A 72,089-nucleotide genomic window follows, 5' to 3' on the forward strand; every position below is an offset into this window, starting at 1 on the left:
AGAGAAGATCCCAAGACATAGATGGGTGATTGAATCCCCAAGTGTAGGACCAAGTGAAGGACACAACTGAAAAGCTAGACACAATAAGGAATGACACAATCGAGGAAGTGGATCTACCCGATTTCATCAACCTGATTGACAACTTGGTAGAATAGGAAACCTTAGATATGAAAGAGGGTAGCTCAGATCATAAAAGCAAATAAGAACATGATCTAAGTTGAGATGTTTGCAATCAAACCTACTTTAGTCTCTTTGTAAGGAGTAATGAGGGCTCAGGACTAGAATTCGATATGCATAGTAGGAGAAGTGCTACCATCTAGTTTCTTATAAAGCATTGTATTTTCTCTCTTTTCTAATACAATGTCATAGTACTTTTGTCCTTCAATAAAGTCTCTGTGTCATTGTTAGACAATTCACAAGAGTGTGTGTATTAGTCCAAGCTTCAATCTTGGGATCTAATTCACTTGTGTAACAATTTGTACTGTTAGTGTCAATGTCTTCATGAGTTCATTCTTCCTCTTTTAACCTCCATAGCTTCTGTCATAGCTATGTCCTAGATATATGTTTTCACATGGTATTAGAGCCCAGTTGGGCATGGCATAGCTTCTTCTCTATTCTCTCAATCCCTCTCTAGCTCAGTCCAAGCTTAGGGTGAGTATCTAACTTCATCTCCATCCCTATCTCTACTTGACCTTCCATGGAAGCCATAGCTTGCAGAACCTACCTTGCTTGGAGACTCTTGTTCTTCTCACTATAGAGGCCATAATACATCATGCTTTCTTCTTTGAATGTGTTATTATGCTCAGAGTGCAACTTCTTGTTACACCACATGGTGCCCTGTCTTATGCTAAGAGTGCAACTTCTTGTTACACCACATCTCAACATTGGTGTTGGCATTGGCAACATTCTCTATTGCAGCACGGATCTATGCCCTGTCTGGTGGTACAGTTGGTAGTAGAGCTATATGGTGCAATCTCACAACTGAACATAGGGCAATTTTAGCCCATGGCTTGAGCTCCTTGGCCACTAAGTTTTGTGGAAAATGCCTTCTCTTGCAACTTGTTGCAAACAAAAATACAGAATGCCTTGAAGAAAGGGAAAATGTTTGTCAATGAGCATGTGATGAAGGTAAGGAGCATTGCAGATGCTTTAGCAGCGATTGATGCAATGCCGAATGATGATGATTTGGTTTCATCCACTCTGAGTGGCCTTAACAATGAGAAGGCATGGAAATCATTTGTTACTTTAGTATATGTACGGAAGCCATTTCCAGATTTTGATGAGTCGATCTCTCTCATGATTACTGAAGAGATCAATATGCAGAGTGATTTTTCTGAAAGAAATGGTGAACAGGTCCAAGCATTTTATCCTTCCTCAGGAAGAGGGCATGGTAGATCCTCTTCGAGAGGCCGTGGTATGGGACGTGCTGGCAATAACCAGCAAAACACGTTCAATCAACAGTTTGGTGAAATGCAAGTTTCTGGAGGCAGAGGAATCTTTAGAGGCAGGGGGAGCTCTAGAGAAAGAGGTGGATGGCAGAATAGAGGCTTTGAAAATTCTACTATTGTTTTCCATTATTGTGACAAAACAGACCATATTGTAGCCCATTGCTATGCAAAGAAGGATCATATTCGTAGTGGTGAATTGCAACAAGGAAACTATGCATCGTCTTCACGACAGAATGAAGACAAAAATGAGCATTTGTTTGTTTGTAGCATATGATGAATGCAGTTACAGGAAAGGGGACACATGATGATGTATGGTATGTCGATTTAGGTGTATCTAATCATATGACCAGTCATGTTGAATGGTTTGGAGAGATGCATGACTTGCAAAATCCAGGTTATGTGCAGATGGGTGATGATTCATGCCACCCAATTTCACACATTGGAAAGGTTCCCTTGTCCTTGTATGATGGCTAGACAAAGAGTCTCATAGATGTATTACATGTGCCATCAATTACAAAGAATCTAGTATCTGTTGGCCAAATGATAGAGCAAGGGTTGCAGGTCCGAGTCAATGCAAAAGGTTGTTTTCTAGAAGACTTTAATGATAAGTGCAGGTTGGTTGCAAAAGGAAGTAGAGTTGGCCGAAGGTTCACTTTAGATGCTGGAATTCTTGCAATGGATGCTGCTATGTATGCTAAAGGAAAAGGAGTAGCTGCAGATATTGAAATATGGCATAAACGTATTCGACATGCAAATGTGCAAAGGCTGAAATTAATGCAGTCGAGAGGATTGGTTACAGGGTTTCCTTCTTTTAGAGTTGCAGAATTGCATAAAGCCTGTGAAGTATGCTAGTTTAGTAAGCAGGAAAGACAACCCTTCTCACATGATAGATAAGTGAGTAGAAAAATACTTGATGTAGTGCATACAGATGTTTGGGGGCCTACACAGAATGTATCTCTTGGTGGCCATAAATACTTTGTCACATTTATTGATGACTGCTCAAGGAAGTTATGGGTATAATTCATGAAGGAAAAAAGTGATGTGTTTGAGCACTTCAAATCTTTTAAGGCAGCTGTTGAAATAAAAACAGGCTTAAAAGTAAAGTGCTTGAGATCATCTAGAGGGGGAGAGTACCTCTCTAATGAGTTCAGTGGCTTCTTGAGGACTCATGGGATAAAGAGGCAATTTACTTTGCAGGTATATCCCACAACAAAGTGGTGTTGTAGAAAGAAAAAACAGGCATATTGCAGAAGTTTCACGGGAATTAATGGCTGAAAAGAATATGCCCAAACATTTTTGGTCTAAGGCTGTTCATACTACTGTTCACATTATGAATAGAACTCCCACAGCTGCAGTTTATGGGATGGCTCCTGAAGAATGCTTTACTGGCAAGAAGCCTGATGTATCACACTTGAAGGTATTTGGTTGTGTTGCATACGTTCATGTGTCAGATGAGCTACGGAAGAAGCTTGATCCAAAGGTAGAAATATGTGTTTTTATTGGATACTCTTTAGAGCAGAAAGGGTATCGTTGTTATAACCCTGTCACAGTGAGTTCAGAGTGACCATGGATGTTATCTTTGATGAGATGGGAAGTTGGTATACACCTGCTGGTGATGTTTTGGATGATAATAATGATCAAGACAGTTATGTGCATAAAGATAAACAAGAATCATGGAGTCTTAGTGGACCAGAAACATCATCTGGTACTACACCTACAGTGAGCCCTTGGTCTAGGAGACTAAGGAGGAGCCCCACATCTTCCGGTGGATCTATAAGTGCTGCAAGAAAGGACAAAGGAAAGAAGAAAGTGTTGGATGGTAATGATGCATCTACCAATCATTTTGGATGGGATGGAGATTCTAGTGGTTTGGAGAGCTTGGATGATGAGCTTGGTATTCCTTTAGTCAAGACACCAGGTGTACAGAGAGGTCATAGTAATGTAAAGGCTCCATTGAGTGATCTGGTGGTACACAGATCTAGCAAGGTCAGATACTCTATTAAAATATTTGGTTTTGAAGGTTATGTAGCTCACCATTATGCTTATATGGTGAAACTAGTTGAGGATGTTAAGCCCACTTGTTTTGAGGATGCTGTTGGTCATGCTCATTGGGATGCAACAATGGATGAGGAGATGGCAGCATTAGAAGCCAATAAGACTTGGGATTTGGTACCCTTACCTAAGGGTAAGAAAGCTATTGGTCGTAAGTGGGTTTACAAAGTCAACCATAATGCAGATGGTTCAGTTAGTAGGTATAAAGCTAGATTAGTTGCAAAAGGCTATGCTCAAACATATGGTATAGATTATGAAGAGACATTTAGTCCAGTTGCTAGGATGGCAACGGTTAGATATGTGATTTCCTTGGCAACGGCCAAAGGTTGGAGTTTGCAACAAATGGATGTTAAGAATGCCTTCTTGCATGGTGAATTGCAAGAAGAAGTGTATATGGAGCAGCAAACATGTTATGAGGATTTAGAGCATCCCACATATGTGTGCAGGTTAAATAAGACGCTCTGTGGGGCTGAAGCAAGCACCTAGAGCATGGTATGACAAGATTGGAGAGTGTCTTGTCAATATTGGATTTTGTATTTCTGATGCTGATCACTCACTTTATGTGAGAAAGGGAGATGCAGGGGTGGTCATCATAGTCATCTATGTGGATGACTTGATTATTACAGGTGACAGTGAGAATGGGATTGCTGAAGTTAAGGACTTCTTGAAGAAGAAGTTTGAGATGAAAGATTTGGGTGAGCTGAGATACTTTCTTGTATTGAGGTGATCAGATGTGATGATGGTATATGGCTATCCCAAAGGCAGTGTGGCTTGGATATATTATCCAAGTATGGTATGACAGCATGTAAGCCTCTTTCAGTACCATTGGAGAAAAATGTGAAGTTGAGTGCTGATATTGGGGATGAAATAAAAGACCCTACTGTGTTTAGGAGGATAGTAGGGAGTTTGATTTACATGACTATCACAAGAGCACACTTGAGCTATGCTGTTGGCCTTGTCAGTCAGTTTATGCAAATGCCTAGAAAGCCTCATTTGGATACAGTTAGATGCATATTGAGGTGCGTGAAGTCCAGTTTACATTATGGACTTTTTTATGAGGTAGGTAAGGATGTACAGGTCTTTGGATACACAGATGCAAATTGGGCTGGTAGCATGTTAGACAAAAGATCTACAAGTGGATTCATGTTTTCCCTTGGTAGTGCAACAGTTACATGGAGCAGCAAAAAGCAACCTACAGCTGCTTTATCGAGTACAGAGGCTGAGTATAGAGGTGCTGCTATGGCAGCATGTGAGGTGGTATGGCTGCAAAAATTATTAAGTGATTTGGACGTGCAGGGAGATGATCCAGTTGTCATTCATTGTGACAACATGAGCAGCATACAACTAGCTAGGAATCCATTGTTCCATGCTAGGACAAAACACATTGAGGTGCACTACCACTTTGTGAGAGAGAAGGTACTTGTAGGAGAGATTGACTTGGTATATGTCAGCACACAAGATTAGATAGCTGACATTTTCACAAAGGCATTGGGTGCAGAGAAGCTTCGAAAGTTTCGAAGCTTACTTGGAGTTGCAAAGATAGAGTTGAGCTTGAGGGGGAGTGTTGAGATGGCAAGCTCAACACGTGCGGATATTGATGATGGACCACCTGGCTAGATGAGTTTGCACGTCTACACTTAGCACGTTGGTGGTCATTATGATACTCACATGGCCACTAACTTATCACTTATTACATTTAGTTTGTTACACCTACCTACAAATGGACATAGCACCAGTCAATTAATGTAGTTGGTTATGCACTGTTTGACTTAGTAGGCCACTTTCCTTTATGTTGTATCTTATCTATACTTTGTGTACATTGTATAGTGTGTGGAAGAAGAAGAAGAAACTAGCAAGAAAATGTTTTGGCCTCCATCTCTCTTCTTGTGTTCTTGAGTGAGCTTTCTCTTATGTATACAATGTGTGTTTGGCGCAGCAGCACAAGCAAGTCCCCCCACCACACAATTCTTAAAATTTCTATGATTCCCTTTCTTGTGACATCTCCAAGAGCTAAAACTAGAAGGACTGCATGCATCTCTGTGCCTTCCCATAAAGCATTGACATGCAAGGACCTAGGCATGGAGTGTAGCATCAGGCTCATTATTTGCGTTTCTCGTGTCGTGCTCCTGCAAATCTATGGTAGCTTTCTCATTTTATTCCTTGATCCACTATTTCATCTCTTGCCATAGCATTGGATGTTGCCTAAGTAGATATCCTAAGCTTAGAGTCACAGGGGTGGTCACCAATGTATTAAGGAGGCTGCTAGCTACTTGCCTCTCTCCTAACTCTGCAGTTCTCGTCCAATGCTCTTGACTAATTTTCTTGTCTGTAACATTTAGACTCTGCCTACATGGCACTTCTTGCGGTGTAGTCATATTCCTCGATTTTGGTCGTGGGGGTAGGACTAGTGTGCTTACGCTTGAGAGATCTGTGATATTTTCTTCTAGTATGGGCTTAGTGTCTTTTAGGTGCTCTTGGGATTCTTTCACCCACTTCTTCACTTTCTCAATGGCTTCAAGTTGGCACTTTGGGTTGGGGTACTCCCCGACCTTAGCACTTCCATTTTCAGTCGTCTTTGGAGCTTACATTTCTGCCTTTGCGTGAGTGACTTTCTTTCCAACAGGCAGTGTCATGGCACTTTCGGTTTTGAGCGTGACCTTAGTGTCTACTGTCTTCTTCCTCTGTCTCCAACTCTTCTTTTTGATTGAGATTGCATCAAGATTCCTAGGCCCCAACAATGATATGTCAGCCTGCTTTGTCTGCACGCAGGTCATGACATGCAATATGATAGGTATGGCCTCCCTATCGAGTGTCTTGACACCAAAAAACCCCAATGGGACTGGTGGCTTGTTTGCCAAACTAGAGGATGGCTTCAGTCTAGGGCAATCAACAAAGAGATGAGTGATTCTACACTCAATGCATCTTAGGTCAGCCTTGTCTCTATTTGCATGCTCCTTCTCAGGGCAGCGCGGAGAAACGTATCCTAGGTGACCGCAAGTCCAACCAACACACGATTGGTTTTTGCGTCTACCCTCCTAGGCCTCTACCTCTCCCTCTACCTAATTCCATTACTGGTATTAGTCAATAGTCCATAAGGTCTCCATTGCCTTCTTCATTGTACGATATGTAAGGGTATATATAAGGCTCGTTGCAGCTCGGCTCCTCCACATAGTGGATTGGAGTGTCACTCAGTGGATGAGTTACGTAGGGTCTAGGTGGTCTAGGGATATCCGTAGGGTTTATCTCCATCCTAGGGATGGCCAGCTTAGTGTCATTAGGTGTTGGGAGGGCCAATGGGGCTCCCCTTCCAAAGAAGTTTGGTAGCCTATTTGAAAGGTAGGGTTGATGATAAGGCTACGAGTATGGGAGTCTTCAAGGTAATCAACAATGCATGGCCTCATGGCCAAACCTACCACAATTAACACAATGTCATGACCTAGGATCGTGACACTCGGCTAGTAGCTGGTTTTTTCCATAATGCACGCATTGGATGTGTTGGTCATCTCATCATCTACTGCAATTTGGCTATTTCCATCTTCATCTCTGATAGCACTTGTCTTGAATTAGTTCCCTTTCCTTTATCCTTAGCACTTGGTCATGATCTCTCGCTCGACGTTGAAGCCCTCTCAGAATTCCTAACGTTAGACTCTTCTTAATTTGAGCTCTTGGAGCTTCTCTCCTTAATCTGATTGTCCACTCTAATAGTTTCTTCAAAGATCCTCTTCTTGCCTTTGTACATGTTTCCAACAAATAATGCTTGTTCATCTCTAGAGGTGCTTGGTTCTTCCTCGGTTTTTACTTCTTTTCCTCCTCTAATAGTGATGCTTGGATATCAACAAGCTTAGGGTTTAGCATACTGATTAGAGTTGTTGCTCGGGAGGTTCACTATATATATATTCTCTATATAATGTGAGTTCATGGCCTATTTATAAATATCCTAATCTGTGAATTTTTCTTCAATAAAACACAACCCTTTTCTATTCAATATGTAAGTAACACCTTTATATGACACCCATCTATATGTAAAAAATGTATAAAAATGGTGTTTTAAAACCCCCTTATTTTGAACTCACGTTATATATACATATACTCATGAGTGACCCCCCCTGAGATTTTTTTATACATTATTATATTCAGGAGGCAAACTTTTAAATAGAACACCAATGCAAACATCTTCTTCCATTTTAATGTTGATTCCTGCAAATTGGGTTAGAAGTCTTTCCATGTAATTTAGATATGGGGCAAGTGATGTACTGGACTTCATTTCAACCCTTAAAAAATTCAATCAAGAGAGCATACTTTGATGACTTAGACTGTGCACCAAACAGGGTGTCAAGTCTCTTCCATGTATCCTGTGAAGTATCATAGTTATCCATATGGTGGATATAGCTCTCATCTAGCTCCAGTTTGATAATGGCCTAAGCCTTATCATCATTCTTCTGCCAAGTGATTTCAAGGTCCGCATCATGAGGCTTCTTTTCTTTTCCAATGGTAATGGCTTAGAGGCCTTTGTTCATCAGGTGAGTTTGATGCAAGTCTGCCAGGTGTGAAACCCGACTCCTTTGAAGCAAGCAGTTGGAGAGTCTTTGCCCATGTTAGATGGTTGGAGCATCAGCAAATCAACACCAAAATTCTTAGATTTTGAGTAGCACAAGAGATAATATTGAGTGTCCTAACAAGCACAAGTGCCAAAAAACACTAAGTGATTAGTATCAAGAGATACTTGTGGAGCCAAATGCTTGGTAAATGCTCAATAGGTCTTCTATTCTCCTCCTTGATTTACTTGCTAAATTGCTTGCTGGAAACTCAAAGTGGCAGAACCTTGAGTAGGGTAAGAAGAATGAGAAGGATGAGATGTAAGAGGTTTGATTTCTTCAAGACTTCAAAGGATCTTCAAGAACTTCCCCTCCTCAATGATTTGATGGCCCAAATTTTTTTGAGACCTCTGTTTTGAAGCAGATCAGAGTGACAAGATGTTAGCTTTTCCCAATGCGAGTGAAAGAAGAAGTGAAAAATGAGCTTATGATAGAGTGGTTATGGTAGACTACTTCTAGGCAACGTCGGTGGATTGAAGTGCTGGAGGAGTATGATTTTGAAATCAAATATCGACATGGAAAGGAGAATGTAGTTGCCGATGCACTCAATCGCAAGGCATTCCTTAATTCTCTAATCTTGCAAAATCCATCAACAGCTAGATCTCTAGCTACAAAGGTGTCCATGCTGAACAATCCAATACTTGAGCTACCTAGAGAGGAAGCATGCCATGATCCAGCCTACCAAAAGATGCTAAGGGAGATCCCTATCAAGGACCAGGGCCAAAAGCTACAGGCTAAGTATCATGAATTCTCTATCAATAGTGGACTTGTCTATTATAGAACGAGATTATGTATACCGGCAAGCCAGTCACTTAAGCAGAAGATATTGTGGGAAGCTCATGATTCCCCTTTCTCAGGAAATCCTAGCTATGCCAAGACTCTCAATGCAGTTAGGAAGAGCTACTATTGGAGAGGGTTAAAGATGACGTTCTCAAATATGTCACTGAGTGTTTGTATTGTCAATGTATCAAAGCCGAATATGTCAAAATGCCAGGGAAGTTACAACCACTCGATATTCCCCAAATGAAATGGGAATTCATCAGTATGAACTTTGTTGTTGGCCTACCCCAAGTTCACAGAGGATACAAATCCATCATGGTTGTGGTTGACATGATTACTAAGGCTGCACACCTTATTCCAATAAAGACAAACTATAAAGCCTCAAACATTGCAAGGTTGTTTATCAAGGAGATATTCAAGCTACATGGGCTACCTAGAAGAATTATTAGTGATCGTGATTCTCTCTTCACATCACACTTCTGGGGAGCTATCTTTGAAGCCATTGGGACTCAACTCTGTTTTAGCACATCTTACCATCCCCAAACCAATGGTCAAATAGAGCGAGTCAATCAAATTATCGAGGCTATGCTTAGGGCACACTGCTGTCGTGAGCCAAAAAGGTGGATTCAATACTTGCCTTTGGCTAAATTTGGCTACAATGCTTCTTACCAACAAAGCATTCAAATGACCCCTTTTCAAGCATTGTATGGTCATGACTGTCGAAGTCCCCTAAACTTCTCAGATCCAACCTTGATGGTTGAAGCTTCAAGGCAGATGTTGGAAGAGATGGATGACCAAATAAAGTCAATAAGACATGACATCCAAGCCGCCAAGGATAGATAGAAGGCATACGCGGATTTGAAGCATCAAGATAGAATCTTCGAGGAAGGAGACATGGTCTTCATTCGCGTACGCCCAAAGAAGAGTTCTCTATCCTTAAGAGATTGCAAGAAGCTAAGTCCAAGGTATTGTGGACCATACAAGATCCTGAAGTGCCTAGGACCTAATGCTTATAGACTGCAACTCCCTGAGAACCTAAAGGTTCATAATGTATTCCATATCAGCCTATTGAAGAAGTATGTACCTAATCCTAACCATGTATTGATGACCAACAAGTTGTAATGCCTAGTCAAGGAGTCCTTGAACTATGGCCTGACAGGATCTTAGATGTTAGGGAGAGACAACTGAGATCCAAAACCTTGAGAGAATGCCTTGTCTAGTGGAAAGATTATCCTGAGGAGGATGCCACTTGGATAGATGAAAGCACTCTCAACCATCAATATCCCCAATTTATCTCGAGATGAGGACATCTCGATTCCTCCAAGGGGAAGAGAATGTAATATTTCCTGTTGAAAAATATTATGTACTTGTGAGTCTCACGCAAGGACGATGCCAGCATTGAATATACGGATAGTGCGACCTTTTACTCAACGTATCCTTGGCAGAAATGAGACAAAGGGTTTAAAGAAACCCACACATCCTCGTATGAACCTCCTCTTGGGAGGAGGTCATGAGGATAATATTGGGATTAATGGCAAGTTTTTTTTAAATCCCCTCTTTCCCCTAGCCGGGACGGTCATGCTGGAGGAGAGGGAGAGGAGGTGCTATGATTAAGCATCAGAAGCTGGAAGCCATGGGGAGTAAATACCCATGCATTGAGTCGTGTGGGGGCGGGAAGGTCCCCTCCCCTCAGCTATAAAAGCCCTATGGGAGGGGAGTAGGGAGATAAAGAGCTGTCATGCTATTGATTGGGGAGAGTCGTAAACTGCTGGCCGTAAAAGAGGAGGAGAGCGTAACGCTACTGGCCGTGAAGGAGGAGTGTAACGCTGCTGGCCATGAGGGAGGAAAGCTACGAGGAAAGGAAGAGGGTGTGGAGAGTCTTGATGCCACCGAGGCGAGAGAAGGGGAGAAGAGAGCCGCGCCGCTCTGCTGGTCGAGAGGGAGAAGGAATTGCCTGAAGATCCGCTGCTGCCATATTTCGTCTCCTGTCTGCCAACAGTTGTCGAATATAGTCATCCCCTCTCCCCCCACATGGTTATCTGAGACCACAGAAGCTTCTTGGAAGCTTATAAGGGGGATCCCTAAGCCCCCTTTCATATTTCAAGTCCCACAAAGGTTCATTTTAACCTCGAGGTCCTTTAGAACTCCCTTTCTATTGGCCTTCCCAAGCAGTCACTTATACCCCTGGAAATTGGACCTTTTCTCCTTGTATCCCCCATAAGCCACACAAGCCCTCAAATCCCTTCTCGTGGATTTTCCCCTCCCCTAGCTAGTTTTAAGCCCTTTCATAGAATTTCCACAAGGCTATTTAAACTGGGTTCGTCTTAAATCCTTCCCACACAAATAGCCATTTTAGAAATTCCCGTGGATTTCCCCCCTCACAAGTTATCTTAAAAGCCCTTCCTCGGGACTTTTATAAACCATTTCTAAAGGGATCTTTGTAACCCGAAATTTAAGCTACCTTTTCCCCTTTGCATACTACAAAGCTATTTTTTCTTCTTTCCGTGGATTCCCACACTAGACGGTTAAGCCCCTTTTCGTGAAGAACCCTTGTATTCCCGACCACTTCTATGAAAAGAAGGGAAGTTCATAAATTTCCACTTCTAAAGCTTGATTCTGAAGGACAATGGAATCAATCAAGGAAGTCGAATCACAAAGGGAGTTTTGCATGCAAAGGAGACGGCCCAAGAACATAAATCTACGTCCAAGGCGAAAAGGCCAAATTCGCGATGGCCCCTAAGAAGGCACAAGGCGCAACCCTAGAAGGATCATCTCCTAACATCCATGTGGACATTTCACCGATTCCACAAGTCCAGGTTTTTCTTCCTCATTTTGATTTAGGTCGTAATATTTCAAATTGTGCATGGATCATTTATGAAATTAGGATGCACTTTTTCGATTGAAATACTTTGGCTAAATAGCTTACGATCAAAGAATCAGTCAATTGTATTTTCAAATAAACGAATGAAAAAAAGAGCATAAGATCTCTATGCATTCCTAGCAAGTGATTTTTATGCATTACAAAGTAACGAATTTAGATCAACTAAAGATCATCTTTATAAAGTCAAAATTATTATTGTACACTTCGATTAGGAAATTGGTAAGCTAAATATACATATCATAATAGAAAATTCAAAAGGACCTTGAAATCCATATTAGTATTTAACTTTGTAATTCTCCTATTTACTTCCAATGCACTATTGCATACATTTAAATATGGTTTTTCTTTTGGTAATAGTTCCTACACCTTCATTGATCCTTTGAACTTAGCCTCTACTCTTACCTTGACATGCCTTTGTGATTATGTTACCTTCTTTTTTCATTCAAAGTTTGATGCAAATTGAAGTTAGATTCAATATGGATTTTGAATATATACCTTCAATTAGGTTTTTCTATGTTGTTGGATCAAGCGTGGCTCCTTATTCCCTTTCATCAAATCACTCTGCATTACCTTACACTTGCATTTTCCTAGTTGGGGAGCTCTTCTGTCTTGATTTTTTCAGAAAAAGAAGGGAGTGAAGCCCCCCTATTGTCCATGTCCATGCAGATGATGGAGGGACTTTACCCTGCCCTTTTTTCCCCAAAAAAAGAGGTTATAATCCTTCTCATTCTATCTCTGTTGTCTTGATTTTTATTTTTATTTTAAAGAGGGCCATTGTCTACATCCGCACAGATGATGGGAAGCTCTGTCCCCCTCTTCATTTCAAAAAAATCAATCTTCCACGAGCTCTACCCCACTTTTTTTTAAATAAAGAGTAATTAGTAATCCTAATCAAAGATGGGATTCACCATCAAGGTCATCCTTTCATGCAGAGCGTTGGGGGTGGCACTAGTGTTGTGGCCTTTATCCTTTTCTGATCACTTGCCGCATTGCCTTGACGTGTTATTTTGGGCTTAGGTGGCCTCAGCCCTGGGCTCGTTATTTATTCCATTGGATGACCACCAAGACTTGTTATCTATCCAAGAGACAAATTGGGTGTCTAAAACCCTCATATTGGTGTCTCTTTTCACTGAACACTTGCCTCAACAGATGCTGCTACCTCGAAGTTCATCTGAGGTGTAGCAAAGCCACTTAGCTACTAGTCCAGTACTTTACACTTTGATGTGCTCTAATTTTTCCTACCATTGGAAAACCATATAATATATGTGTAAGAGCTTTTGGTACTTCTAAGATAATATACTTGCCGTTCTACACCTTTGCTCATCATATGGCTACATAAAGTTTAAAGAGCTTCTAGGGACTTTCAATTTGTTTATTGACTTGGTGATAAGTAAGTGTAGCCTCTTCTACATGATGCATCTACTGTGGTAAGTTCTCCTTTAGCACAAGGAAGGATTTGATTATTATAAAATCACACACACACACACACACACACACACACACACACACACACACACACACACACACACACACACACACACACACACACACACACACACACACACAGAATCTATGTTTTTGAAAAATGTATCACATGCATTCTAAAATATGTGTTTCATGTTGTGCTAGACATCAAGATTCTAGTTGAGTTCATCAATGCTTGATTTCCTTATTGGATTCTTAACCAACACATAGTTTGGTTAGCATGTTTGTGATCAATATTACATATTTTGGTCCCTCCTACTAGCTTAAGGCTAGTTTGTTAGACCAAAAGTTCTTCAAGATTGCCTTATTTTTCCAAAATCCAAGGGTATGCTTGTAGTTCGTAACAAGTAGAGGTGGACAACAAATTAGCCTCATCCAACACATAATATATTTCTGGCATTATGAGTTATGTTATCTAAACCATTAGAGCTTCTAGTGAAGGAATGCACTAGGTCATGGCCTACACTTTATCTCTCACCTATTTAGCCTGTCGGCCGCGCTAGTGGTCCATCAAGCATTCTTGTTGTTGATCTATATTATGCTAGGCAGTAGGAACCTTGAAGAAGTGATATATATCACCATGGATTAATACATAGTTGGTATAAACCTTGAGCCTAGCCTAGCTTAGGTTGTGAGTCTAGGCTTTGGCTTCTGCGTAGGACTTCAATCAAAGTCTAGGTCTTTAACATAACCTAGCCTAATCTAATCCTAAACTATATTTATAAGCCTACCCTTGCCCTAGCATTTGCCTAAGCCTAAGTTTGATGTAGCATATGCCTGGAGTATGCTTTTTCTAACCTAGCATATGTTTAGTCTTAGCCTAAGCATATAGATACTTGGCTATGCATATATATATACATATATATATGCTAGGCATGGGTAGGTTAGGACCTATGCTACTTGTTTCTCCTTCTTGTGTTTGTCTTTTAAGGTTATGTTGCAAAAGAGAATAAACAAGTTTGAAAAGTCACCTTAATGAAGAAATGTAAGAAGGAGCAATCAACCATACCATAGGACGTAGACTAGCATATCATAGTCTATATGGACTAGTCCTAGCCTTTACATGCTTAGGCTTAGGCCATGTAAGACTAGGTTACATGAATGCATAGATTAGACACATATTATACATATACATACTATCTCGAATGATTTATTAAAGGTAGAATGATTGAGATAGACAAATACTTTTCCATTCATACACGACAGGAAAGAAAGGAGAGAGAAAGAAGGGAGAAACTATTTTCAAAAAGTGTATGATATGATTTAACATCTACAAGAGGGCTGCAAATATTTACATCTTACAATAAGAAATCCCTTTTGTGTTTTGTGTTCCGAAAACCAATATCATCATGTGTGAGACTTGTGGAGACTCCTCCAACAAAGAAAGAACATGGTCAAAAAAGATTTGTCTTCATCAATGACAAATCACAAGTAGATGGAGACTCAAATACCATTGATGAGTTTGTTGAGCACACAAGTAGTCACTTATATGCCAGTTTCATTTATACATGATTTTTTGTTTATTTTTATTTCATATTTTTTATCCATGTATACATGATTTCTTTAATGCTATTCTTTTAAACTATTGTTTATTAAAATTTGCATTTATAGAGACTAATATGTAGCATGAGGATCTATATGATAATAAAGAGGTGAGTGATGATAGCGGCCAAAGGGGAGGATGAGGATGGAAAAGAAAATAAGTACTCAAGGCACCTAGGCAAGCAAGTTTCTCTAGGCTTGATGAAGGATATGATGAGCCAATTTTCTGTTAAGAAGACAATGTTGCCTCCCCTTGTGCCTCTTTCACTACAAGGATACGGAGGCATAGCGATGGCGCTTTCCGACGCAAAATAGTGGCGTCACTATTTGCATTGCATTTGCGATGCAAATAGTGATGGTGCTCAGATAAAAAAACGCGGGCCTAAACTGGAGCGCGAATGAGCGAAAGGGAGAGCGAACTCCATCTTGCATTTGAGAGGGAGAGGGAGAGAAGGAGAGAAAGAGGGAGAAGGAAAGCTTCTCATGCCACTACTGCCGTTCATGAAGAAGAGGAGGAAGTATATGGAGGGTGAAGAGGAGCTGCCATCGCGAAGAGGATCTGCCGAATCCATCCTTGGGCCTTTACGGTGAGTGCATTGTTCCTTCTTGCTTTGTTTTTGTTTTTTCTCTTTTTCTTTTACTTGTTTTTGTTAAAAATCATGTGTATTGAGAGAGGGAGAGAAAATGAGAGAGGGAGAGGAAGAGAGAAAAGAAAAGAAGGAATGAGAGAGAGAGGGAGAGGGAGGGAGGAAGGGAGGGAGAGAGAGAGAGGAAGGGAGAGACAGTTGTTATTATTTTTGTTTTATTTCTTCTTTTCTTTTTTTCTTGTTTATTGTTGTTGTGGTAGTCGTAGTCATAGTCATAGTAGCGGTAGCGGTAGCAATAGTTGTTGTTTAATTTCATATTTTCTTGTTTGTTGTTGTGGTAGTCGTATTAGTAGTAGTGGTAGTGGTAGTGATAGTAGTAGTAGTAGTTGTTTAATTTCTTCTCTTCTTATTTGTTGTTGTTGGGTAGTCATAGTCATGGTCGTAGTCATCGTAGTTATGATTGTAGTAGTAGTACTAGTAGTAGGAATAGTAGTTTTCTTGTTTGTAGTAGTAGTAGTAGTAGCTTTTTTTTTCTTTTCTTGTTTATTGTTGTTTAGTTTTCTTGTTTGTTGTTTTTGTTATTGTTGTTGTTGTAGCAGTAACAGTTGTAGTTGTTGTTGTTGTTTTTTCTTCTTTTCTTATTTATTGTAGTGGTAGTGGTAGTGGTTTGTTGTTGTGGTAGTCAAAGTCATAGTCGTCATAGTCATAGTCATAGTTGTAGTCGTGGTTGTAGTAGTACCAGTAGTGGTGGTGGTGGTGGTGGTGGTGGTGGTGGTTTTCTTGTCTATTGTTGTTGTTGTTATTGTAGTAGTAGTAGTAGTTTTCTCGTTTTTTTTCTTTTCTCGTTTATTATTGTTTAATTTTCTTATTTGTTGTTGTTGTTGTAGTAGTAGTAGTTTTTTTCTTCTTTTCTTGTTTGTTGTTATTGTAGTAGTAGTAGTAGTAGTTGTTTTTTTTTTCTTCTTCTTTTCTTGTTTATTGTAGTGGTAGTGGTAGTGGTTTGTTTTTTTGGTAGTCGGAGTCGTAGTCATAGTAATCGTGGTTGTAGTAGTAGTAGTGGTTTTCTTGTTTGTTATTATTGTAGTAGTAGTAGTAGTTTTTTTTTTGTTTTTTTGTTTATTGTTGTTTAGTTTTCTTGTTTGTTGTTGTTGTTGTAGTAGTGGTAGTAGTAGTAGTTTTTTCTTCTTTTTTTGTTTGTTGTAGTAGTAGTTTTTGTTGTTTTTTTTTTCTTATTCTTTTCTTGTTTATTGTAGTGGTAGTGGTAGTGGTAGAGAGAGAGAGATGTTTTGTTAAAGGAAATGAGAGAGGGAGAGGAAGAGAAAAAGAAAGAAGGAATGAGAGAGAGGGAATAAACATACAACATAATAAAGAAAGAGAAAAAGAGAGAGAGATGGAAGGAGAGAAGAGAATGAATGGATAAAAAACAAAGAGAGAGTGGTGGCGAGGTCCGGTGCAATATCACGAGAGACGAAAACATAGACAAAATGGAAAACGATGAAGGTCTTGATGTTCAAGATCCTGAGGCGTATCTTAATCAGCGTGTCCCATGTCTTTGCTCTCAATGTAAGCTGGCAATTAGACGAAAATGTCGATTGTCTATAAAACACATACGACGCTTTGGCGAGTTTCAATCTGATATCATTAATCAGGCTATCTCAGATTTTGAGCAAATGGTGAGAAAAGTGTATATGAATCATGCATTGTATTCGCAAGCTAATTGAATACCATATATAAAAACATTAGGTGTGGCTGGCAAATTTTCTATCCAGGGAGGTGACGTCTCGTCCCAAGGAGGAGTGCACCCTTTGCGGCCAATTAGAAGAGTTTGTGGATGTGCGATGGATGGAGTGCTTGAGCCAATCCACCACTTGGAAGGTACTACCCAATCTATATTGTCAATACCAAAGGAGAGAGACAGCCTTCCAAACTTACCTACAATCTTGGAGCCTGAGATGAAGGTAATGATCAATGCATTGATTCCCATGGATGTCGAGACTTTTGATCCACTTAGAGAGGAAGCATCCATACCATTATATGATGGGTGCCAAGTATCTCGCCTGAAGACATTTCTTGCACTCCTAAGTGCGCAAGCAAAATACGGTGGAGCGATGCAAGTGTGACCGAGTTGTTCAAGTACCTTATACATACGCTTTGTTGATTTCTTTTCGACACTATCATTAAAAACATTTGTATTTTTTCAAGGTATTTTATGATTTTTTTTCAGGTTACTGAAGTATCATATATTACCACTTGCAAATACCATGCCTGAGTCTCGTGATGATGCATTACATGTTCTACAAAAGCTTGGCATGGACTACAACAACATCCATGCATGTATCAACGATTGCATATTGTTTCAAGGAGAATACGAGACTATGGAGACATGTCCAAAGTGTGGTGCTCACAGGTATCGACAGGACTTGCAAGGGCAAACCATCCCTCAAAAATTTCTTAGACACTTTTCGCTTATCCCCCGCATAAACCACATGTTTCATACGTATGGCATGGCAAGTTTGACAAGGTGACATGCGCAGAATAGGTCCATAGATGGAGTTCAACAAATATCAGCAGATTCACGCGCATGGAGCCACATTGACTCTACCTTCCTAGGCTTTTCTTGAGAGCCAAGGAATCTTCAGCTCCTCGGTCTTGCTATGGATGGCGTGAACCCATTCAGTCTGCGCTCAACTTCTTACAGTGTGTGGTCTATAGTACTTGTCAACTACAATATTCCTCCATGGCTTTCTACGAAGAAAGGACATCTCATCCTTAGCTTACTCATTCCCGGCCGCTACAAAGTCAAAAATATGGACATATATCTTTGTCCATTAGTCGATGAGCTTAAGATTTTGTGGGAGGAGGGGGTCACCGTGTAAGATATGAGCAAGCACGATCGTCGACGGTCTGCCAATATTCGAGCCATTCTCATGTGGAACATGCATGACTTTCCAGGATTTGGAGAGTGCTCAAGTAAGTAGGCTTCCGTTCTCGTTGGTAATATCTATCATAGCTCGTTCAAGTTTGTATTCATTGGATAGAGGTGTTGGGACAAGTCTGGTTACCTCAGGTTATCATGCATGTCCATTGTGCGGGCCACAATTAGACTCCCAGGTCACAAACCATGAATAAGATAGTATATCAAGAATACACAACTTTCTTGCAAGAGGGTCATGAACTCAGGAAAGGTTTTCTTGGACAACCTCTAGTACGTATGAATGCTCGAGCTAAAAATGGACCACACGGAGTCACATCCAAATTCAATGCGACAGTTCTTCTCAGTTTTCTACGAGTTGCCATATTGGACCTACTTACAGATCAACCACTTGTTGGATCCCATGAATATTTTCAAGAAAGTGGGCAGCTTGCTACGGGACCACATCACAGGAAGGAGAGACACTGTAGGGGTACGAATGGATTTGAAGGAGGTAGGAAAGATGGAGGCGCTTTGGCCATAGTCGAGTGCTAATGGTCACTTGCAGCTACCTCGCGCTCGTTGGGTTTTGTCCACTAAAGAAGAGCGCATTGTGAAGCAAATAGTTAAGTCTATCCGCACTTCGATGGGTATGATGCATTCTCTCAGGCCTGCGTTTTCTAAAGATGACCAATTATCAGGGCTAAAATCCCATGATTGGCATAAGATATGTCAGGTTTGTACTACGAATGGATTGTAAGTGGCCTACATATTTTGCTATTTGGAGCATAGTCATTGTTTAAAATGCTTTCTCATTTGTGGCAGTTTGTACTACTAATCACGATCACAGGATGCCTTACTCCAGAAATATGCGGGGCGATTTACAGATTGTCGACTTTAGTGCAATGGATATCACAGAAGGAGATTAAGATGTCCTCTATTGAATCCGCGAGGCACGGAGTAGTGGAGATGGTCAGTCTCTTTGAGAAATACCTGCCTACCAGCATGCTCACGATACAAATCCACCTTCTTGTGCATCTTGTCGATGAAGTGGAGATTGCTAGACCTGTCCATACCCGATGGATGTTATTCTTGGAGCACTTCATGAAAACCTTGAAAGGCTTTTTGCGACAACGAGCTCGGCCAGAATGTAGCATGGCTGAAGGTTGGTTGGTGTCTGAGGCACTAGTGCATATTTCACAATGGCTACCAATGGTGGATTCAGACAGTAGTATGCTATGGTCACTGAAGGACGATGATAGACTGACCGGAGATGTGGTGGTTGGAAATGGAGTAGAAAAAAGAATGGATTCTGCAATGGAGGAGAGAGTGAATCGCTTTTATATGTTGCACCATGGCTCTATGGAGACGTGGCTTGCTAGGTACCAGCAAGCTAGGAAAGATCGAGAGGAAGTACAATCTGAATTTTGACGTAGTATGCGTCATTGACCGATTCAATATCCCGAGGGTATGGAGGAGATGCCACGGTTTATGTCAACGCGATGGTTGCATGGAGCTTTGATTGCACTGTCTCGAGAAGGGGTGGAGGTCTCAATCGAGGAGTTGGAAATCTTGAGGGGATGTAGTCCAAAGATGATAACGTGTTTAGGGTTTGTTGTATCTATATTTTATATGCAACAACTAATTGAGTGTTTCAATGTACAATACAAAATATATAGTGCAACGTGGTCGCACAGATGCTATTTCTGCATGGAGCATATTAACAAAATGCGCTCCACAACAGATTGTGGTATCATGGCAAGGCTCGGGCAAGAGAGTCGACTACGAGCAACGGATCCAAACACGGTTATAGATGAGATAGAGTATTTTGGGAACTTGCAAAGTATTGTCACAGTGAATTACCTTAGCTTCTTCATGATCCTATTTGATGTGCAGTGGTTCAAAGTGGTACTTGAAGGAGCTGGAGCAACAGTTCGACAAGGCCCATCTAGATTTCTCGAAATAGATTCCGAAAAAAAATGGATGGATTTGCACGACACGTTTGTGTTGCTGGCCCATTGTGAATAAGTGCATGAACTCATGTGTTTTTTAATTGTATTACGATATGGTACATATCACAATAGTTAAATCTCTCTTGTACGTGATTGTGAACATGTAATTTTCTATCCAAACCCTCGACAACCTCGATGGTGATATGTTATACCTTCAGCTCCCTGAAGTGTGAGAGTATATGATCAAAGCAATGTTCTGAGCATAGATGAGAACAATATGCAAATAGAGGGGTCAATGTTGCAAGTGCTGGAGGCCACCAAAAGCTTGGAGCATGTAGAGGAGGCAGCATCGGGTAACAATGATGGAAATACAAGAGTCCAAGAATTCTTTGAGAAGGAGGTGGACTCATCCTTTTGTGGTGACATGTCTATCAACCTTCCAGTGTATGCAGAGTTGTGTCAGGAGATTGACATGGGACCATAGGGTACTTCATACTTGGAGCATCCACCTACTCAATTCATTGACGAATTTCTTATAAGGGTATAAGATCTGCATTTTAAGTAAGATCATTTTTTAAAGATTTATATTCATGTGCTTTGTATGATTTATATTAATTATGCTAACATCATTTTTAATCTGTGCAGGTGACCTTTGTGGATATTTAGATCATCAGGATGAGTCGAGGGATGAGCTACGAGGAGCTACAGGAGATCTTCACGTGTATATCTCCAGATTAGATGGCAATATTTAGAGGTATGGTGGACTAGGAACTGTCTCGAACACCGTCAAGCCACTCTATCAGATCTACTTCGGTGCTCTCTGATGCTTCAATTTCTAGCAGACGAGGTCGATACTCTAGACTTGGACTAAACGGAGGGAGTTGTTTAGGGGGATGCTGCAAAGATTTGAATATAGTGAGCCTGCGGTCGGCTTGGAATATAGGTGCTACTCCTCACTCTCGTGGCGATTCGAGAGAGCATGGCTCAGGTGGTTGCTGTGGAGGTATGGATGTAGTGTCTCTGTCTTGTCGTTCTGCTGGAGTTGCATCACCTTCGGGATTTGTCACACCTGTGGAGATATCTACTCCACTCACTTCGTAACTGTTCGCAGGTGGCACCCCTATGGGTGCTACTTTGATAGATACTACCTCGGTAGATACACCGGATGTACAAGGGTCTCCTAGATATGCCCAGGAGCGTGGTCGCAAGTGGGAGAGGACCCATCTTAGGCATACCCCAGAGGGGTATGCCTACCTTGTAGATGATAGGTCAGGAGCCATCATCATGAATTATGAGGGGAGGAGGGTGATGGCTCACATGAGAGAGTTGTGCCAACAAGTTTTTCGGCACAACATCGTGGATCATTAGAAGAACATACCAGAGGGGAGCAAGGACTCCATAGTAGCATCCTTGCATGAGGAGTTTTTGGTACTAGCCGCAGCAGATAGGTTTTCTACGGGCTAGATGATGGAGTGCATGGATGCATATATGTCACACAAACGATTGGACGCACGCAAGGCACTCAAGAGTGGGGCTTCAAAGCCCAAGTGGCTAGACGCAGACGACTGGCACCAACTCAAGGAAGAGGCTACAGATTCTGTAGGACGTTGGAGATAGCAGCGTGAGGCGGTGAGGGCATGACTAGAGGTCGGAGTGGTCCATCATCTTGCAAGTGGCGGCCACAGGATATATCTAGAGGACTTTGTAAGTTTTTGTTTTGTTTTGCTTTCTTATTTTTTTGCAATATCCTTTGTACTGACAATCATATTTCTAATAGTTGTATTTTGTTTTCTTTGCAACACTCCATTACAAATCGCAATCCCACCGGCCTTGAGACTTGATATGCAGAGAGGCACGGTCTCACTGCATTGATCGACTGATTGTATGGACGCGGCGGCCCTATAAGTCACTCATCTTTCTTGTCCATAGTTACTATGTTTAATTAGAATGCATTATTGTATGGTGGACTGATGTGTAGTTGTTTCTTTTTTTGGAGAGTCCGTTCGATGCTCCTTTGCGATAGGACGAGGTTTCGGATGGCGAGGATCTATAGCTCGCCCTTGGATCCCTGGAGCTCACATACCCTTCTTTTTTGGTCATGTGATTTGTGTAGACATTTTCTATGTAGTAGTAATATCTTGCCATGATTGTACCGGTCACTTTCATTATGCGATCATGTATTTGTATTCATGTATCAATGTTATGATTTAAGTACACTTTGCCTTTATTTACACGAGCATTGTACACATTACTAAAACTTTTATGTATAGCCTAAATAAAGCACATGGTGCTATATATGGCAGGGCAGCTTGCTGCCCTACACAAATTTTTTTCATATTACCGTCGCTATTAGTGTCACAAATTTACTACATGCATCGCTATTAACATTGCAAAATGCATTGCAAAGCGTCGTTATCAGCGTCGCTATTTACATCGGTATCAACGCCACAAATGCAACACTGATACCGATGCAAATTGCAACACTGATAACGACGCTGATACCGACTATTCTATGGTATCGCCAATAATGACACTTTTTGAGATGACAGGGAAAATTTTATTTATAAACATTTTCGTTGCTTTTAATGTCAGGATAAGGCCTATATCTTGTAGTACTCCTACATGGGTGGCTCATAAGGCAGTCAAATTTGCCATAGATGATATCCTATAGTTTATTCCTTCATTTGATTCCACTAGTTATCTTGAGTGTATGGGACACTTCCTTGTTTTAGTTGTAGGTCCTAAAGGGGAGACCATGCCTATGATAGCTGGAAATCTACATGAGTGGGGTCCAATTTGGCATTAAAAAAATGAGGAGTTTGAGAGGGCTCTTAGGAGAGAGTGGCAAGACCTTAAGGGTAAGAAGTTCTTTATTTGGGATGGAAACCAAATACTAAAAACATGTTGAAAACTCATCAAAGAAAGTAAGTAATAATTTTTTCTTTGTCCATTATACACATAAGCATTTAATGGAGGCAAGGTATTATCATGGCTCCACCCTATGGTATAACTCTCTTTGCAGTTTAATATCTCAACTTGTATGGAAGGTGGCTTTCTATCTCTAGCTCTCTTATACAGAAGGTGATTTTCTATCTTTAGCCGTAGTTATATTTTTATTTTGAAATGATAGTATGAATTCCATATCTTCATCTCAAAAGAAACTGCAAAGCTTGAGGCTCTTAGTCTAGATGACATAGAAAGGAAGAAATGTTTTGAGAAGGCTATAAGAGTGGAAGAGAAGCACCTCAAACATAGGGGTTACAAGTACCCCCATGTAGTTCACTATATGTATACCCTCTATACCATGTGCATTCAAGACCTATTTATAAATATCCTTATCTGTGAATTTTTTCTTAATAAAGCATAACCCTTTTCTCTTCAATCTATAAGTAACCCCTTTATATGGCACCCTTTTGTCTATAAAAAATGTGTAAAACTAGTATTTTAAAAATCCCTTATGTTGAACTCAGGTGATACATACATATATTTATGACTAATCTCCCCGAGCAAGTACCTAACCATTGCTAATCCCCAAAATGAAGATGAGTTCTTCAAGTTGTTATTTGGCTTGAAATGGGATGATGCAAGCATGATCAAGATCACAAGAGACAAGTTGTATTTTCTTACAAGCTCCAAAATCTCTCCAGAGAGATAATTTGTATACATGATGCAAGTTGTGTGTGCGTTGCGTTTTCCTTCCAAGCTTCCTATTTGCGTATATTGTTTTTGCATTGCAAGACAAAAATATTATTTCATCTTATGAGTCTTACAAAGTCAAAATACCCCTAATACCCTCATTTTGATAAATAAAAGCTCTTTTGGATTTGCACGAAGAAAGAGACATATTGGGCTCATTTGCACTCAGAGGCACTGCTTCAGATCTAAAGGATACAAGTAGGTCTATAGTTGTTGAATTCATTTGAGGATTTCTTTAAGCTTAACTTGAAGAATGATGTAGTGTAGTTTGGCTCAATGCAATTGATGGGACCTCAAATGGGCCGGCACTGGCTATGGCACTAGCCGGACCTCATGCTCATCACAGACAAACATACCCTCACAGCCTCACGGGCCAGGAGCGTCAATCTGTTGCTAAAGGAAAAACTGTCCTAAAGCCTAATCTATGCATTTATAGTTTTGTAGTCCAACGTTTCCCTTTCTATAAACTCCACAGAGGGAGAACCCATACACATTGGCAATAAATGCCACGATAATCACATACATGGGAGGCAACCTCTCGGTGGAATCACCACGGCCCCACTGCAGCTCTCCTACATTGCAGAGATTAGCCCCTTGATGTGTTGCTCAACATATAAAATAAACAAACAAACTCCACTCTTTCATTTTGAATGCATTCCAAGAGATACCATGTGTCCTTTCCAAATAGTTCCCCAAGAACCGAGCATCTATCCTAGGGCTTAGGATACATTTTCACACTCAAGCGTGGGTCATTGTCATTGAAAATAGGTACTATGCATCCAGACCTTCTTATTTTTATACCATGGTTGTCATGCACATGCAAAGTGGATGATCCTAAAGTGCTCAAATATAATTTTAAATTAGAAACACGTATGGTGCACAACCAGGCTTTCCAATGCATTTACTAACCCGTTGCGGCGATGCAAGAATAGCACCAAGACAACACTCGTACTACTATCCTCTTAATTAAAATATACAAACTCTATGTCATGATATGCATTAAAAAATCAGCAACAATCAGCACGCAAATCACACCATTCAAACCTCCCAACCCCCTACGTTTAGGTATTGCTTTCGTTGCATAGGTGTAGAGGTTCATTTTGTCATGTTTTGATGTATAAAAAGTGATAAATCAAAAAATTTGACAAGGAGATAGGGAAAACTGAGGCTAAACCTCATGCTTTGCCACTACCATACATCCACAAACAATCATTATATTTTTCCTTATTTTTGTAAGACGTATTTCTATTTTTCCCCTTATTTTCTCCATTTTATTGATTTATTTGGCAATAAAATATACTATTTTCTAATTTTTCTTATTCCAATCACTTCACTACACTAACATTCAATTTATCTTCCATTTTTTCCCCATGGGAACACCTTTTACCCACCCGAAACGGAAAAACTACCATTTTACTGCTTAAAAAACGCATTTCGGGTTTACGGGGATTAAATAGAGCATGTAAATCATTGAAAAATCAGAATTTTCTGATAAACAACAATTAATCATGATGCAACCAGCACTCACGTAAATTTTCATCCTATAAGAACATAATTATCATCATAAACTATAAAAAATCCTTCATTTTCTTCATAAAAATGGTCATACCGTGTTTTTACATAACCCGAGATGCCTTGAATGACTACATAACCAGCAAATTTAGCCTCCGTTGCTCTCAATCCAATGCTGTACATCAATCTTCAGCATCTCCATCAATCTCCATCACCATTTCCTTCATTCTCCTTCCCCGGTTCCTCCTTCAAGATGGTGCACATGAACAGCCCATAGAGGGGAGAGAGAGGGAGGGGAGAGAAAGACTAGATTCTATTCTCTTCATCTAGACAGCCATATATCGTGCGAAGACCGGTGATAGAATCAAGGAAGAGGGAGAAGCTGCCGGGCAATCTCTGTTCCACAGGTTGCATTCAGCCTCCGAATCAAGATCCATGAGGGAACAGCGCATTTTTCGGCGCCATCTTCACGCTATCTTCATCCACATTTTTTCCATGCCATGCTTCATAAAAAATGAAGGGGGGGTGTTAGAATCCCAAAGGGCACCCCCCCTTTGGTCCTTAAATTTGTCCACCTTTTCGAATCTTGGCCAATTTTTGGCCTCTTCCTCATCCGGGCTTCATTTCAGCCCCTCTGAAAAATCCTGCGTGTCCGTCTTGACATCCCGCATTGACTGGCAGCTCCTGGCATCCCGCACGGTAGTTGAAAAAATTATCAAAAATACACAAGTGTCGCTCGAGCGCCTTTTAAAAGCTATCTTTCACTTGGTGCTTAAAATCATCCTAGCTGTAGCCGCCGCCTTTGATGTTAAATATTTTTCCCCTAAATGCCGGATTTTTTGGCAAATTTGAGGCACATCCCGGGCTCAAAAATCCGCTCTCATTGGCGACCACCAGATAGGCGACTCAGCCTGTCGAATCCCACAATAGATCTGCATAAAACAACCTAAGGAAGCATCAAGCTGATACAAAATAGATACATATTGAAACACAGCACAATGCTCATCATACCCCTAGACAAAACCAAGGCATGAAATCCACAAGGAGTAGACCTAGCATAATCTAATAGAAGGTCCGAAGCTAGTCATTAATTGACTGCTCCAACATGGCCAAACTAAAAAGAATTATCAAAGAGGTCGCCCTAAGTGGTGGTCTGAACTACCTACCTAACTAAGGACAACACAACCAGGAGCTCCTACTAGGTGAGGACTCCTATAGCGTGATCAAGAAGTTTTCTTTTAATACATTTCTTCTTTTAGCTTTTTATTTTCCCATACTTGGGCATGTAAAAAGGAGGGAGCTGAGCGTAGTAACCCAAGGAGAACATGGCATCGGCCTTAGGTCGTGTCTTGATACCCAAGAACCTACCAAGCCATCGCAAGGCAATACTTAATCCTTTTCTGATGCTCACTTTTATTATCGCTCCAACCTTCCTTACTTTCTTCTTTTCCAACGAGATGCCATCCCTAGGAAGAAAAGGCATTGGCCCCGGGTCTGACTCATCCCCAGGAACCTACCAGGCCTTCGCAAGGCGATGATCAACTGCTTATAAATCTTTATTTCTTTGCTTTTCTATTTTTATAGGGGTTAGAACCCCTTTTTACACACCTTTGTATATATTTATTGTCTTTGAGATATTTAGGGTTTTTTTTCTTCCTCTCTATCATCATCTTTTTTTCCTCTGGCAGGCTTCTCTAACTGCCTCACAACTAACAAGAACTCCTAGAACGATTGCCTAGCAGGCTAGTAGAACAGGGTCACTAGAACTGCCTTCTAAAAGAGGTCTTTTGATGCCTGGAAATGTCTTTACAAGAGGCAACGACTACTCAGACCTCCCTCAAACAGACCTAACCTAAACCTGGGACTTCATGCCTTGGACGCCGGTCCCCAACAAGAAAAGAAAAATCCCCGACAAGTACACAGACACATATAGCATAAAAACACGGTACTCGTAAAGGAGAGATATCACTTGGATATGGCCACGAGAAGCTTCCACGTGACATAGGCTCCTTCCAAGCTCTTCTTCGAACCTGTCTAGCACATGACTAAAACAAGAAACCATTAACCGCACCTGTACTAAACAGACAATTGGCCCTCTTGGCCTAATGAAATAAAGCATGTCACTACAAAAACTGATCAGCCCTCTTGGCTTAACGAAATAAAACATGTAAAACCTCGCAAAACTAGCGCTCTTGGCCTAACGTGGTCAAACAGAATAGCACCTACACATCCCTCCCCAAAATAGTACAGATATACAATAATATGCTCCTTTCCAAGGAGGAAAAATAGGGCTCGCAGCCCTAAGCTAAATGCATAAGATTATGACCCATCCCTCCTGTATATATAGCAAGAGGCGTACGCATAACATGTTGTCTAATCATCTTATGGGTCCAAGATAACAACGATACATGGGTCTCGGCTACTCTTTGCATCACCCATATCAACCATCGCCTGCCATATATTGCATGCTTTGATAACATTCCCCACAAGCGACCAGGTCCTATCTCATTATTGATAGCAATATCCAAACTAGGACCACAGTTGAAGAAAAGGTTTTCTTTATAAGCAAGGTTTGCCAGTGAATCCGCAAATTGATTCCAATAACGTGGAATCAACTGAAGAGACATGCTCTCAAACTCCTCAAGTAGGGTGGCAGTTCGATGATACATACAAAGGATGGGGTTCCGCACTGTGTATGTCCCATCTAGCTGATTCAAGATCAATTGGGAATCCCCTTTTACTAACAACCGCCGAATACCACCTTGCTTGGCAATATGCAGTCCCATAATCAAGGATTTATACTCCGCCATATTGTTAGTGAATCCTACCTCGAGATAAGCAGCTAACTTCATCGTAACTTTACATCGAGGATCTTGGATTACTACTCCAACACTCCCTTTTTTATTAGGGCCCCTGGACGCTCCATCAAAATATAATGTGTACATCCACAATGGGTTTACACAACCTGCCATCACAAACTCCTCTATTCGTAATTATGATAGTCAAAATTTAACATGTTTAGAGGATGAACTGACGGCTCCATCCCACCTTCCTCATGAAACTCAACAGGGATACTTGTCAACATTCGTAAGCAGTGATGGCAAAAGACTTTGATCTCCCACACAAAGGTTTTGTCTTCTTGCTCAATCACTTTGTATCCTTTGCTCCACCAAATAAGTTTCCCTTGATGGTATCTCTGCTCCAGATATGGGTGCTCAAAATAAGGAATAAACCACCCCATCAACCAGCTTTAAGCTCTTTTGCAGGTCTCAAATCAGCCCCAGCATGGACCTGCAATGCACTTTCTGTGTTAGTATACTCAGAAATAATAAGGTTTAATCTTATTAAGATTAACCTTATTTTTAAATTCTACTCCCTGCAGATCAGCTAGTAAAGCCGTAAACCTATTTTTCCCTATCCTGACAATCTTGTAGGGGCCATCCCATCTAGGTTCCAGCTTCCCTGGAAAACAGCTCCCTATGGCATCGTAGTACACAACTAATTGCCCTTTTTTAAAGGTATAATTCTTTGCTTTAAAGTCATGCAACTGCTTCATCCGATGTTTAGCTACCTCCTAGTGTAATAAGCTCTGCAATTTCAGCTCATCCAGGTGGGCTATGGCCTTGAAACATTCAAAGAGTGCATCCTCATCTCCCAAAGAGTGGTTAATTGCAAACCGTATGGTTGGCAACTCGATTTCGAGGGGTAACACACACTCTTCCCCATAAAATAATTTAAATGGAGTATGGCCGGTAGCTCGCTTGAACGTTGTATTGTACGCCCATACTGCCACATACAACTTCCTGTCCCAGTCTCGTTTCTTCTCTGAGAGTATTTTAGACAAGATACCCACAAGCTGCTTATTAGTACTTTCGACTTGTTCGTTGGCTTGCGGGTCATAGGGGGGCGTTTTGTTGTGCTTGATTTGCCAAGCTTCAGTCAGGCTTTTGATCACTTTATTCAAAAAGTGGGTTCCACGGTCCGACACTAGTTCCTTCGGTGGACCGAAATGGTAGATAATCTGCTCTAAGAGGAAACTTGCAGTATCTTTTGCATTGTCCTACCTCGTCGCCCCCGCTTCTGACCATTTTGTAAAATAATCAGTTGTTACTATAGTGTACCTCTTTTGAGTAGTAGACGACGGATGATAGGACCCACAAAGTGTTTATTGATTTTGTGTTGGAAGTGTCTTGGAATGTGTTGGGATCGGTTGAGTTTGTTTTAGAAGCTCATGATGGTTTTTGGTTGAGATATGATGTTCTGGTAGGTTCTATAATGAGTTTGCTTGGTTTTAATAAGGTCTATTTTGCCTTTATTTTGATCTACATTCTTTCTGTTTGTGAGGATGGGATTGTGAATAAGTTTTTTGAGGAATTATTGAGAGTATGTTAAATGGTTTGAAATTCTTTTGGTTGAAGTTGTAAAATTTTTATGCTTTATGTTGACCCTCTTTAGTATTCTGTGGAGCCTCTGTTCCTGTTCTATAAGCTTCTGTTTGCTTCTATGAATGTTCAATGTACTTGACTCATAGCCATGATCATCTATTGGTCATTCCATTTGCCTAAAAATTTGATTTGGTGGAGCCATATGACTAGCCATAGGCATAGTCACACTAGGAGGAGCTAGCAATAAAGGCACACTTTGGACCATGCTTCCTCTCACATTCGAGTTAGTCATAGCTATCCCTTGACTTCCATTGCCATTGGTCAATGCGGCCGACATTGACACTGCTATTATCCAAGCAGAAGGAGTGAATTGGAATGGTAATAACTTGGCCTTGACCAATGGGAGTCAAGGGGATCCCATGTCAAACGCGAATGGGAGGGGAGGGATCATATCGAATTTACCTATGTTACCAGCTTCTCCTAGCATGACTATGCCCATGGCTAGTCAGGCGGCCTCAGTAAATAGTGGGGGCCAAACAATGAATCCTAATGTTGTCCTAGTAGGTCAATAGCCAATCCCTAATCAAGTGGTTAGACCCATGGGATGACAAACTAACAATCGCGGAAGAGAAGATGAATACTCAAGGGATTTGATTGGAGGAAATCAAAGAATTGATTGCAGCCATAGAAGCTACGAGTTGAGTGTCTCTAATGTCCTTGGTGAAGTTAAGGACATGATGAAGCACTATAATGATATGATATCTAAACAGTATCAACAAATAGCTATGGATGTCAATTTAAGAGGCAACAGAATTTGATAGGGAGTCGATGCCTTGAAGAGGGTGGTCCCTCAAGATTCAGCTCTGTAAGTGGTGTGGTGGCCAACATTTCCCTAGGAATTGCCTGAATGTCAAATGTGATATTTGCGAAAAGTCTGGCCACTTAGCTGATACCTATTGGAGTAAGATCAGTTCTCTCCAACAAGGAAGTAAATAACCTGGTCCAGTTAATCATCGCGCACAAGGGAATAATCTCCAGCAAGATGAGGGACCAAGAAAAATACTGCAACGAGGAAAGGCTATTGTAGAGGAGTTGCCTCATGGCAGTGGAGTTAGCCTTATTGAGGTTGTACGTGTCAATGATGCAGAAACTTCTAATCTACGAGCTGTAACAAGAGGGAAAAATATTAAAGAGGGTGATAAAGGAACTGTAAAATCTTTCGAGGGAAACCCTAAGCAGGATGCTAGGGAAAAGCAAGTCCTAAATACGAATATGGAAGGTGGACCTCTAAGGCCTATTGACGGTAAAGTAGATCCCGAGAAGGATAGAGAGGTGCCAAGAAAGAAGACAGAAGTAAAAAAAGAGGCACTAAAGTCGGCGGTTCAACGACCAAATGAAAGAATGGTTTGGCGCGAGAAGAGAACTTTGGCTAATTTCCATGACTTTGACCTAGCAAGTTCTCTTTGCGAAGTCAAACTAGATGTGAATCTCCTGCAATTGATTAAACTTTCTCCAGGAGTATGCAAGGAATTCAAGAAAATCCTGCGTATCAGGTATATAGTAGAACCTTTGGGCATAGCTAGAGTGGGCGAAGATTGGTTCGATCATGCTAAAAAGCATTGCCCTAGGGTTCAAGCATATGTGGATTGAATATTAGTGGAGCACGCTATCATGGACACTCGATCCTCTGTCAATATCATAAGTTCAGACTTGATGGAGCGGCTAGGACTCAAAATTCAAAAAGACGGCTCCACACTTCTTAGGATGGCGGATGATAGTCTAAAACAACCGAAAGGTTGCATCACTAAAGTCCACGTTACTGTTGCAAGCGTGGATTGCTATCTAGACTTTAGGGTGATAAGGTTTGTAGGACGTCCTAGCTATCAAGTTTTGCTAGGAAGGCCCTAGATTTTACAAATAGACTATCAAGTTGATATACTCGATGATCGAGTGATTTTAGGTCGAGGTGCCCATCGTGTAATAGTGGATGCTTTCCCTAAGTCTTCTCAGAGTTAGAGAGCTCCTTTATCCTCCACTGAACTAGAAACATTAGATGATTCATCTAATAGTGAGATGTCATCGAGCGATGGATTTAAGGAAGGGTCCACTATAGAGGATATTTATTAGATAACCTTGAATGATCCGATAGAGCCTCATGATCGAATAAGAGATGAGGATGTTATTGAGCTGGACCTTGGTATCCCTAATGATTCGCGGCCAATAAAATTGGGTTCTATGCTCAATTCGGAAGAGTGAGAGGACTATGTGTCCCTGATTCAGGAGTTCCGTGACATCTTTTCTTGGAGCTATGATTAACTTAGGGGTATTCCTCTCAGTCTAGCTGTGCATACTATTCCTGTAAAGGAAGGTACCTGCCCTGTATGTCAAAAAGTAAGGCATATACCTTTTGAATTAAGGGAAGGGTTGTTTGAGGAACTACAAAAGTTGCGAAAAGCGGGTTTGATCTTCTCTGTTCAGTATACTGAATGGTGCTCAGTAGTTGCGATCACGAAGAAGAATAATCAGATTTGGCTCTGCATAGATTTGGCTCAGCCTATGCCTCTCGAGGCAATTTGAATATGGGTCTAGCATTGGGAAATAATATGGCGACGGCCAATGGCAGTAGTAGCCAAGGGATAGCAATGGCTAATCCTAATGGGAGAGGGAACATGATGCAGAATGTGCCTTTATTACCAGCTCCCCCTAGCATGTCGATACCTACGGTCAGTCAAATGGCTCCAAATGGTGGAGGCCACACAGTTAATCCTAATACCATGACTGTGGTTCAACAACCAATGCCTAATCGAATTGTTAAGCCGATGGAACGACAGGGTAATGATCAAGGCTACGAGTCGAGCGCTTCCAATGTTCTTGGCGAGGTTAAGGACATGATGAAGCATTATACCGACATCATTACGGAGGAGTATCGACAAATAGCCGTTGATGTCAACTTTCTTAAAAAACAACAAAATTTGATAGGAAGTAGATACCCGGATGAGGGTGCACCTTCGAGGTTTAGCTGCAAATGGTGTGGTGGGCAACATTATCCACGAAATTGCCCAAATGTCAAGTGTGACATTTGTAGAAAATCTGGCCATTTAGCAGCCACTTGCTGGAGTAAGATTAGTTCCCTTCAGCGAGGTAGTCGGCAACTAGGGCCTGTTAATCATCGTGCGCAAGGAAATGATTCCCAATGAGAAGACGGGCCTAAACAAATACTCCAACGACCAAAGACTACAGTGGAGGAGCTGCCTAGTGGTAGTGGGGTTAGTTTGATTGAGGCTGTGCGCGTTAATGATGCTGAAACCTCTAATCTGCGAGCTGTCCTTACAAGGGGTCAAAAGGGTAGAGAGGCCAACAAGGATAAGCCTGTCGACGGAAACCCTAAACATGGCGACAAAGGAACGCAAGTTCTGTATCGTGCCATGGAAGGAGGACCTGTGAAGCCCGTGGAGAGTAAAGCAGATGCTAAGAAGGACAAGGAACCACCGAGGAAGAAGGGGAAAGTTAAAAAAGAGGCAATAAAGCCGGTTCAGTGACCTAAAGAGCGGATGGTTTGGCGTGAAAAGCAAATTCTACCGAACTATCATGAATTCGATTTGGCGAGCTCTCTTTGTGAAGTCAAGCTAGATGTGAAACTTTTACAGCTTATTAAGATTTGCCCAGGAGTACGCGAGGAATTTAGAAAGATCCTGCGTACCAGGTATATCGTGGAACCTTTGCGTATTGCGCGAGTTGGTGATGACTGGTTCGAGCATGCTGAGAAGCATTGCCCAAGGGTAACTCTGTTCACTGGCTGCATGTCCTGTATAAATCGGAGAGTACCATTCTTCTTTGGAACCGTAAACCACCTATTTGAGTATGGTGTAGATGAAGGCTCTAAGATTCCCATCCTGATTTTCTCATTCAACAAGTCAACTAGCTTTGGCAGGTGTGCCCTAGGCACTGGAATAGGTCGGAGATTCCATGGAATATGAGGAATAGTAAAGATCACCATAGGGGCAACAACATCTGGATTCACACATCCAATCTCATGTGAGAAGAGAGCAAACCCCCTTCCATGTCGCTCAAGCATATCCTGAAAGCATTGCTTCTTTGAGGGTAGCAAGAAATCATCATTTCCAATTTTAAATTCACCAAGGGTCTTTGCTAAAAATTTATGGCCTACATACTGTGGATTTCTCAAAATTGGCTGCTTGGCAGTCCTCTCTATTTGCTGATCACTGTCAGGTGGAAGCGGTCCAGCTATCCACTTCACCTTCTTATCCACATCTTGTATTTCGTATCAACCCTGGCTTCATTATGATCCTCTGCATTATTCAAATCATCCTGTAAATCAGCAATTCTGCACTCTAGTGTGGCTGAATATCCTTAGCCCTCTGCTCTATGGACTGCATAGGAACAGCCCTAAACTCTGGATGCTGAAATATCTTAGCAGTAAACTCTGTTGGTTGAAAGTCTTCAGCCCTCTGTGTCTCTGTAGGCTGATCATAATCAGCTGGAAACTCTGTTTGCTGAATTTCTTCAGCACTCAACACTTTTTGCTGAGTCACCTCAGCCTCTGACTCTATCTGTGACACAAAATCTGAAATTTCATGAAACATGTCCAGGGATTACACTGATACATTACTGTGACAACTCTGCATATCAGTTTTCAACATATTTTCCATCTCTGTCATCGTATCTACACAAACTATACTATCATACATCCCATCTATATGCTCATCATCCTCTAAAATACTTGCATTTTTTAAATTTTTCTCCTTCTTGCATATGTACTGCCTGGCAGCTCTAGGCAACTTAGAAATCTTCTGATAACTCATCGAACTGTTTGTTGAAATTCCAACAAAATTGGAGGAGAAGACACTGCTGCCAAGAGGCGAGAACTCCAATCTCCTCTGCTCTGTACCACTATTGTCTCGCGGGACAGCGGTACCTAATGAAAAACCGAATCCCTCACAGTGGGGACTCCAAATGGCCTTACTTTCGTTCCATTAGCTAGAGTAATGTTGAACCTAGCTGTTTTGACAAGTGGATTTCCCCAATAGGGTTTAGCACATTGAGGACATAACCTAGACGCACTTATTGCCAACACGAGACTAAGTGACAAGTGGATGCAGGATAATATAGGTCCTTGTACGAAAATGTTCAATAGCCGATCACCGCAAGACCATTGACCCCACAAAGAGCCGCGATGAAGCCACGCTACCGAAAGCAAAAAATCACCACCCAAACTTCCTACCTATCTCAAGCTCCATTTCGGGGATGAGTACCCTACTTCGATGCTCGATATGAGGTGCACAAGTGCTCAAGCTTGAATCCGTTGGTCTCGGCAATGGAACCTAAATGTGGGAGCTTTCACTCAACCACCAAGACCCACTGACCGCTTATTGTTCAAGCATTCCAAGCGAGCTCTAATGGCTATCTCTCACCTAGCTGATGCGCCATCGATCCTACGAGTGTAGTGAGCTTACCTTGATACGTGATCAAGTACCCTTCTCTCTCTTGCACTCCGGTAGCTCCACAATTCTTGCTACTAGCTCAAGCATCCTCAAGCCTCCTCCATCTCGAAGCTCCATCCTCCATAGCCGCGCGCACAAGAGAAGAGAAGAGAAGAGAAGAGAAGAGAAGAGAAGAGAAGAGAAGAGAAGAGAAGAAGAGGAGAGGAGATGGTGAAGAGCTTCACCCCCTTGATCCCTCACTCCCATACACACACACTCCCTCACATTCTCACACTCCCTCTCTCAAGAGCACAAACAAGCAAGAAGGAGAGAAGAAGAGAGGAAGAAGAAGACTCTTTTTGCCACACACCAAAAGAATGAGCTTCTCATTCACTTTTCAACTTTATATACAAAACCCTAAATCCCTTTTGGGCGGTCATCCCCTTTTTCCCTTTTTTACATGGCCGGCCGTAGCCTAGGCCCTTTTTCCCATTTTCCACCACTCTAATTTCATCCTATTCCCAACTAATGCGTACAATTTGCACAGGAGCAAGCCTGGCGCTCTTTTACAAGGATTCAGGAGCGCTTCATATTTAATGGTGTGCCTTTTACTCTTTCGTCACCTCGAGGCGACACTGAGACTTTCTGAGGGTCGTGCTCGAACCTTTAAATTTTTCAGGGTCTGGTTACCGGTCAAGGCGCCTTTTTCGCTATTTTTCTTTTTTCCGTTTTCCGCTCCTCTGTGCTGCGGGAAACACGGTAACATATGGCTAGTCAGATGGGCCCACTATATGCTGGAGGCCAAATAACAAATCCCAATGTTGTCCTAGTAGGTATGCGGCAACCAATTCCTAATCAAGTGGTTAGGCCAATGGGACGATAGACAGACAATTGCGGCTATGAGTCGAGTGCCTCTAATATCCTTGGCAAAGTTAAGGACATGATGAAGCACTACACAGATATGATTTCTGAACAATATAGACAAATAGCTATGGATGTCAATTTTCTTAAGAAGCGGTAGAATTTGATAGGGAGCCGACACCCTGAAGAGGGTGCCCCCTCAAGATTTAGCTGTAAGTGGTGTGGTGGCCAATATTTCCCTAGGAATTGTTCCAATGTCAAATGCAATATTTGTGAAAAGTCTGGCCACTTGGCTACTACCTGTTGGAGTAAGATTAGTTCTCTCCAACAAGGGAGGAAACTACCATGTCCAGTTAACCATTTTGCACAAGGGAATAATCTCTAGCAAGATGAGGGACCAAGACAAATACTACAAAGAGGAAAGGCTATTGTAGAGGAGTTACCTCATGGTAGTGGAGTTAGCCTTAATGAGGTTGTATGTGTCAATGACACTGAAACTTCTAATCTACGAGCTGTAACAAGAGATCAAAAGATTAAAGAGGGTGACAAAGGAACTATAAAACCTATCGAGGGAAACCCCAAGAAAGAGGCTAGGGGAAAGAAAGTCTTGAATCCTAATATGGAAGGTGGACCTTTAAGGCCTGTTGATAGTAAAGTTGATCCCGACAAGGATAAGGGATTGTCGAGAAAGAAGGCAAAAGTTAAAAAAGATGCACTAAAGCCAAGCAATCCAAAGATCAAAGGAGAGAATGGTTTGGCAGGAGAAGAGAACTTTGGCTCACTACCATGACTTTGATCTACCAAGTTCTCTTTGCAAAGTTAAACCAGACATGAATCTCCTGCAGTTGATTAAACTTTCTCGAGGAGTACGCAAGGAATTCAAGAAATCCTCCATATTGGGTATATTGTAGAACCTTTGGGCATAGCAGGAGTGGGAGGAGCTTGGTTTGATCATGCTTAAAAGCATTGCCCTAGGGTTCCAGCATACATGGAAGGAATATTAGTAGAGCATGCTATCGTGGACACTGGATCCTCTATCAGTATCATGAGTTCAAACTTGATGGAGAGGCTAGGTCTCAAAATTCAAAAAGACAGCCCCACACTTCTTAGGATGGCGGATGACAGTCTAAGACAACTAGAAGGTTGCATCACTAAAGTCCACATTATAGTAGAGAGCGTGGAATGATATTTGGACTTAAGGGTGATAAGGTTTGGAGGACTTCCTAGCTATCGAGTTTTGGTAGGTAGGCCATGGATCTTACGAACAGACTACCAAGTCGATATACCCACTGGTCGAGTGATTCTAGGTAGAGGTGCCAATCATGTAATAGTGGATTCTTACCCTGAGTCTCCTCAGAGTGATTCTAGGTAGAGGTGCCAATCATGTAATAGTGGATGCTTACCCTGAGTCTCCTCAGAGTGAGAGAGCTCCTTTATCCTCTATCGAACTAGAAACAGTAGAAGATCCATCTGGCAGTGAGACGTCATCGAGTGATAGATCTAAAGAAGGGTCCACTACAGAGGACATTTATCAAATAACATTGAATGAGCTGATAGAGCCTCAAGATTGAATAAGAGACGTGGACGTTATTCAGTTGGGCCTTGGTACGCCTAATGATTTGCATCCAATTAAATTAGGTTCCATGCTTAATTCTGAAGAGAGAGAGGACTATGTGTCCTTGATTCAGGAGTTCTGCGACATCTTTGCTTGGGGAACTTAGGGGCATTCCCACCAGTCTGACTGTGCCTCGAGGGGATCACTCTATACAATCCTATATATCATGTGCGTTCATGGCATGTTTTATATATCCCTATGTGACCTTTTTTGTGATATTTATTTGACCCTTTTGTTTTTTTAACCATAATTTATAAATCCATTTCTGTAAGTTTATTTTTTTAATACAAGAATTTAAGAGACCCTTATGTAATAAGTACAAAATACTAGTTTTATCGTAGAATTGATCGCGAACTAATTGCATCAACGGCTATCTGCCACATCACCTGATCTGCTACATTTTACTCTTTTCCATCATTTCCAAGCTATCAAATCATCAGCCACCACTGCTATGTTTGTTTTTTTTAGCCTCAACTGCTCCATCATACATTGATCTAACCCTCTTGAGCTGTGTTTACTACGGCATGACATCTTTGGAGATTTTTTGCTGTGTTTTGGGATCTTTCAAAGTATGACACACTCTTCAACTCATACTCTTTATCCCGGTCCTCAAGACACGAGAGTTCAATGTTTAATATTCACCCTACATAGTGTGTTTGTTGCATTGAGAATGATATGTATATTCATCCTACAAATTGTTGAATGGGTATTTGATGACATCAATAGCCATATGTCCTCCAACAAGTAGGCGACTAGTAGGGCAGTGCATCTTGACAGCAAACATGTACAATAGCTCCAAGCAGATGCAATAATTGCAAATGTTGGGAGTGCTAGAGGTAGAAGGTAGACCATGAATTAACTAGGAAACAATTAAATAGGCATGAAATAGCTCAAGAGTGTCCCAAACCAACCAAGCAACAACTGTATCCTAGGAATAGCAGTGGGATAGCTGGTAACAAGGCCGGTAATCAGGTCACCTTGCATTGTAATAGTTGTGGACAATAGGATAGTACTTCAACAAAACTCCACAAACTAGTAATGTCCTCCCAAAGGAGTGAGGCTAGCAGTGGGCCTTACTAGAGGGATGAATGATAACTAGCTAAAATAAATAAATACTCTATAAATAGAATCCTATTTATAGAGTATTTGAGATGTAATCTACTACAAAAAACAAGCCATTTAATAATAATAAAATAGCAAGGATGTGCTTTTGGGGCAGGTTTAAGGAGTCTTAACCATGGATTACTAGAAACCCTAAAATTAGTGGCTAAACAATTACTCTATGGCTATGACAGCTTTCCATGCCTCAGTAAGTTACCTAGATGTTGCCAAAAGACCAATCATACAAGCAAAGTGATCAGTAGGTGTCATGCTATGGTCTTTATGCATTAGCTTGAAGTAATTCACCCAAGGGGACTAAGCTAGCATGCACGCATGCAACAAACACACAAGTATGTAATGGAATCTACCTTAACACTTTGTTGTGGCATGCGCTCAAAGAAATGTTTGAACATTTCATCCTCCTAGTTTTCACCATAGGTCTTAATCATTGTTGTCCATGCCACCACACCTTGGGAAGGCATCTTGTCAAACACTCAACAAGCTTTTCCTATCAAGCCATATTTTTGATACATGTCTATCAACATAGTATCCACAAAAATATCATTGTCTAGAATTTCTGTGACCTCTGTTGTCATGGCATGTTTTGACAGCTGCTAAGGTGCTACAAGATTCAAGCAAAGAGCATATGTGGGAGGATCTATAGACATGCCTACAAATTACATCATCTAAAACAGTCCAACACCTCTTTGCACACCCCTATTCAAAGTACCTTGCAACTGAAAAATTGTTTAACATATTTATTTTATTGATAAACCACTGAACATAAGTGAGCCACATTGGTGAAGTGGGATTGTGTAAAAGGATGTCTTAATAATGAAAATAATGGTTGGAATCTCGAATGATGGCACCAGGTTTGTGAAGTTCTTCCATTTATACTATTTTAATAAAGGGAAAAAGAAATAAGGGTCCTCTATGCTATAGAAATCTTCAAGGATGTAGCATGAAACTAGCATCTTCAAGGAAACTTATGCTTATTCAAGATAAATTTGAAGGATGTAACATGCAATAGTGCATTAAAAAGAAAGCTTGGGTTACCTATCATAGAAGGATGGACAAAACTATATAGGTATCTTGGAAACATTTGGTTTCTATTGCAAGCAAGTTCACAAAACTTGCTCCTTCTCATCACCATCACCATCCTAATTTGTCTCATGATCACAAAACCATCCTAATTTGTCTCATGATCACAAAACCCCCTGCTGTTTCTTGGCTTTACTAGATCCCTTGCTTAGCTCTTTGCAAAAGCCAATCAGTAAAATTTGAGGTGGAATATTGTGGGTGGCTAAATGCATGGAGACCAACAATAGCTACAGCAAGTACAATACATTTACTAGATTATATGATAACATCATATACCACAGTAGCTATAGTAAGTAGGTCTACAATAGCTACAACAAGTAGAATATATGATTGGAGCTAACAGGACTTGACTCTTCATCCAAATTGTTCATTTTCATGGAGAGGAGATCTTGCATTGGTCTACATCCAAGCAATTTGAGAAACATGGACATGCCCTATTTGCATTCATGAAAGCTGGAAAGATGTACAAAGCAGTCACTATCCATGACCCTAGAAACCCTCCCATAGTACACAACTAAAAACTCTACTCTCTCCATTCTTCCAACTTCTTTCACCATCCCAACACTCATTATTTATGTCATGGTTCCTATGATGATCTTTAGTAGTCCTATCATAAGTATCATGGTGGTCATGTTTTTTATCATTCCATTCAGTATTCCTGTCTCCATCTCTATCCCTATCCCTACACCTGTCCCTCTCACTGTACCTCCCCTTGTCCCTATCCTTGTCTTTGCCTCTATGTTTATCCCTGTCCTTGTATTTTTCTTTGTCCCTATGCCTATCACTATAAACTTGATATGCATTGAGCATGTAAAAAAAGCCACTTGGGTTTGGAGACACGCACTTACATTGCATCTGTTCAAAACAGTCCAACACATCTGCACTATGGGCATGAGGTTGCATGGCCTACAATTAGAGCATTCCAAGATACCACAATACTTCAATCTCCCGTGCATCCTCTTACATCCTAGCTGCTGCATAAATATTAGCCATATAGATGTAGGCTGAAGTAGTCATTTTATTTGTCTGAAGGAGAGTCTCCCAAGCCTCACATTCTTTCACTTCTAACAAGCACCCAACAAATCCATTCAGATTGGAAAATAATCACTAGATGAAATCATTTCAATAATTGCAAACCCTCGTTAAACTCCCCTACGCGAGCAAAGAGATCAACCATACAACAGTAGTACTGTGCATCTGGTGTGACACCAAATTTGGCACTCATCTACATAAAATACATTTGACCCTCTTCTAGTGAGCATCCAGTGTAGACCTGAGTGACTGCATGCATTGAGCATGCAAACAAAGCTACATGGGTTTGGAGACACGCCCTTCCATTGCATTTGTTCAAAACAATCCAACACATCTGCACTATTGGCATGGCAGCATACCCTACAATTAGTGCATTCCATGAGACCATATGACTTCAATCTCCCATGCATCCTCTTGCAGCCCAGCTGCTATATACATATCAACCATACAGATGTAGGCAGAAGCAGTTGTATTATCTATCTAAAGGATACAATCAAAAGCCAATTTCCCAAGCCTCACATTCTTCCACTTTTGTCAAGCACCCAGAAAACCCATCTAGACTAGAAGATAATCACTAAATGGCATCATTTCAATAGCTGTTAAAGCCTTGTTAAACTCCAACCATACAACACTAGTGTTGTGCATTTGGTGTAACTATACATACCTATCCATTATTGTAAGAAGTACAGAGATTAAGAGGCACTAAGAGATTCTTTATATACCTATCCATTACTATAGGAAGTTGCTTTCACACATCCTGAGCCCTATGTCAAGAGCAATGTCTTTTATTTGGAGGGGGAGGGAGAGATTCCTCTACATTGCATAAGCTTTGTTTTATGTAAACTAGGAGCTGATCATTGATTGTCCATCGTCCCTCTTATCGCTTGGTCAATGCATACCCTTCTTCATCAAGAAACTCAAAAGGCTCCAAGAGAAGCATATCCCCTTCAATTTGTTCTTGAACATTAGAGAATTTGGGTTGGCCTATGTCTCTTCTGACTCTAACAAGGCCTATTTCCTCCTTGCTCTCACCATCAACCACTTGAATCCAAAAAAAGGATGCCATGGTGCCAAGGCTCCTATGCAAAAAAAAACCACAAAATAAACTCGCACAATCTACTTGCATAGAAACAAAATATCCATAAATATGTGAGAGACACAAAGAGAGAGAGAGACAGAGATAGAGAGAGAGAGAAAGAGACTTACCAGATTCTTTTGTTAGTCGATTCTTGGACAAGCTACTATACCTGGCAAGGGTAGTGCAGGGAAACTCTCATCATGATGCTATTCAATGTTGACTACATATAATACAACAATGTACATCACAAAAATGTGTTTATATAAATTCACACCTACCTACCTGCAAATACATATGTGCACTACAACAATAACTTAGAGAACGAATGCAAAATTACAGTAACATTCCATGATTATATGAGATTGCCTACAAACTAACTGTTTAGTTTGAGAAGCGGTTTCTAGACATATTTAAGCCCAATGATAAATGAAGGCGGGTTACAATGTGATGTTATTACAATTTGACGACACCTTTGGAATTTTTATTAACAAGTGTCGTCTCGACGCTTTCGTGCAAATTTTAGGTGTCAATGACCTCCGTTAGCATGTCACCCTAGTTTAGGGCTCTCTCTCTCTCTCTCTCTCTCTCTCTCTCTCTCTCTCTCTCTCTCTCTCTCTCTCTCTCTCTCTCTCTCTCTCTCTCTAATAGTCTGCTCTCTTTGCATTTCCAACAGCCAATGTGTTTGTAAATTCTTTGCAATGACCTATAGCCCTAAATGCACCACCAATAGTAGCAAAAACCACTTGGCTTGGAGTTCACATGTGCACATTGTATGCAATACAATAGCAGTGAACAAATAGGTCACGTCTTGTTACATCGCAGTAGCAACCAACACACTTGGCACCACCCACCACCCAAAGTCTTCAACGGATACTTGATTTATTACAAAGCATGTTGCAAATCTTATGTACTTCAGAGTGATGGATTTGAGGCACAGAAAATAGATACACAACTCATCCATATGCTGAGAATATTTTTATTGAGCCTATTTGCTATTTGATTCTATACTTTGCTTACAAGTTTAATTGGTTGAACATACACAATTCAATGGATTACTCCTCTTTTTTTTCAAAAATATTTGTGTGACAGTAGCATTGAGAACCTTGTCCAAAATCAAGGTAATTGTGGCTCCTGCTAGACACTCAACTCAATTACCTTCATTATGGGTTGTCCAATGTTAGTTTCCAAATACCATGCCTTAGGCATCACAAACAAGTATATATAGCAACATGCAAACAAGAATCTAGTAATAAATGGACATTGATAATGCTCTTGAACTAGGGCATTTGTTGGGCTCATCATTGATCCCTGTTTTAGCAATGCATCCTGTAAATAAAGGTCTTGCATAATTGAGCAGAGTGAAATGCTAAATTCACAATAGAGAGAGACATATATACATGTGTGTGTGTGTGTGTCTACACTTGGAATTACAAATTTTTCTAAGAAGTTATAGTTGAAGACATGCTTACTAATGATGGTGCTCTTGTTGTTGCTCCATAGAGAGATGAGAGGGAAACTGATGATGGTGTTGTTCTACTGCTAATCAATACAAATTTCACAATGGAAAAATTGTGTTGCTTACCTGTTGTTTGAACAAGCCTAATCGTCAAGGAAATAGTTTACCATACAGTTTTTTCCTTCTACAATAATTTATTGCAGCCATAAGCACACCCAATTTAAAAATTAAATTGACCTCTGTTAGGATTAAACAGTGTAGAGAAATTAGAAGAAAGCATACATGTCAAAATAGCTCAACTCACAGGATGAAGCATGATGTTGAAGACTTGCATCTTCAGGCTCACCACCTACTCCACAAAGTTGTCATTGTCTTGCACGTCCTTAATCTTGATGACCTTGCACACAAGCATTTTCCTTCTGAAGCCTCAAATCTTTGAACCTAACCTCACACATACTTGGTTGGTAGCAAATGGTGCTTACACACACACACACACACACACACTCTCTCTCTCTCTCTCTCCCCCTCACAGAGCGAACAGAAAGGTGTGAACTCAAAACAAACAAATGAGTAGAGTAAATACATGTGGAACTTGCACATCTTATCTCCTCGCTCATGTTACCTAGAAAGCTTGATGTCTCTCAGATCACTCAAAAGTAGAAGGTTCTAGAATGGTAGCACAGTCGCAGGGGTTCTTCGGATGCAAGCATCAAACTATGTGATAGAGAAGCGAGGGAGGCTACACAACAGTGCCAAGCCCCACCAGCATAGGCGCTCAGCAGTGGAGATGGTGGGAGCCAGGGAGGAAGACCACAAGAGTGTCAAACCCTATTCTTGGCATTGGAGACCCTTTACATGTGGTCAAGTCTAAACTTGGAAAGGGTTTTTGGGAGGGTCACCGATGTGGGAGTCTTTCCGGGGAAACCCCCAATTTTGAAAACCCCCCCTCCCCCCATGTGGCGTGGTTTTTGGTTTTATCTAAAAATCGTTGGAAAACCCCCCCAAAAAACCCTTGTGTGAATAGCTTGATTGTGTGAATAGCTCCATTGTATTTGCACCTAGTTTTTCCATCATTGGAAATTTTTTAGCGACCTGTTTTTTTAGGGCCCCCACTATCACTGTGGTGGGACACTTGAATAGTGGTAATAGTGGGGCCTCAAAACCCCCACTAAAATTGGGTGGGAAGAGTCTCTAAGAGCACCTTTCGACGGCCCCTTCTCAGAATAGGATAATGAACGTTATGATTTTCAACTTCACTATCTCACGCGATCAATTGACGGGGTGTTGAAGGTCATACTTTTTTATTTGTAAATATATAGATTCTAGGGATACTAAATACCCTTATTTTGAACTCACGTGCTAGAGGTACATATTGTTGACCGACCCCCCCAAGGGAGGTCCATACTATTCATATAAAGGAAGGAACCCGCCCTATACATCAAAAAGTAAGGCGTATGCCTTTTGAACTAAGGGACGGGTTGTTTGAAGAGCTAGAGAAGTTTCGGAAAGCAGGTTTGTTCTTCCCTATTCAGCATGTTGAATGGTGTTTGCCAGTTGTGATTAGAAAGAAGAAGAACAATGAAATCTAGCTTTGTGTAGATTTTAGAGAGCTAAATAAGCAAACACTCAAAGACTACTACTCGTTGCCCTTTATTGACCAAATTTTGGATCAATTAGTGGGTAGGGAAGTATATTGGTTCATGGATTGCTTTACAGGGTTACAATCAAATGGCAATTGTTGAGCAAGATAAGCTTAAAATGACATTTATTACTGTCTTTGGTACCTTTGCGTACCATGTGATGGAATTGCATTTATGTAATGCACCTCGTTCATGGCAAAGAATAGCCAACAAGACCTTTGGTGACATCTCTCTAGAGGAGTTGAAAGTATTCATTGATGACTTGGAGGCAACCACCACAAGAGAAAGGAAGTTGATTATTTTGTAGAACTGTTTTGAGCATTGAAGACAATTCTGCATAGCTCTTAACCCATGGAAGTGCATCTTTGGAATCCCTTATGGACTATTGTTAGGCCATGTGGTCAGTTCAGTAGGGATTGTGACTGACCATGAAAAAATCAAGATCATAGTTGCCATGAGTCTGCCACATGCTCCAAAGGAAGTACATAGCTTTCTGTCATCGGTAGGGTATTATCGAAGGTTTATGAATGCCTTGGTAGAAAGACCGTTGCCACTAACAAACCTATTGCAATTCCTTTAATTGCTTGTTTACATGGAGTGCTACTTGTAAAGTATCTTTTGACCATGTGAAGTAGGAGCTTGCCAAAGCACCTATTTTAAAAGCACCTAAAAGGGGTGAAATGTTCTATATATTTTCAACAGCCACTATGCATAGTATCAGCCTGCTGCTTATCCCAAATTTGGGAGGAAAAGTGGTACCATCCGATAGCTTTTGCTAGTCCGAAGTTGGGCATATCCAAAATTAACTATTCCTATATGGAGAAGTTGTGCCTTGCAATGGTATTTGTGACCAAAAAGTTCAGGCATCACATTCTCTATGAGAAGGTGGTTTTTTATATGAAGGTAGAAGGGCTTTGATTGTTGCTGACTAGGTTACAGCCACCGGATCGTTTAGCAAAGTGGTTAATCACTTTGCAGGATTTTGATTACGAGGTCAAGAGAAAGTCACCGAAAGCTATAGTGCATTATGGAATGTCTTGTGGATTTCAAAGAGCCGAAAGAGGTCTTGGTTAAAGGAAATGACATGAAAACATTGGTTAAGATTGCTACGATGTCTATTCCCTCTTGGTATATTGCTATAATGCATTATTTATCTACGAGAGAGATTGGAGCTACTTTATCCAAATCAGAGAAGAGAAAAATTAAACAATAGGCATTGAAAATTTCCTTGATCGCAAGAACATTATATCCATAGGGTGTTGATGATATCTACCACCGATGTGTGATGCTTGATGAGGTTCCATTTATCTTAGAGGAGTGCCATGACTCTGCTTGTGGAGGGCATTTTGTTGGGTTGTTGACAGCACAGAAGGCTTTCAGAGCTAGATATTAGTGGCCATCCATCTTCCAAGATTCATTTGAGTATGTTAAGAGATGCGATACATGCCAAAGACATGACAGTAGAGAGAATAGGAAGCAACCACTTACGCCTATTATGGCTATCCTTCCATTTGAGAAGTGGGGCATCGACTTTGTGGGTCCCATTACCCTGTTGTATACTACTTAGAAGAGATACATTATAGTAGCCGCTGATTACTTTACAAAGTGGTCAGAAGCACGAGTGACGAGGCAGGACAATGCAAAAGAGATTGTCAGTTTCCTACTTGAGCAAATCATTTGTTGTTTTGGTCTGCCAAAGGAAGTAGTATTGGACGGTGGAACTCACTTTTTGAATAAGGTGTTTAAAAATTTATTGAAACTTGAAAAATTAAGCACAATAAGACGACTCCCTGTAATCCATAGGCAAATGGACAAGTTGAAAGTACCAATAAGTAGCTTGTGGGTATTCTATCCAAGATAGTCTCCGAAAAGAAATGGGACTAGGATACAAAATTATATGTGGCGGTTTGGGTGTATAACACTACATTTAAACAAGCCAATGGCCATACCCCATTAAAATTATTTTATGGGGAGGAGTGTGTCATACCCTTGGAAATTCAGTTGCCGACCATAAGATTCTCAATCAATCATTCTTTGGGTGATGAAGATGCCCTATTCGAGTGGTTTATGACTATAGCCACTTGGATGAGCTTAAATTGTAGAGTTTGTTGCATGAGGAAGTGGCTAAGCATCGGATGAAGGGGCTACATGATCTAAAAGGGAAGAAATATACCTTTAAGAAAGGACAATCAATTTTATACAATGATGCATGTAGGGAGCTATTTCTAGGGAAGTTGGAACCTAGATGGGATGGCCCTTACAAGATAGTTAGGATAGGTAAAAATAAATCCACGGCTTTATTAGCTGATCTACAGGGAGTGGAATTTAATAATAAGGTTAATCTTAATAAGATTAAACCTTATTATTTTTTAGTATGCTAACACGCTAAATGCATTGCAGGTCCATGCTGGGGTTGATTTGAGACCTGCAAGAGATCTTAAGCCGGTTGATAGGGCAGTTAATCCCTTATTTGGAGCAAAAACCCATATCTAGAGCAAAGATATCATCAGGGGAAGCTTATCTTGTGGAGCAAAGGGTACAAAGTGATTGAGCAAGAAGACGGTACCTTTGTGTGGGAGATTAAAGTTTTCTACCATCACTATTTACAAATCCTAGCAAGCATCACTGTTGAGTTGAATGAAGAAGGTGGGATGGAGCCGTCAGTTCACCCTCTAAATATGTTGAATTTTGATTATCATGATTATGAATAGGAGAGTTCTTGATGACTCAATGTGTAAATCCATTGTGGAGGTACATGTTATACTTTGATGGAGCGTCCCAAGGCCATCATAAAAAAGGGAGTGTTGGAGTAGTTATTCGAGATCCCCAACGCAGAGTTACAATGAAATTAGTTGTTTATCTCGGGATAGGATTCAGTAACAACATGGCAAAGTATATGGCTTTGATTATGGGACTAAATATTGCCAAACAAGGTGGTATTCGATGATTGTTAGTAAAAAGGGATTCCCAATTGATCTTAAATCAACTAAATGAGACATATACAGTCCGGAATCCCATCCTTCATATGTATTATCGATTTGCCATAACCCTACTTGATGAATTTGAGAGTGTCTCTCTTCAGCTGATTCCACATTATTGGAATCATTTTGCGAGCTCATTAACCAAATTTTCTTATGAGGAGGACCTCTTCTTCAACTATGGTCTTAGTTTGGATGTTTTCATTGATAATGAGATAGGACCTAGTTTCTTGTGGGGAGTTTTATCAAACCACGCAATATATGGCAGGCGATGGTTTATATGGGCAATGGAAGAGTGGCTGAGACCTATTTGCAACTATTATCTTGGACCCATTGGTTGATCAGACGACATGTTATGCGTATGTCTCTTGCTATATATGCAGGAGGGATGGGTCACAACTTGATGCATTTAGTTTAGGGCTAAGAGTCCTATTTTTCTCCTTGGAATGGAGTGTATTTTTGTGTATATGCCTTCTTCCAAGGAGGGATGTATATGAGCTGACATGTTTTATTTCTTTAGGCCAAGAGGGCCAGTTGCTTTCCAGTTTAATGTTTGATTCCTTTAGGCCAAGCGGGCTAGTTAGTTTGTAGCGAAATGTGCTATTTCTTTAGGCCAATAGGGCCTTATGTCTGTTTGGTGTAGGTATGTTTAATGGTTTGCTATTTTATCGATTACATTATATAGGTCGAAGAAGTCGCTAGAGGAAGCCTTTGATGCGAAGAAGCTTCTTGTGGCCATTCCAGGTGGTTTCGTCCCCTTTCCGAGTCTTTTTTCCCTTAAGCAAATAATGATACATGTGTATGTAAGGGTGCTTTCTTTTTGTTTTTTGGGGTCTGTCAATTAAGGCATGAAGTCCCACGTTTAGGTTTTGTATGTTTAGGGGGAGATCTGAGTAGTCATTGCCCCTTGTACTGGCATTGTCAGGCAGCACTAAAATACCTATTTTCAAAAGGAGTTCTAGTGACCCTATTCTGCCGACCTGCTAGGCAGTTGTTCTAGGAGGTCCTATTAGTGTGGGGCAGTTAGAGGAGCCTACTAAAAATAACCAAAAGAAAAAAACCCTAAATATCCAATAAAAAATATATGAATATATAGAGGTGTGTAAAAAGTGATTTTAACCCCTATAAAAATAGAGAAGCAAGAAAAATCTTTGAGCAGTTGTTCATTGCCTTATGAGGGCCTGATAGGTTCTTGGGGACGAGACAAGGTGCCAATGCGTTGTCTTCCTAAGGGTGGCAACTAGCTAAAAAGCAAAGAATAAAAGAAGGTTGGAGTGAAAATAAAAGTGAGCGTTAGAAAAGGATTAAGTGTCGCCTTGTGGGGGCTTGGTTGGTTCTTGTATACCAAGACAGAACTTGAGGCCGATGCCTTATTCTCCTTGGGTCACTACGCTCAGCTCCCTCCGTTTTACACACCCGCGTATGGACAATCAGAAGCTAAAAGGAAAATGTGCTACAAGACACCATTTATTGATCAGGCTATAAGAGTCCTCACCTAGTCGCAGCTCCTTGTTGTGTTGACCTTAGTAAAGTAGGTAGTTCTGACCACCACTTAGGATTACCTCTCTAATAGTTCTTTTTAGCTTGGCCGTGTTAAAGTAGTTGGTTAGTGACTCACTTTGGGCTTTATGTCAGATTATGCTAGGCGTACTCCTCGTGGATTTCATGCCTTGGTTTTGTCGGGGGTAGGGTGAGAGTTGTGATGTCTTTTGTTGTGCATTTCTTTTGTATCAACTTGAAGCTCTTTGTGGTTGTGTTTATGTGCAGATCTATTCATGGGATTTGACGGACTGAGTCGCCCTATCCCATGGTCACCAATAACATACGATTTTTTATGTCGAGAAGTGCTTAAAAATAGCCAAAAAATCCAAATTTCAGGGGAAAAATAGACTTTGTCAAAGGTGGTAGCTACAATCAATATGATTTTAAGAGACAAAATCCCAAAAGTGATTTGAAGACTCATTGAGTGACGGTTGGGAGATTTTCATAATTTCTTGGCATGATAGATGAGACTCTAGGAGATGCTCTTAGTGGGGGACTTCGAGATGGATGCCCACAAATTTTTAGAAGCTGGTTGGGATGCTAGACGAGGAAGGAGTGCCAAAAATTGACACAACATTTGAGAATGGAAGGGGTGTGACCCCTTGGGGCCCCCTTGGGCCCCCAAATTTTGATGATTAGGGGGGGGGTTTTCAACGGGCATATGAAGAAGACCACACCATGGATGCATGCAACATTTTCTTGAAGAAGAGAGAGAGAGAGAGAGAGAGAGAGAGAGAATTGGCACTTCAATGTAACCCCCCGATCCGACTATATCGATGATCTACATCTTCTCTTTGATCTCTATCACCACCTTTGGCTCCTAAAATGACTGCTTGGACATGGAGATACAAATTCAGTATTTCTCTCTCCTCCCTCTCTCTCCCCTTATTAAGAGGCAGCTCATGCTTATGAAGAAGAATGAAAACCGGTTGAAGGATGCTTGCCCAACATGAACCAGATTGCTCCAAGATCAAGAGGAGGCTCACGGGAGATGTTCAATATTGAAGATTTGCTGCTAGTTGGTCCGTTGGCAACTCAAAAAAATTAATTACAAAACCCGCAACACGCAAATAAGTGGTATGCCTCATTTTTACAAAGGAATTTTGCTTCTTTTTTATGTTTGATGGTTGAAATGGAATTCATATGGAACAAAAAAATTGTTTGGATCTTGTTTTCATTATGATTGAGAGTTGTGCATAAAAAAATTACAGACCCGTAATGATAAATAGTCTAAATAATTAAATTATGGCCCGAAAAGCACATTTTTAGTGTAAAAATGAAGGTTTTATTGGTTTCACTTGGGGAAAAGAGATGTGCATATGATAAAATTATGAGACAAAACATCTTTCAGCTGTCATGATCAATCCATAATCATAAATCAGAAAATGACCTATTTTTATGCACAAATAAATAGAGAAAAATAGCAAAAAATGGAAAAAAATAGGATTTTCACGTGATAGAAATCTAGAAAATTCTGATTTGTGGTTGTGGCTGTATAAAAAAGTTGAGGCATGAAGTTTGGCTTCAGTTTGCTTTTTTTATGAGTTATAGTTCATGTTTTTTCTATTTTATGTGAAAAATACATACAAAATAATACCCTACATCTATGCAATGCATCATAACCTAAATGTTAGAGGAAAAGGGTGAGGTTAAGAGATTAAAAGGGCTAAGAGAGTTTGATTTTTTAAAAATTTTGATTGTGCATTCCATTTAGAATTGTGATAATTCAGTTTAAGGGGCTACTAGTATGAGAGATGGTTGCTAGTCTCCATACATCGAAGCATACATTTAGTGAAAATCATGAAAGGGTTGTTTTGTCCACATTAAAAAATGCTGATTTGATAAATATTGTTTGTGCACTAGGATCATATGCACTATGCATGATGCATGACATGGTATCAATCCTGGATTGCATAGCAATTGTCTTCCTAGGATATGACTTATATGCTGAGTGGAAAGGAGCCTTTGCTGTAGGTCAATTATACGCTTTCCTTGAACATCATATTGGGGAATATGGGAATTTCCCATAAGTTTGGGACACGTAGTCAAATCTTTGGATCTGTCATAACTTGAACACTATAACTCCAAATTGAGTGCTCTATAGCTTAATAGATTCCATTTTTCAAGCGCTTTCCATTGATAGGTTACATCATATGATTTTGAGAAACTTATGAGGATGTTATTAGGGTGCCACCTCTTTAGTATTTAAAAAATGGAAATTGGGAGATTCCCAAACTCACCAATATTGTGTTCTTGGAACTGTTTGGTGAGAATTTATATATTCCAAGGTCATACAAAACAAGAAAACAGTGGAGTTTGTACGTTACGTCTTATATATTGGAGCGGCGCATCTTGGGGCCAATCCCCGAGGTGTAGGAGAGTCGCAGTGGAGCTACGACAATCAGTCGAGGGGAGCTTCCTGATGTTTGTGTGATGAGGCACTATGCCTACATGTTATGGGATCTCCCTCTAAGGAGAAGGGAAGGCAAAAGTTGGACTACATATCAACTACAAATGCATAATTAAGTCTCTCTAGTGTACATCGGTGTATTACAGATGCTCCTAGCCCATGAGGCCATGTGGTGGGATTGTCTGTTGTGTGCATGAGATCCATTTTAGGTTATAATAGCTATTTATAATTGGGCATCACTCTTATGAATCTAGATAGCAACATAGCTATTATAAGCTGATGGAACCTAAAATGAGCCTTTGCTGTAGGTCAAGATTGTGGGTTCCATCAACTTATAATAGCTATGTTGCTATCTAGATTCATAAGAGTGATGCCCACAATCTTGACAAGACTCATAGCATGCATGTTGCCCAAAACCATAATCATCCTCAGTATAATCACCATGTTGCTACCTAAAGAAAGATGATGCACCAGAAAATACATAAGAAGATTGCCTATATGATATATCATTATATGGTTGTTTCCTATAATAGTGTTGTTGATAATCATGGGTACTAAACTCATTGAAATTTGAATGAAGGTCTAAATGTTGGATGGATTGGTTAGCAAATGAGGTAGCCAAAGTAGTCAATTTGTTAGGATTTTACTCCTTGTTATGGGAGGTAGCCAAAGAAATTAATTTGTCAAGCTTTGACTCCATCATGTGACCAAAATGATCAACCACTTCCCTTAGTTGTGTTATATTCCTGGCAACCATGTTATACAAGTGATCCATAACCATTGTTTCAACAATAACTTGAGAAATATGCATCCAAATGACACGATTCTTGGCTCTAAACCAAGTGCATGATGTCTCCCTCACAATAGATGCTTCAAATCTACCTTAGAGTACACTTATGAATTTTTGTAGAAAATTTCCAGATCTATCCATAATGAAGCAACACCCTATCTAGGCCTTGTTTTAGCCTTAACATGACCTATAAGGACTATTATTAACCCAAAGAACCTTGGAAAAAAATCTAGACAAGTAATGTCATATTTTACAAAATTGCAATGATCAAGTAGAATATGTGATAACTCAAATTTTACCCAAGATAATCTATTATAGCACCCACAAATTGCATAATTCCCTACAACTTTGCCTATAAAACCAAGATGCATCCAATGTCAAGAAATTACCAAGCATTTGATCCAATCATTCTTTAAGAAAGCTCAGTATGTAAGAAAGATTATTCAAGGTAAAATAGAATGTTGCTCTTTTTTTTTTCTATTGAATCAAACTTGAAGAACCCCTATTGTCCAAAGAGGATAGATGAAGAAGATAGCTCTAATGTAGGTTGAAATTATAAGAATCATCAAATCTTTGAAAAGATGATTCAATGTCAATCATTAAATCACTATTGATGTTGAGTATTACACCCAAAAGTACAATAGAACCAAAAGCCCCTCCTCTTAAGAAAAATTTCAAGAGGATACCTTGTTGTCTAGCTTTTCCTCGTAGCCAAGGTTCATGTAAGCTTTAGAAAGTAAGAGAAGGTTCAATGTTTGACCAAAAAATCGGATGCCAGTTGATCAAGAAAGCTCCCAAGAGCTCAATGAACAAAAAACCCCATGGAATTTTTCAAAAATTTATAGAATCTTTGCAAAACTCTTATTTTTGTTGTAAGTAAATGCAATTTGTCGTATCAATCTAGGGCTCTAATAGGATTATGTCATGGTGCCGACCCCCAATGGAATTTCTAAGGACATGGGTACGAACCAACTGGAACCAATTGGGGCTAAACCAATAGTCATGCATTATCTCCCAAATAGTTATTTCTTCTTCTTGTTTGAGAATGAACAAGCTGCCCTGACCATCTTGAGCTATGGGCAATGGATGCTCAAAAGCTCACTGTTATCTTTGTTCAAATGGACCTCGGAATTCGACCCTACAGGCCCAAAGCCTACTTGTATACCTCTGTGGGTAGAGTTTCCCAATCTCCCACTGAATTTGTGCCCATTCCTTCAGATGTTATCATCCCCAATAGGCAGACTTCTAGGACAAAGACCGTACACGGACATCAATCCTAGATGGCACCCCTAGTTGTTGATAGAAGTAGATCTCAGTAAAAAACTTGTAGAATCTTTGTTAATCTCTGACTCGAAGGGAAATTTTATAAAGGATCAGCCAGTCCTCTATAAAAATCTCCCCAACGCATGTTTTAAATGTCTCAAAACAGGGCATTTTATTAGAAATGGCCCAAAATGGAAAAATAAGGAAAAGACAGAGCCCCAAAAGGAACAAACCCCTCCTCAAACTGAGAAAGCCCAGGATGATGGCTTTCAGACAATAAATAGGAAGGGGAAAAACAAGAATCAGTCAGCCCATAAAAACAGTAACCCAACTAAGATTAAAAACAATAATGCCAATAGATTTTCAGCACTTCTAATGAATATAGTGGAGGAGACCACTAGTACATTTGAGAAAGGAGAATCTAGTAAAGATAAGGAGGGTAAACCCACGAAATCTGATAATGATGATGTAATTATTGAAGAGACTCAAATGGAGGCCAATGATGAAGGAAAAAATAGGGAGAACCCCATCATAGACCTCAACACTCAGGATGACACTGAACTGACTCAGGCTGAAGAGGAGGAGCTACCAAATGGGGGAGACATTCCCCTAAGTCCCCCTTTAGGAGAAAGCCCAAGAAAAGATGGAACTGGGGCACAAAACTCTAAAAGAAGATACTCGAGAGTAGGGCAGAGTGCTAGTAATCCATTTGGTCAGGGTAAAGAAGCTAGTAAGAAGGGAAAATCTAAAAAGAACTAGATTTACTATGATGATGGACAAATTGAAAATTATTTCTTATAACACAAAAGGGCTGATAGACCCTAAAAGGGCATTAATCATCAGGAAATGGCTTAAAACAGATGCCATTGCCCTTGATATAATATGCCTACAAGAGATTAAAGTCACTGAAACCCCCTACTTAAGAACTTAGATAGAGTATCAAGAGAACACATATGGTTCTCAACCAAACACACAAATAGGAGAGGGGGAGCCTGCATAGGAATCTCATCAAAGCTGAATGACAAATTGCTCAAAGTCACTCATGATGATAATGCTAACTAGGTTGCAGTGCACTTCAAGGATAAAGATGAGTTTGCAATTGTGTCTATCTATGCACCTAATTTCTCTATGGAGAGAGCTAGAGTTTGGGATACCTTACAAGTAATCAGTTGTCCCATCATTTTGGCTGGAGATTTCAACATGGTGGGAACCTCCAAAGATAGGTATTTGGAAAAAGGACATAGTATTTCAGGTAAGGAAAAAGATAAATGGTTAATCACTAAAGCATTTCATGGTCTTACTGATGTCAGTGATGATTTGGGGTTCACTTGGGGAAATAATCAAAGTGACTGTCACCTAAGAAAGTCTAGGCTTGACAGGTTCTATGTTTCAGCAGGGCTACTGGCCTCATATGTCAATTGTAGGTCCAAAGTCCTAGATAATATTGTGTTGTCAGACCATAAACCCATTCAACTTGTCCTTTCAAATTCTGGGCATACCATTAAGGCTGGTTGGTTTCATTCAGACCCTAGGCTTTTCAAGAACCAGAATGTAAGAGACACTCTTTGCATGATATGGTCTCTATCCTTTCAACAAGAATGGTCACCTGCCCAAGCCTGGACTAGAGCCATTAGAGACACCCAACAATACCTTAAAGAGGTTAAGCTACAGCAAGTTAAAAGTACAAGGATTAGTAGAGCAAGAAAATATGCTGAATGTCAAACACTTGAAATAAGGGTTGACCAAGGGGAAACATACCTTCAGCCTTAGCTGCTAAGGGTTAAACATGAACTGAGATTAGCAGAAGAGAAAGAGGCCTCTAGTATTCAACTCTTTATGAGGCATTGGTGGGCTGGAAAGGCTGACAAACCCACCAAAGAAATGTTTCACATCCTTAAAAAGAAAAAAGACAAAGACATAATCCCACTGCTTAGAAGAGAGGATGGAACTTATGCCCAGAACAATGGGGAGAACCTCCTTATTGCCAAGGAGTTCTTCTCCAAAATGTTTAGTACTCCTAGGGAGAGCAGTTTGGATGACACTGCAGCTAAAGCCAAGATAGCAAGGGTAAGGAAGAAGGTAGTACCTTCTAATTTAGCTAGCATCCTAGAGGGGGACATCATAGAAATTGAACTAAAAGACACCATAGATTCTTTAGCAAATGGAAAGAGCCCAGGGCTTGACGGTCTACCCAATGAATTCTTTAAAGAATTCAAAGACATCCTTATTCATCCTTTACTAAAAGTCTGGAGAGAGTCTCTCAAGTATGGGGCTTTTTCACATATTATAAATGAAGGAGTAGTAAAACTAATACATAAAAGATATGAGAAGGAAAGCCTAACTAATTGGAGACTCATTACTTGCTTGACCTCAGCTTATAAAGTATTTGCGAAAACTCTAGCTAGAAGATTATCAAACCATCCAGATAAGTGGATCAGAAAGGAACAAAAAGGTTTTATAAAAGGAAGATTTATACTTGATGCTATCATTTCCCTTTGGGAAGGCATTGAGCATGCTCAGAAAGAAAACCAGGATTTTGTCTTCTTCAAAATTGATTTTGATAAGGCATATGACAAGTTAGAATGGGATTTCATACTATAGTCCCTTCAAGATATGGGACTTGGTAAGAGGTTTATTAAATTTGTTAGCACCCTATTTGGCAATGCATCCACAAGGATTGCAGTCAATGGACAAATGACAGACTCTTTTCCTCTTAGAAGATCCATTAGGCAAGGCTGCCCCGTGGCTCCACTCCTGTTTTCCATTGCTGCAGACTCTCTAGGGTGGTTAGTACAAGATGGAGTTGATAAAGGGAATATTCAAGGAATAAAACTTCCAAATAAAAAGGATATGGTACTTAATCAGTTTACTGATGATACAAACAGCACGGTCAACAAGGATCCTGCTTCCCTTGTTGCATTTTGGCAATGCCTACAAATATTCTGTAGAGCTTCAGAAGACAGGAATTAAAACCCTGATAAGTCCCTCTCCTAGGTGGCTGATAGAAGCTGTTTGCAAAGAAATAGAATCTGGTAAAGTTTTCAGGTTGCTAGGTATTCTTATGGGCTTTGATGTGACTATGAAGCAAAGGTGGGATTGGGTGATAGATAAGATAAGCAAAAATTTTGAGAAATGGAAGGGCTGTCAACTCAATATGGTAGGAAGAGTGCTTGTGTTGAAACACATTCTTATCCCTTCAACAATATATTTTCTTGCATGCTGGAAATCCTCAAAGGCAAGGATGAAACAACTTGAGAGGTTGGGAAGAAATTTCTTATGGAGTGGGCATGGGGATAAATTCAAGGCACCTAAAGTGTCTTGGAAGATATGTACAACACCCAAAAAGTTGGGAGGGCTAGGTCTTCCTAATCTTCATAGCTTGGCTGAAAAGCTAGCAGCTAAGTGGATTGCAAGAAGCCTGAACAGAGAGGAGGAAGATTGGATAAACCTTCTGCACGCTGCAACCAAACATTTCCAGTGTCAATATGCTCCAAGTGGAGGGACTTGATCCTCTAATAGTAGCAATAAGCCCTGTTAATATAAAAACCAAAAAATTTTCTCAACTAGCCAAAGGAATTTGGGAAGCCTAGTTCAAATACAAGGGTCTCCGTAGGCCTTCTTCCCAAATCAATCTCACACTCCCTTGGAGCTCTAGAGATTCTATCTGGTTCAGCTTCTTTCATGGAGCAATAGAAGACCAAGAGGCCAATCTGGCCTACAAACTATATAAAAAGGGGATTAAAAATTGGGGTGACATAGGGGACTATAAAGACAAAAACTGGATTCAAGAGGAAAATATGAGTGAATTGTTTAACCTCAAACAACATGAAATTGATTTTTTAAGGGGAAGGAAAATGTTATGGGAACAACATAGAGCAAAAGAAATAAATCTCAACCAACAATTCAACTACAAAGGGGTGTGTTTGCAAGGAGATAAGTCACTACTTCCATTGCCTGATCTTAAGATAAACAATGCTCAACTGTGCTACAAACTTAATGCTAGATGGCATATTAATTGGAATGTAGATCAATGGAACTACAGATTCAACAACCTGTGGTCTGCCTCTATTAAGCCTAAAATTTCTTGTCTGATGTGGTTGATCACGGTGAAAGACCTCTGGACCAATGAGAGGGCTCTGAAAGTTGGCATAGGAAATGGAATATCCCAAAGGTGTGGTATCCAGGTAGAATCTTTCCCTCATTTTTTTCTTAATTGCTCTCAGAATACTAACATATTTGGTTTACTGTAGGTTTTAATCTTGAAGTGGCACCCCACTAAGTTCACATGGAAAGAATTATTATTAGGGGAAATTTATGGTTTACCCCCCCATCTGAAAAACTGGCTGAGAAGCCTCTATTTATGGAACATATGGATATGCAGGAATAAAATGGTATTTGAAAAGTAATTTGCTTATCCTCTCTGGGGTTTTAAGTTTGATTTATTTTTGCAGAATGAAAATGATGCAAAGAAGATCATTCAACAATGTGAAGACATCAAGAAAGACATCAAGAAAGAAGATCAGGAGATGGAGGTGGCAGCCATGCTTGCAGAAATTAAAAAAAAGGCTGCAGAGTAGAATCATGAAGATTGAAGAGAAGACACTTTCTCTAGGGACTGCAGTAATAGAACCAAGTTTAGGAAAATAGAAGAAAAGGTCGTGCTTTTTTGGCCTTGTTCAATGATAAAGATATGGTATTTTTTGATCCAGGTTGCTCCCCTGTAATGGAGCCTGAACTACTACATATCTTGTAAATTTTCCTTTTAATATATACTTAAAGCTTTCTACAAAAAAATAAAAACTTGTTTATGCCGCCATGGTGTGACGAAAAGTGTGGCTCTTATGACTCATGGGTGCTTCTCGCGAAATTTTGCTAGATTTTGAAGGTGGCAAGGAAGTTCAGCATTGCTTTCAAGTTTATGAGAGAGTCCAATATGGGGGAAGTGTAGAAGATTGGGTTTCCCCATGGAGAATTAATCCACAAGTAGAGCTTTCCTCGGGTGGTTATGGGAGTGTGTTTGGATTGGCATAAAAGCAACATGAAAATCTTGGTCTATATAACGATCAATCTATCCATTAGAACTAAATAGTCTTGGTCGCGTAAACCATCATCATTGTACACATTATTTTGTCAAGCCACACCATCAAATCTTGAGTGAAATTCTAATCTTCAACTCCTATGCTATGAGTGCTAACTCTACTTTACCTTACCTTATCCATGTGTTTATTGTTCATGAATCTTGACTAAACCCTTAGACCATGATCTCACTTTGAGATACTTCTTGTAACTTGACTTCTTATTTACCTTGAATCGAGTACTCTTCATCATCCTTTACTCCCATCTCACAAATTGTCCCTGTGGTGAGTGACTTCACGAACTCCCCTGTGCGAATCCGTGCGACACGTAGTGAATGCGAGTGAAAGCATCGCTTCTGGTCGTTGAGATGGGAGACTCTTCGAATATTGCACCCACCTCATCATTGTTGATCGATGAGATGAAAAATTTATTACAAACTCTCTTCGGCTACTATGATGCAAAATCAGCAAATGTAGTTATCTATGTAGTAGCAGCAACAGCTACATTAGTAAAATATTGGATCAACAATGAATACTGCATGAAGAACAAGAGCATACGCATGGTGCAACCAAGGAGATTGAAGCCATGGTAAGTAAGCGTAAATTATTTGATGGATGGAATGTCTTAGCTTATCTTAAAACTTTTGAAAGCCAAATGTGCTTCTTTGGAGTTCCTACCAACTGGAGCAACTATTTCCTATGGCTTGTCACACCTGCTTTATGGGTCAGAGTGACTAATTTATTTGGTATTACTATGTGGAAAACATTCAGAGAATGGGTCTATCAGTCCAACAAAGAACTTATTGCTTCCGAGTTATTGTGTGAATTTGAAGAACGTTACAACCAATTAGATGAACTTGAGTAAAGAGCCCTAAACTCGAAGATAGATGAGTTATTCTTGCAGGAAGTTGATCCTGCACTTCAAGATGAGTTGGGAGAGCTTCTTAAAGACCATACGTAGCCTATGGGATTAAAGACAGATTGGCAAGATGCTATTGATGCGGTTTTCACATTGATGAAAAGGCAGAGATGGAAGACTCGCTTACAAAATGGTATGCAAACACCTCTAGCGATATCTTCTCCTACCTTAACTTCTCCTACTTCTCCTGTTGCTCCTTCCACTTCTTCTCCTACTTCTCATCCTATGTCTTTACCCACTTCTATGCCTATGCCTACTGCAGTTGTCAAACCATCTACCCAGACCATCTGCCAAACCAACTGTTGAAGACATGGTAGAAGAAATTTCAAAGAACTTGAAAGATCTTTAAATTAAGATGACCAGAAGAGAGAAAAAACTACTTAATCCAGCTCCAACTTCTATCCCAACCTCTTCTACTCCTATTAATTCTTCCAAAAATGATAGAGTTCGCTGTTGCATATGGTGTGATAGTCTAAACCATGAGCGGAAGGATTGTCAAGACTTTGAAAAGGCGAAAATACTAAAGTTGGTGGTCTGGAAGGACAGGATGATATGTCTCGGAGATACAGAGCAACCACTTAAAATGAATTTTGGTAAAGGAGGTATGAAGAAATTACTAGAGGAATCTCTCTTGCGTTCTCCTTATGTGAAGCAAGTGGCGGCAAGAGAAGCTGATCCCTATGGTCTTCAAGCATGCAAAAAATAAAGGTAAAGCTTCATCATTCGAACTTTCATTCATAGGAGATGCAATTAGAAAAGGGACTGGATGGAATGATCGTGTAGATGTCTTTTCTATCTATGCTTACATTGCCAAATATCAAGGATTTGAAGCACCTGTTGAAGAAAAATGCAAAAGAGATAATGGTCAACCTGAAGGATCGAAGAGGGCAACAAGGAGGGGTGAACCAATTCTTTAGCCTTTTTCTTCAGGACTTGAAGCAGAGTATGGCTAACGTATAGAAGCCAAAAGTACAAGAAGATCAGAAGGCCCTAAAGACAAAGAATTTAAAGCCGAGAAAGTAACCTAGATTCAAGCTACTATTCGACATCGAGACATCCATAGACTTAAAAAAGGTACTTTAGGATCCATTTCTTAATTGAAAATTTGAATTTACACTTGAAGAAGTCTTGGGGATTGCGAAAAGAGATTTTCATGATGTTATTATTGACATCATAAAAAGAAAACGGTTGAAGAGCCAACACAAGATATGATCCATCGAGAGGCTTTAGTTATTACCAAGGCTATTCTCTATGGGTTGCAGATTGAGGAGATTGATTCTAAAGAGGAGGATTTTGAGGAGTCTTGTTAAGTGTTGAAATGATCTATTTTTTGGTTGGTTTTTGTTGTTTTTGAGAGCTGAATGGTTGATTTTATGAGATGATTGATTGGTTTGAAAGTGGTTTGAGAGTGTTTTGGATGATGTTGATTATGTTTTGGAAGTTCATGATGTTTATTAGTGGCGATATGAGGTTCTATGATGTTCTGATAGGTTCTGATTGGTTCTGTATAGCTTCTGTTGTGTTCTATTTTCTCTCTAAAAGGAAGGATGGATTGATGATTGATGAAGATTGAGATATTGTGAAATCTTATTGAATAGTTTTTGATGGTTTGGAATGGTTTGAGTATGATTTAAGTGGTTTTGATTACCTTCTGTAACCTTCTGTAGGTCTTCTGTAGAGCTTCTGTTTCTGTTCTGTCTCTGTACTGTAACTGTTCTGTAGCTGTTCTGTAACTGTACTGTGACTGTTCTGTGTGCTTCTGTATGTGTTTTTATGGATGAGAGTGTAGCTTGGGAAAGTTTTCTAGCCTTGGAAAGAGGTGAATACAAGTGCAAAAGAGCTAAAAGAAGTGAAAGAAGTAGCTGCTGAAGACTCAAGTAAAGACTAGAGTGAAGTGACAATAGTGAGCTATGAAAGGACACTGTAGTGGCTCTGGTGACTCTTCATATCAGACATACCTCTTCGGAGGGGTATCCACGACCTAAGAAGGATTATTGAGAGTGAGTTTTGAGAGATTGTAGTGAGGAGATGATGTACTATTGATGGAGAGAGAGAGAGAGAGAGAGTCAGAGATAGCCAATTCTACTAAAACAGAGTGATTGTATGTGAGAGATTGAGAGAGAAGACTATGAAGATATTGAAGATGAATACTATGTAATGTATTTCCATTCAAAGATGGTGTATTCCTTTGCTTTCTTTAATCTATTGATGGATTTTGTGAAGATATTGAAGAATATGGTTGATTCTATCAAATCCGTGGGAGATCTACATGATGCTACATGAAGATTTGTTGTGCCTGGTGTTATTTTCTTCATTGTGATCATATAAAACCTAATAAACAAGCTTGTTGATGTTACAAGATAGATTTTCTTGCAAGATAATTCCCTTTTCCTTGGTGTTCCTCTTGGGGCTCCATGTTTTTGGTGTGCAGCTGGGGAAGACTTGCCATCAGCAAGCACCAGAAGAGGCTGAAAATGAAGGAAATGACATTGCCAAGAAGAGAAGAATTCAATGGATGTTTGTAAAGTTCCTTCTTCCACTGAAGAGTTGGAATTTCTCATAATCAAAGCCACTTTCCACAAGAAGTTCATCCCACAATGGCGGAAACACATCACCATCATGATGCATGCTCTATGTGGTGGATAGTTTCCTCTTCCTGATGAAGCAGCAGAAACTTGTTTCTTGGTGGCAAACTGTTTGGGGACAAACTGAAGAGCAGAAACAGAGAGAATGACCATACATGGAAGATTTGGCATTCATTGAGAAGTTTCCAGACATCATCAAGTGGGAGATTGTGAAGAAGCTTCAGGAGTCTTGGTTTGTAGAGGTTCACAAAGACAGGAAGGAAAAGAGTTGGAATTTGTTCGTGGATGCTCAACAGCAAGATACATGGGATGCTTGGTGTTCTGATAATCTTCTGTTTGTCCAAATAGCAACCCACTGGAAGTTGGTAGACAGAGTGTTCTTTACAATATACACTGTTGAAACCATCAGAAGCTGGCATTACTATGATGATGGCACCACCACAATGCTCGGACGTATGCATTTTGACACCTTCAGAACCGAATACCTTCCTCTGTGCAATGGCATGAAAGCAAAATTCAGAGACGTTGAAAAGGAAGAAGTAGAAGAAATGTTGGCAAGAGAGTCCTCCAGAGACTGAAGCCTTCTGTTAACCTTCTGTGGAGCACTAACAACATAGTGGAGCCAACCCCCTGATGCATGACGTAATAAAGAGGCAAGCGTTAGAACGAGTCCAGAGGTACGTGAGAAGAGAGAAAGCAAAAATTAAAGCTGAGAACGAGCTCGCAGCAGAAGCTGCCTTTGACGCCCTTGCGGAACTCTTTACAGAAGTCCCAATGGCACATCAAGCCCTTCCTCCTCCTGGTGGAGGTCCACTTCCAAGCCAGATCCGTCCTGGAAATATTGATAACATGCCAGCGAATGTAGTTCCATTGCCAGTTTTTAAGGGAGAGTACAATGAAGACCCTGATCTTCATGTAGCAGAGTTTATGGTAGCATGTGTGGCTAACAATGCCAGAACCCCTGAGCATTGGTTAGCAATATTCCTTGCCACTTTCAAGGGCACGGCGTTTCAGTGGTATGAGAGACAAGCAGCAGGAACTTTTGGCACATGGGACGACCTGAAGTTGGCCTTCCTCACTAAATTCAGGCGTGAAGGTTTTGAAGAGCAGATGCGAGAGGAATTTATGAACCTAAGTCAGTCCTCTGGAGAAAGAGTAGAAGCTTATGTCTCACGAATGGAATCCATCCTGAAGAGATGGACTAACCATAATCTAGATGATGGCATTCAGAAGGGGGTGTTTCTCAGAGGATTACAACCAGAAGTCCGTAAGTTTGTGGAGCTGCAAAGACCAACCACATTGCAAGCTGCAACAGAAGGTGCACGACTGTATGATGAAGTGGAAGCTAGATTGGCAATGAATCCAGGAAGAGGAGTCCTACCTCCTCTGATGCCAGGAATGATGTACCCACCAAATGCAGTCCCAGGGACAGTCCCCTACCCCTACCAACAGATGCCCCCAGTATCACAGTACAGTGCATCAAATCCACAGTGGCCACAATCAATGCCTCAAATGATGGTTCAACCACAACAACAATGGTCCCAAATAATTTTCCCAATGCCAAATCAGCAGCAATAGTGAAACCCTACCAACTGGAGCCAACAGCCACCCAACAGTTCAAACAAGAGCTCTGAATCAGAATCAGAACAGAGACCCCTCTGCACCAGCCCAACCTGTTTATGCAGTGATTACAGAGACTCCTCAAAACCCTACTGCCAGTACCTCAGGAGGAGAAAGCTTGAAGTATTACTTATCCAACTCAAGCAAATATAAAAAAGGAGTTGATGGATGTGATTACAGAGTAGCTACAGACGCTGAAAGTGAATACTGCTAGTATATCCAACGTTGCAGGAGTAGGAAGAGATGTGATGCGGTTAAACAGTTGGTGTAGTAAGTGTCATCAAGCAGGCCATTTAGCCACTGAATGTACACGAAAACCAACCATTCCTGGAGCTTTCTGTTCCTACTGTTTGCGGAAGAACCATACAGAGGATATTTGCTCTTTGAAGGAGATGCATGATAGGAGAAGGAAGGAAGAAGGTGCAAGATTCAACTTGTTGGAATCCAAAATGACAACACAGGATATTGGACCCAAACCTAGAGAGTTTGGTCCTAATTTCGGTCCAAGGAGGTTTCCCTCACAAAGTTACAGAGGAAGACAGTCTGGCGGTGGTCAGAGATTAGAAGTAGAGTGTTACAGATGCGGAGAAAAGGGACACATTTCACCAAATTGTCTAAATCCCAGAAGGTCATAGATTACAAGCCCTTATGCAGTCGATGCAAAGGAGAAGGCCACACTGCAAAAGACTGTCCAAGCCCAGCCCCAGTGAAAAATAGTGCTACTGATAATCCGACCAAGGCCCAAGAGCCTACCTCCAATTTAGTGGAATTGGAAGTTGCTGCCATCACACGTGCAAAGAAGAAGGAACCACCTATCCAGAAAGAAAATAATCCTCATGCCATAATAGTGAAGTTCAATCTTCCACCAGAAGAACAGAACAGAACAGAGCCTGACAGTGTCGTACAGAGCACTACAGTGCCATAGAGAGTCACAGAGACAGTTCCAGAGACAAGACCAGAGGTCCAGGAAATAGAAGAGGAGGAGGTGCCACAATTGACAGAAGAAGTCCCCATGATGCCCTTGTTGGAAGAAACAAGGAAAATGAAAATGGGTGTTGCCCCATTTCCTAACCGGTTAGAGAAGCCAGTGGATCCTACTAAGGAATACGATCTGGTCAGAGATCTAGATACCTTTAAACTAAACCTCGCATTTCGACAATTATTGATGTTGTCTCCTAGTTGTGCCGATAAAGGTTCAAAAGTATACTGACAAGAAGACATGGCTTAAGGATTGCTCCCCAATCAGCAACAAAGTCCAACAAAGCTCCAGAGCCTATAAAAGAAGTGGACGTGGCTAACGCCTTCCTAGATCCGGGTACCCCAGAGACTGGTGTGTGGATAGAAGGCTACTTCATTGTAAATGCACTGATTGATGGTGGTTCATCAGTGAACATTATGACGGATGTGACAATGAAGGATCTAGGCCTACAAGGTGTGCAACCCACCCAATGGCTCATCAGACTGGCGGATCAGAGCAAAATCAAGCCTTTGGGCATTCTCCCATATGTGAAGACTACAGTGGCTGGAAAAGATTATTAGCTAACTATCTGGTGGTGAAGCCAAACTCTTATGGTACATCCTATCCTCTGTTACTCGGTAGACCATGGCTTTTTGAAGCTAGAGCAAGGACGGATTGGTTCAAAGGAACCTTGACCTTGGGTAGAGGACCCAACAAAGTGGTGCTGAAGCTATATGGTGCTCAAGAAGGGCATGGATCTGCCTCCTTGGAATTATCTTCTGACTCCCCTAGTGAGGCTACAGATGGCACATCAGGAGATGAAGATGCTGTCAAACAGATCCTTTCCAAGAAAACAGTGGCACGTTCCTTAATAGTGGATACTGTAAGCCAACTCCCAAAAGATGCAAAGCCATTATCAATGGGTGAATACTTCCTGCTTGAACCAGGAATGATTTCTGAAATCACTTCTGACAGTGAGATAGAAGCATGGATGTACTGCTATCCCTGTTACATGGACATAGCAGAGCCAGAGACAAAGGCAGAAGATGAAACAGAGAACCTGTTCTTCTCTTACAGAGCTCCTATAGAGACAGAGACAGAGACAGAGACAAAGACAGAGCCAGAAGAGGATGGAGATGATATGGAAGAAGAAGGTTATGAAAGCGAGATTGAAGAGCCTATCCCACCCGAAGAGGATACATATAAAGAAGAAGTTCCAGAAGCATCAGAAGCAGATGAGCTCATGCTGTGGGACAGGATGTCGATGGTACCATTTGGTCTGGTAAATGGATCTTCCCATATGCAAAATCTTTATAAGAAATGGATTAAAAAGAACAAGCCATCTTTCAGTAGTGGCTCATGCCATCCTAACCCATCCTTGCCAAAGAAAGATGATGATGATGCACCGTGCCAACAAGCACTAGTCTCACAAACCCAACAGAAATCAGAGGGTCCCTGTTTTGTGATATTCCTGGATATGTCATCAGAAGAGGAGTCTTCAAGCGAAGAGGTAACTAATCTTGAAACCAAACCCGAAACGGCTCTAATCCCATTTCAACATCTCAAGGAGCAACCTAAGTCTCCACCAAAAGAAGAAGTTGGTTCTAGTGGGACATCAGAAGAGGACACCACTCCCTTGAAGGAGTCGGATCTGTACCCAGAAGCAGTCCGCGGGACCTTCATCCGTGAAGTAGAAGGTGAAAGGCCGTTAACTTTTGTGGATGCAGATGGCACTGAACGCCATTTGAAGGTGGGTAGCAGCCTCCTAGAAGAGGAGTTGTCAACTTTGTACAACTTGTTGAAAGAGAATTTGGACGTGTTTGCGTGGTCCTACAAAGACCTAAAGGGGATTGATCCCACAATATGTCAGCATCATATTGACTTGGAGCCTGATGCCAAGCCAGTACGGCAACAACAGAGGCGAATGAACCCGAACTATTCCACATTGGTGAAAGCAGAGCTGTTGAAGCTTCTGGAAGCCGAGTTCATCTATCCAGTGGCAAATAGTGAATGGGTTTCACCCATCGTGGTGGTACCCAAGAAGAATGGCAAGCTTCGTATAAGTGTGGATTTTTGCAAGTTGAATTCCAAGACGAAGAAGGATCACTTTCCTATCCCTTTCACAGACCAGCTGTTGGACACAGTGGCTGGACATGAGCTTTATTCCCTTCTGGATAGATTCAGCAGATACAACCAAGTGCAAATCGCAGAAGAAGACCAGTCCAAAACAACCTTCACCACAGAATGGGGGACCTACGCTTATTGAGTGATGCCGTTTAGGCTCTGCAATGCCCCTACTACTTTCTAGTGAGTCATGATGGCCGCATTCCAAAATCATCTGCACGCCTTTATTGAGGTATATTTGGATGACTTCTATGTCTATAGTTTGATCCGTGAACACTGGGGACATTTGGAACAATGCTTTGATCGATGCTGGGAGTATGGGATTTCCCTCAACCCTGACAAATGCATCTCTGGGGTCTCTTCTGGAGTTCTGTTGGGCCACATTGTCTCTGCACAAGGGATATCAACAGACCCTGCAAAGATCGAAAAGATCACAGCTCTGACAGCACCCACCAACCTCAAACAATTGAGGGGATTCCTAGGTCATATGGGTTACTACAGAAGGTTCATAGCCCATTTTGCAACAAAGGCAACCTCCTTGCACAAGCTTCTGAGGAAAGATGCAGAGTTTGTTTGGATGGAAGAATGTGACAAAGCCTTCACCACTCTGAAGCAGTGTCTGATCGAGGCACCCATTCTGCAACCTCCTGATTGGACGAAAGAGTTCCATGTACACACAGATGCATCCATTGAAGGCTTAGGTGCAGTCCTCTGCCAAAAGGGCTCCTCGAAGCTAGATCAATCGATCTATTACGCAAGCCAAAAAGTCACTGATAGGGAACGGAACTATACAGTGACAGAGCTGGAGTGCTTGGCAATGGTGTTTGCCCTAGAGAAGTTCCGCCACTACCTCCTATCCACCCACTTTAAATTTTATGTGGATCATGAGGCCCTGTCCTTCCTGATGAACAAAGCAGACGTGAAAGGACGAATGATGAGATGGCTCCTTCTATTTCAGGAGTTTGACTTTGAGGTAATTACTAAGCCTGGTCGTTACCATGTTCTGGCTGATCATCTGTCGCGTATCCCACAAACTGCAGACGAGGAACAGGATGATCTAGACCTCCCTGATGCTTCCCTATTCCTAGTAGAAACTGTAACCCCCTGGTATGCAGACATTGCCAATCTGCTGGCAACCCAGAAATACCCTCCTAGTATTTCTAGTCGGGAAAGGAAGAAGCTTATGTTAGAATCAGCCCCCTACACCCTGCTAGGCGGTGCACTGTACAAGAAAGGCAAAGATGAAGTGCTCAGAAGTTGTGTTGCAGGAGATGAGCTTAAGATTGTTCTGAAGGCTTGCCATGACGAGCCATGTGGAGGCCACTTTGCAGGAGAAGCCACAGCCAAGAAGGCTTTGCTAGTAGGATACTGGTGGCCGACCCTCCACAAGGATGCCTATGATTACTGTAAAAGATGTGATGCTTGTCAGCGAATGGGGAAACCCACGAAGACAAGTGCCATGCCATTGCAACCTATCCTTCCTTTGAAGCCTTTTGAGAAGTGGGGCATCAACTTTGTTGGCCCGATCGATCCTCCCACCAGAAGGAAACAGAACAGATACATCCTCGTATGTACGGATTATGTCACAAAGTGGTGTGAAGCTAAAGCCCTAAAGCGGGACGATGGTAACAGTGTGGCCCTGTTCATGTACGAGAATATCATCACCCATTTTGGCAGTCCCCTAGAGCTGGTAAGTGATAGAGGCACTCATTTCATTAATAAAGTCATGGAAGAGTTGACAGAGCTGTATAAGATCCGCCATCGCAAGTCCACTCCTTATTACCCCAGAGCCAACGGCCAAGTCGAAGTACCAATCGCATCCTCTGCTCGATTCTGACAAGGACAATTGCCGCACATCCTCGTGATTGGGACGATCGACTTATAGAGGCCCTCTGGGCGTACAGAACCTCCCATAAAGCAGCAACAGGGCAGACACCCTTCCAACTGGTGTATGGTACAGAAGCTGTTTTCCCTGTTGAACTGGAATTACCCTCTTTGAGAGTGGCTATCAAAGAGCGTTTGGGGAACGATGATTCACTGCAATGTCGTCTCCTGCACCTAGAATGTTTGGACGAAACTCGTAGGATGGCTCTACAGTACATGGAAGCCACGCAAGCTCGACGCAAGGCTTACCATGACAACTTCATCAAGCCCAAGGAGTTCAAGGAAGGTGATTTGGTCCTAGCCTATGATTCACGATTTGGCAAGTTTCCTGGCAAGCTCCAACAGCGGTGGATGGGCCCATATAAGGTACTTGCCGTCAACCCTAATGGCTCTGTCCAAGTGCAGACCATTGATGCCTCTGATGATCCCTTCCTGATCAATGGATATCGCCTGAAGAAGTACTTCCCTCCTTGGGGATCTTGACAATCACGATCACCTGATCCTTTCCCTCGTTGGCGTGGCACTATCATTCTTATGATGCTACTTCTGATAGCCGTTCTTCTGCCACTTCTGATAAGGTGGATGCAACCCTTTGTCCCCTCAATCCCATCTTCTAGCCTTGATCTCTTATCCTCTATTTTCCACCAGCAATAGTGGCGAGGTTGGTTCTGATACATGGTCTTTCTACCATTCCCTTGCTTAATTCGAAGAGAAAAAAAAGGAAAAAAAAAGAAAAATATATATACATATCGGTCATGGGAGAAAAGGACTTAGGTCCCGGTCATGCCTACCTATTCTTCGAGAAAAGGTGGAGACACCCTCGGGAATAGGGGAAAACAAGAAAAAAAAAGAGAAAAAAACAAAAACAAAAAAAAAACTGTTATGAGAGAAAAGGAAGAAATTCCCTGTCATAGCAGGCCTTGTTCCAAGAAAAGGTGGCAAACACCCTTGGGCGAGAAGCTGGCTGTGGAAAAGGTGGCAACACCCAGCAGTCCAGAAAGTGGATTCATCAATTGAAATTCCCAGGATCCAGTTCTGAAGCTACCTCCCTTGGTACCCTGTGTCCTGGGTCTCTCTGTAGAGTGTCTAACTGTCCTCTAGCAGACGACATGCTCCTATCCAACCCAACGTTCGATTTGATGGCTGCCTCCCTGGGTATGCCTCTTCAACAAACTGACGACGCAATCTTCATCGACAAACAATTGAGTGATGTGAGCTTTCATCCAAACCGGATGGGAAAGTGAGTATGGGTTGCCCTCTGTAATTATCAACAGAGTGTGAGATAGAGGGTGGGGCGAGTGACCAGTCTTTTCCCTTCAAATCAAATGAGAGGTGAGGAGTATGAATGAAGTGTTGCACGCACGGGATGGGCCTCTCAATGCACAAAGCACGATTTGTTTCTGTGCACTGCACCATAAGACTCCCTGGCCTTCCTTCTCGCACCGTATGCCGGCACAGGGCGGGATGCACAGTTGCACCATCAAATGCGCACAATGCACACAACCTTTGCATAAGTGAGCGTGAGGATTACATCAATGGGTTTCAGGAAAGGGCTGCCCTCCTGTATCTATCAACAGAGTGTGAGACAGAGGGTGGGCTGAGTGTGACTGGAGTTTCTTCAATCAATTACCGAGAGGTGAGATTGAGAGACGTTACGACATTTGGAGTCAGGTATGTTCCCGTTTCCCTATGCACCCACGGGATGGGTCTCTATCGTTATCACAGGACACGTCAACTTGTTTTGTACACTGCACTGTAAGGCTCCCTTGCCTTCCTCCTTGCACTTATGCCAGACGGGTTGAACGCACTAATGCACCATCAACTGTGCACCCTGGCATACTCCCTCTGTACCATTTCCCCTGTCGATTTCTAAACCGGGTCCGAGATATGGGTTTCAATCATTCTTCCTCGAGTGATATTAGTCATGGGGCGAGTGACAGTTCTTTCATTTCATTTGAGTGATTGTGAGTTGAGTGTAATAGTCCTCACCATCGACAAATTTCCTGTGATTCCTTCAACCAGCTACCTCCCTGGGTGCTGCCGCGTGGTCCTTGCCATGAAGGACGTGTGCTGTGAAGATGCCTTGGTATCTCCTGCAGCCGACAACGACACAGGAGGTGCCATCGACAATCAACCTTGATTCTCAACAACATGGGCCAAGTTTTTCTAACCTTACCACTTTTGTTTCTCAGTGACGTTCATGTTTTAAGTGTGGGGACGTTAGCGGATGGTCTGTTATGTGGTCCTAGGTCCCTGTTGCTCGGTTCACCCTACCTGTTAAGGTTTTAAGTGTGGGGACACGTCCCTGCGCGTCTACATTGCATACCCCTCTGCATATGCCTCAACCTGCTAATGCATGTATGCCATGACTTTCTTTTACCCTAATGGGGTCCCTTCCCACCCACTCGTTCATTTTCCACCCACCCTTGGGGCTGTTCCCTTGCAGTTTTCCTTCATTCCCTGATTTTGTGGTCCTGTCATGTGAATGCACCCTACATTCACCAAAGTCCACATTCAACCTTATAGCCCTATTCCTCCCTTTGAACTGACCATTTTTCCTTTTTACCTAACCCTGTTCTGGTGCACGGTTTTTGAGTTATTAATTTTTGAAGCCTTTTGCGCCCATTAGCCGGTTTTCCATGTGAATGCGCTTTGCTTGCTTCGGAACCGTGATCTGACATTATAGCCCTGACCACAACTTTCCTCCTGACATTTTTCCTTTTTACTCCGTGTCTTTTCGATGCACGGTTTGTCCAATATTAATTTTGCAGTTTCTCGAGCCTTTTTCGT

This window comes from Lygodium microphyllum, chromosome 20 (assembly GCF_053477565.2).
Source record: "Lygodium microphyllum isolate KBCC chromosome 20, Lygodium_microphyllum_v1.1.10, whole genome shotgun sequence".
Lineage (NCBI taxonomy): Eukaryota > Viridiplantae > Streptophyta > Polypodiopsida > Schizaeales > Lygodiaceae > Lygodium > Lygodium microphyllum.